The sequence below is a fragment of the Xenopus laevis genome, chromosome 7L, assembly GCF_017654675.1.
Source record: "Xenopus laevis strain J_2021 chromosome 7L, Xenopus_laevis_v10.1, whole genome shotgun sequence".
NCBI classification, from domain to species: domain Eukaryota; kingdom Metazoa; phylum Chordata; class Amphibia; order Anura; family Pipidae; genus Xenopus; species Xenopus laevis.
The window spans coordinates 79,041,508-79,113,596 of record NC_054383.1 but is presented as its reverse complement, the minus strand read 5'-3'; the positions used below and the strand labels follow the sequence as shown (position 1 = coordinate 79,113,596).

Below are 72,089 nucleotides of genomic sequence, written 5' to 3'. Positions count from 1 at the left end.
TGGTCCAAATTACCCTAGCAACCATTCACTGATTTGAATAAGAGACTGGAATATGAATAGGAGAGGCCTGAATAGAAAGAGGAGTAATAAAAAGTAGCAATAACAATACACATTACAGCACTTACAGAGCATTTGTTTTTTTAGATGGGGTCAGTGACCCCAATTTGGAAGCTGAAATGAATCAGAAGAAGAAACAAAAAATTAAGAAACTATAAAAAATAAATCATGAAGAGCAATTAAAAAGTTGCTTAGAATTGGCCATTCTAGAACATACTAAAAGTTACATTAAAGGTGAACCACCCCTTTAAGTACAAAACTCAAGCATTCCCCTACTGCTCCTGGAGGATTTTCGATTCCTGAGACTAAAATTAAATCACCTAGTACACTTACAGAGACAGAAGCTGCACCCTCACAAACACAAACACCCTAGGCTCCGGCAGTGCCCCCACCATATTCAGATTCAGCTGGACAGGAACAGGACTTTATATCTCCTGTCCATGAATCTTCTGGAATGTGATATCTTCCAACTGTTGCAGGCCTGCATACAATACACGCCAGAGGGTGTAGTTGTCACAACAGAACCATTCCCAGAAGAGATGCACTATAGATTGATATCCCTTTTTGAGCATAAAGGAGAGAAAAGCAGATAAGGTAGGGAAAGAATGGGAGAAGAAGACATAGCGGCTTAAATTATAGCACAAATACTTGAAAGGTTGTGGGCTAAAGACAAATATGATGTGGGGTTGATGGATGTACCTAAAGTACATATCAAGGTTAAGTCAGGAAGTGTGTTCCCCAGGCTACCACAGTACCCATTCTCCCCATTACTACGAGACAGTATTAAAGAACAGATTGATCTGTTACTGGAACAAGGCATGATAGTGCCAATAGATTATCCAGCCCAAATACCAGTATACCCTGTAAGGAAGAAGGGCAAGCCAGGGGAACCCCATATAGAAGAATAGAACAAGTTTTCCATTCCCCATATCACCCCCAAGGTTCAGGGAAAGTGGAGAACTACAACAGAATAATTAAGACTAGACTTGCTAAGCTTATGTCGTCAGAAACCAGGAGCAGATTGTGGTCTCGACTGCTACCCTTAGTGCTACACAGCATCAGCGTCATACTCAAGAAAACTCCACCAAGATTAAATATGTAAGTAAATTTTTGGGTTTACAAGGTATCATAAAATGGACTTCTATAGTTGTACAAAAAAACCCTCCAAAAAAATTTAATGTTTTAGATATCTCCAAATCCAACATTTTATTAATAAAGTGATGAAGGGTGTAATAACGTTTTAACTTCATCTGCTTGGGAGCAAATGTGTATTAAATTCCCATGTAGTAGAGGAATAATAACCATACTCTATAAAGAAATGTTAAATTCCTCAACCTCCTCCCTTCCGGCCTACACCAAACAATGGGAAAAAGAATTGAACAAAATAATAGATGTTACATCTTGGCAGCAAACTTGGGAAAATACAGCGTTTATACAGAGTTCAATAAATATTTTGGTGCAAGAAGCACAATATAAAGTATTATCTGGATGGTATATGGTCCCTATATAACTACATAAATATTACCCCAACCCTAGTCCATTATGCATTAGAAATTGTGGTATGGAAGGTTCAAAGTAACATACTTGGTGGCAATGTAGAGAAACGTCCAGATTTTGGTCCAGGATATTTACATTAATTGACTCAATCATGGGGATTAATGTTCAAAAAAATACTATGCAAGTACTACTAAATACAAAAATTCCAATACCAAATAAACATATTTGAAATTTGGTAGAATTTATTTTTATAGCAGCAAAACAGACTATTGCTTCCTCTTGGAAAAAGCGTTCAATTCCTATAGCTATGTTTTGTCTTAGAATGAACTGGATAATGATTAATGAGACAATGTTGAGCATAACTGCCGATAGATATAATGTCTATGCCAAGATCTGGACGCCTTGGATAACATAAACTAATTTGTAATAAAGGTATTGTATGAAGAAACTATATTATGTTTGTGTATTAAGAAACGTAAATTGAATAGTTATGCCAGATAGTTGAAATATACTAGATAGAATCTTGGATAATTTAAAATATTATATTAGGAGAATATATAGCATAAAAATGACAGAAAACACAGATGTAGACATTTAAGTTTGTTAGTTTAAATTTTTATTGGTATGCAACTTCTAACATTGAAATGTTTAAATCAGCAATGTAGACATGTATAATGACCATGAGGGAAATTTTATTTTTCTTGAATGTATTTGAATGCTATGGTAGTGCTCCCCTCTGCGTAGGAGAGCATCTATGATCTGAAAATAAAGAGAAAAGGTTAAGTCATGATGAAAGTGAATACTGTATTGCTAACCAATGAAAACGTTTTGAAAAGAAGCATGAACCAAATGTTACATACTAATTTACTTGCTGATACCTGGAAATCATTTCATCCCAATGAAAGGGATTATACACATTATTCATGTGCACATAAAAATTATACGAGGTTAGACTATATTTTTATTGGACACAAATGGCTAGACCTGGTTTAACAATTGAAAATTAATTCCAATGTGATCATTGTCCAGTTTATCTTATATTTAAAATGCCAAATTTAATGAAACTAAACTATAACTGGAGATTGAATGACAGTCTTATATATAAAGAAATTTTTAAAGAAAAAAATACTGAAAACTTAATATAGTGAAATATTTTCAGAAGTACTATTCTAAATTATACAATTTAAATCCACAATACTCAAATAATATTCAAAAGGAAAATAAGAAAAAATAAATAAAATAAAATCTTTTTTTTATCTCAAATTAATATACCTAAGTGGGATAAAATAGTAGCAGACAGTCTATATAAACCATTTACTATTGTAGAACTACAAAAAGTAGTAAAGAATCTACCCTTAGGTAAAAGTCCAGGACCAGACGGCTTTTTGGCTTATTATTACAAATTATTTGCTCTATATTAAACCCAATTTTAATTGACCTATTTAATATTCAAGATAGACACATTTCATTAATAGCAAATAGAATTACAACATACTTACCAGCTTTAATTCATATAGACCAATCAGGTTTTATACCTGAAAGAGAAGGGCAAAACAATGCTATCAGAGAATTGAACTTAATCAAAATTATGAAAAAAAAAGAAAGAGGCATTAATGATATTAATGGATGCCGAAAAACATTAGACAGAGTAGGTTGGCAATATATATAGAGATGGCTTTAGAAAAAATGGGGTTTGGAGAGAAAATTATAAACAAATAATGTCTTTATGTCAATGTCCAAATGCAAAAATAAGGGTAAACGGAATATTAGCAAATAAGAAACCCATAATAAATGGGACGAGACAGGGATGCCCGTTGTCGCCCCTATTATTTGTGTTAAATATAGAAACTCTTTTGGTTGCAGTTAGGCAGGATCTAGTTCTACAAGGTATCAGCTTTTGCAGATGATCTATTATTCTATATAACAAAACCTCACATCACCATTGCAAATTTGATGAACCTCATAAATACCTTTGGTACCCTATCTAACTTCTAACTTAACTACAATAAATCAGAAATACAAAGGGGGTTATTTACTAAACTCCGAATGCGAAAATCATGAAAAATTTGTGATTTTTTTAAAAATAAAATCTGACTTTTTCGGAATTTATTAAATCCAGAGGATGGAAAAGTCTGAATCTGAAAATGTCTGAATCCGAAAATCCGGCATCTCAATGATTTTTTGATGAGCGCTGGGTTTCTGGCAATACTCCAAAGTTTTTTGGGTTTTCGGGTGAAAATTAAAATTTTTTTTTTAAAATCGGATGAAAAAGTCCGGAAAAAATCTGATTTTGTAGCAGAAAATATTGACATGTTGCAAAAAATTTTTATTTCAAATGGGCTAAAGACTCTTGGTATTCAACTAACCCAGAATGAAAAATTGTTTTACCAAAAAAACTATATACGTATATTAGATGTGATAGACAAGGATATTTCAAATTGTAATGACATATGTGTATCATGGTTTGGTAGGATTTTACCAAAAAATACTGTATGTTTTTCAAAATATGCCTATTGTTGTACCTCTACAATTTAGACTAGATTATCCAAATTTATCTGGAAAGAATCCACCCATAGAATTGCATACAAAACATTAACTAGAACGAAAGAAATGGGAGGAGTACCATGTTTACAAACTTATTACTATGCAATGCAATTGCACAACAAAAAAGGATCACATCCTTATATGACAGCAGAAAAAGGTGATGACATTGCAATATTAGATACTTTGATTTTCACAGAAAAGATATAAAATCTTTGTAACAATAGATCTGAAATAACTGTCTACCCGACAGTTAAATACTGTTATAGAATGAATAAAGAATATGATCTTATCCCATATCCCTCATATCCCCCTGCTGACACCTTTACTAAATAATCCAGATTTTCATTTATAAACAGGGAATTATATACTACAAAATTGGTCTGATAAAATATTCCAAAGAAAGTAGAATAAAAGATTTTATAGAATGCAATAAGATCATTTCCTTGGAAAACAATTAATATAACATATGGGGCAGATCCAAATAACAAATTGATATATGAAAATATTAAAATATATGCTGAATCCCTTGAAATTATAGAGCAAAACAGAGAATTATCATGGATAGAAAAATACTTAAATAAACAGATGTTTCTTTTCTATATAAAAGATTGATATCAAATAATGAGAGCAAACCACCATTTGCTAATAAATGGGAATTAGAATTAAACTTCAATCCATCTGAGGAAGAATGGGAGAAAATATACTCCAATAACCTTAAAATATTTACATCAACTAGACTACATGAAGCTTCTTACAAACTCATCTTCAGATGATATTTTACACCAGTTAAACTAAAAAACATAGATGGAATGCCAGATACTTGTTGGAGAGGTAAAGAAGAGATAGGTTCATAAGAACACATATGGTATAGTTGTAAAATACTTATTAACTATTGGAACCAAATACAAAATATGATAAATAAAATATTTCCTGAACAATTAAAGGTCCATTCTACTGCAGTTTTACTGCTATATGACAACAATAACATTTATTGTTATTACTACAGCAAAATCATAAATTCCACGTAAATGGAAAACAAGTGATCCTCCCCAGATAACAGAATGGATAAATTATAGAAAGGAAATAAGAAGAGATGGTAGCATATAGAAAGGGTAGTGCACTTAAACTTTATACAAATTGGAGACCATGGTCAGAATTTATAAAAGTATATGATAAGAAACAATAAAACAGCAAAATTTGTTTAACCTTTTAAATGCCACAGATCGTAGAATCTACGTTCTGTGGCAAAGGTACTTGAAATGCCACAGAACGTAGATTCTACGTTCTGCAGCATTTCCTGTTTCAGGAGCGGAGGAGCGGCTGTTAGAGCCGCTCGCTCCGTTCCTGCTCGATCCCCTGCCCCTAGGCAACGAGCAGAGCAGGGGATCGAGTGGCCCCTGGGGCGCGATCGCCCAGGGGCCCAAAAACAGCAGCAGGCACGTGTTACTTACGTGTCCTGCTGCTGCAGCCTGCACCGGATCGTCGATCTCCGCCCCCACAGCACACAGACAGGAACCACGAGGCAGATGTCTTCCAGGGGCTCTTCCTGATCGCCTGCAACAGTCTCCAGCGATTTTTTCAGGTTAGTGCAACAATTACACACACAAACACACCAACACACACTTATTACAGTAATACACACTTAGATTCACACTTACACACACTTACACATACATTTTTGGGGATTGGGGGGGTCACTTACACTCACTGCACTTACACACATGTGCACACGCACACACGCGCACATAACATGTAATTTACCATTTGTACACACGCACACGCACATACATGGCATTGTGGCCTTTTTTTTTTTTTCTTATCGCATCGTTTCTTTTTTTGGCTGAAAAAAATGTTTTATTGCCATTACGCATAGCGTATTCGCTAACCGTACTGTGCAATACCTTTTGTATGTTATTTCGGTGATTATATTGCAATTTTGGGTATTTTGGTGCATTTTTAGCCATTTTATTGAATTTTAGCCATTTTATTGCATTTTCAGCTCTGCATATATTGTGTTCACTTTTTTCTAGCCGTATAACCTGTTTGGCCCATCTAAAATATTCAAACTGTGATTCTGACAGCTGATAACACTAGTCTGGAAAAAAAACATTGATTTTTGTGGTTTTATTGGATTTTTTTGCATTTCACCCTTTACTGCCTTATTTTGTTTTGCCTTGTAAATTTTATCTACTATATATCCATTTGGGGGTCTCTGTGCGCCACATAGTTTGGTATATCTATGCATTTTGGGCATCAAAGTGTTCAGTAGACCTCTGGCGTTCATATTTAGGATGTTTTATGCTGATACGTTACGAAATGTGGGGCATATAATGGGGTAAAATTCAAGCTTTCTGACAATTTTCAGAAATTTGATAAAAACCGTTATGTTCAGCATTGCTTTGCAGTTTGGCAGTTTGCAGTAGAAACACTTATTTACCCATATTGGATTCGTCAGAATGTGTACTTTCTGAAAATATATGGTTTTCTGGGGTCTTTGTACTGTTAGGGGGGTCTAATGTCGCATAATACACACACCAGGTGCTTATATTGCAGCAGCCAGCGCGTCAGCTGTGAAAATGTATATACACTATTGTCATTTGGGGGTCTCTGTGCGCCACATAGTTTGGTATATCTATGCATATTGGGCATCAAAGTGTTCAGTAGACCCCTGGCGTTCATATTTAGGATGTTTTATGCTGATAAGTTACGAAATGTGGGGCATATAATGGGGTAAAATTCAAGCTTTGTGACGATTTTCAGAAATTTGATAAAAACGGTTACGTTCAGCATTGATTTGCAGTCTGGCAGTTTGCAGTAGAAACACTTATTTACCCATATTGGATTCGTCAGAATGTGTACTTTCTGAAAATATATGGTTTTCTGGGGTCTCTGTACTTTTAGGGGGGTCTAATGTCGCATAATACACACACCAGGTGCTCATATTGCAGCAGCCAGCGCGTCAGCCGTGAAAATGTATATACACTATTGTCATTTGGGGGTCTCTGTGCGCCACATAGTTTAGTATATCTATGCAAATTGGGCATCAAAGTGTTCAGTAGACCCCTGGCGTTCATATTTAGGATGTTTTATGCTGATACGTTACGAAATGTGTGGCATATAATGGGGTAAAATTCAAGCTTTCTGACAATTTTCAGAAATTTGATAAAAACCGTTATGTTCAGCATTGCTTTGCAGTTTGGCAGTTTGCAGTAGAAACACTTATTTACCCATATTGGATTCGTCAGAATGTGTACTTTCTGAAAATATATGGTTTTCTGGGGTCTTTGTACTGTTAGGGGGGTCTAATGTCGCATAATACACACACCAGGTGCTTATATTGCAGCAGCCAGCGCGTCAGCTGTGAAAATGTATATACACTATTGTCATTTGGGGGTCTCTGTGCGCCACATAGTTTGGTATATCTATGCATATTGGGCATCAAAGTGTTCAGTAGACCCCTGGCGTTCATATTTAGGATGTTTTATGCTGATAAGTTACGAAATGTGGGGCATATAATGGGGTAAAATTCAAGCTTTGTGACGATTTTCAGAAATTTGATAAAAACGGTTACGTTCAGCATTGATTTGCAGTCTGGCAGTTTGCAGTAGAAACACTTATTTACCCATATTGGATTCGTCAGAATGTGTACTTTCTGAAAATATATGGTTTTCTGGGGTCTCTGTACTTTTAGGGGGGTCTAATGTCGCATAATACACACACCAGGTGCTCATATTGCAGCAGCCAGCGCGTCAGCCGTGAAAATGTATATACACTATTGTCATTTGGGGGTCTCTGTGCGCCACATAGTTTAGTATATCTATGCAAATTGGGCATCAAAGTGTTCAGTAGACCCCTGGCGTTCATATTTAGGATGTTTTATGCTGATACGTTACGAAATGTGTGGCATATAATGGGGTAAAATTCAAGCTTTCTGACAATTTTCAGAAATTTGATAAAAACCGTTATGTTCAGCATTGCTTTGCAGTTTGGCAGTTTGCAGTAGAAACACTTATTTACCCATATTGGATTCGTCAGAATGTGTACTTTCTGAAAATATATGGTTTTCTGGGGTCTCTGTACTGTTAGGGGGGTCTAATGTCGCATAATACACACACCAGGTGCTTATATTGCAGCTGCCAGTGCGTCAGCCGTGAAAATGTATATACACTATTGTCATTTGGGGGTCTCTGTGCGCCACATAGTTTGGTATATCTATGCATACTGGGCATCAAAGTGTTCAGTAGACCCCTGGCGTTCATATTTGGGATGTTTTATGCTGATAAGTTACGAAATGTGGGGCATATAATGGGGTAAAATTCAAGCTTTGTGACGATTTTCAGAAATTTGATAAAAACCGTTACGTTCAGCATTGCTTTGCAGTTTGGCAGTTTGCAGTAGGAACACATATTTACCCATATTGGATTCGTCAGAATGTGTACTTTCTGAAAATATATGGTTTTCTGGGGTCTCTGTACTGTTAGGGGGGTCTAATGTCGCATATTACACACACCAGGTGCTCATATTGCAGCAGCCAGCGCGCGTCAGCCGTGAAAATGTATATACACTATTGTCATTTGGTGGTCTCTGTGCGCCACATAGTTTGGTATATCTATGCATATTGGGCATCAAAGTGTTTAGTAGACCCCTGGCGTTCATATTTAGGATGTTTTATGCTGATAAGTTACGAAATGTGGGGCATATAATGGGGTAAAATTCAAGCTTTGTGACGATTTTCAGAAATTTGATAAAAACCGTTATGTTCAGCATTGCTTTTCAGTTTGGCAGTTTGCAGTAGAAACACTTATTTACCCATATTGGATTCGTCAGAATCTGTACTTTCTGAAAATATATGGTTTTCTGGGGTCTCTGTACTGTTAGGTGGTCTAATGTCGCATAATACACACACCGAGTGGTTATATTGCAGCAGCCAGCGCGTCAGCCGTGAAAATGTCTATACATATTGTCATTTGGGGGTCTCTGTGCGCCACATAGTTTGGTATATCTATGCATATTGGGCATCAAACTGTTTAGTAGACCCCTATGTTTATATTTAGGATGCTTTATGCTGGTAATGATACATGGACAATACGATGCTGGAAAGTTGAAGCTTTGAGGCAATTTCCAGATATTTCACCAAAACCGCCAAATTTGGCAAAGCCTTGCGACTCAGTAGTTTGGAGCAGAAAGGCATGGGTACCCATTTTAGATTCCGTAGAATGTGTACTTTCCAAAAATATATGGGTTTGGGGGGTAAACATATATTTCTGTGTTTTTACCCCGCAAAAATGCAGTCAATGTGTTGATTTTTCATTAGCTGAAGTTACCCACGGGACTGTTTGTATGCGCTAACTTCATTTTGGGGCCTCTAAATGCCAGATACTTTGGTAAACTTATGAACAATGGCCACCAAAATGTTCAGAGGAACCCTGGCAATCATATTTAGGGTGCTTTTTCTTAGTACGTAATGACACATGGGTGATATGGTGCTGGGAAGTTGAAGCTTTGAGGCAATTTTCAGATATTTCACCAAAACCGGCAACTTTGGGAAAGCCTTGCGACTCGGTAGTTTGGAGCAATAAGGCATGGGTACCCATTTTAGATTCTGTAGAATGTGTACTTTCCAAAAATGTATGGGTTTGGGGGGTAAACATATATTTCTGTGTTTTACCCCACAAAAATGCAGTCAATGTGTTGATCTTTCATTAGCTGAAGTTACCCACAGGACTATTTGTATGCGCTAACTTCATTTTGGGGCCTCTAAATGCCAGATACTTTGGTAAACCTATGAACAATGGCCACCAAACTGTTCGGAGGAACCCTGGCAATCATATTTAGGGTGCTTTTTCTTGGTGCATAACGATACATGGGTGATATGGTGCTGGGAAGTTGAAGCTTTGAGGCAATTTTCATATATTTCACCAAAACCGACAAATGTGGGAAAGCCTTGCGACTCAGTAGTTTGGAGCAGAAAGGCATGGGTACCCATTTTAGATTCTGTAGAATGTGTACTTTCCAAAAATGTATGGGTTTGGGGGGTAAACATATATTTCTGTGTTTTTACCCCACAAAAATGCAGTCAATGTGTTGATTTTTCATTAGCTGAAGTTACCCACGGGACTGTTTGTATGCGCTAACTTCATTTTGGGGCCTCTAAATGCCAGATACTTTGGTAAACTTATGAACAATGGCCACCAAAATGTTCAGAGGAACCCTGGCAATCATATTTAGGGTGCTTTTTCTTAGTACGTAATGACACATGGGTGATATGGTGCTGGGAAGTTGAAGCTTTGAGGCAATTTTCAGATATTTCACCAAAACCGACAACTTTGGGAAAGCCTTGCGACTCAGTAGTTTGGAGCAGAAAGGCATGGGTACCCATTTTAGATTCAGTAGAATGTGTACTTTCCAAAAATATATGGGTTTGGGGGGTAAACATATATTTCTGTGTTTTTACCCCACAAAAATGCAGTCAATGTGTTGATTTTTCATTAGATGAAGTTACCCACGGGACTGTTTGTATGCGCTAACTTCATTTTGGGGCCTCTAAATGCCAGATACTTTGGTAAACTTATGAACAATGGCCATCAAAATGTTCAGAGGAACCCTGGCAATCATATTTAGGGTGCTTTTTCTTAGTACGTAATGACACATGGGTGATATGGTGCTGGGAAGTTGAAGCTTTGAGGCAATTTTCAGATATTTCACCAAAACCGACAACTTTGGGAAAGCCTTGCGACTCAGTAGTTTGGAGCAGAAAGGCATGGGTACCCATTTTAGATTCAGTAGAATGTGTACTTTCCAAAAATATATGGGTTTGGGGGGTAAACATATATTTCTGTGTTTTTACCCCACAAAAATGCAGTCAATGTGTTGATTTTTCATTAGATGAAGTTACCCACAGGACTATTTGTATACGCTAACTTCATTTTGAGGCCTCTAAATGCCAGATACTTTGGTAAAACCTATGAACAATGGCCACCAAATTGTTTGGAGGAACCCTGGCAATCATATTTAGGGTGCTTTTTCTTGGTGCGTAACGATACATGGGTGATATGGTGCTGGGAAGTTGAAGCTTTGAGGCAATTTCAGATATTTCACCAAAACCGACAATTTTGGGAAAGCCTTGCGACTCAGTAGTTTGGAGCAGAAAGGCATGGGTACCCATTTTAGATTCGGTAGAATGTGTACTTTCCAAAAATATATGGGTTTTGGGGGGTAAACATATATTTCTGTGTTTTTACCCCACAAAAATGCAGTCAATGTGTTGATCTTTCATTAGCTGAAGTTACCCACGGGACTGTTTGTATGCGCTAACTTCATTTTGGGGCCTCTAAATGCCAGATACTTTGGTAAACTTATGAACAATGACCACCAAAATGTTCAGAGGAACCCTGGCAATCATATTTAGGGTGCTTTTTCTTAGTACGTAATGATACATGGGCGATATGGTGCTGGGAAGTTGAAGGTTTGAGGCAATTTTCAGATATTTCACCAAAACCGACAATTTTGGGAAAGCCTTGCGACTCAGTAGTTTGGAGCAGAAAGGCATGGGTACCCATTTTAGATTCAGTAGAATGTGTACTTTCCAAAAATATATGGGTTTGGGGGGTAAACATATATTTCTGTGTTTTTACCCCACAAAAAATGCAGTCAATGTGTTGATTTCTCAGTAGCTGAAGTAAAGTCCTGATCAATTTGGATGTGCTAACTTCATATTGGTGTCTCTAAATGCCAGATACTTTGGTAAACCTATGCATAATGGGTATCAAACTGTTCAGTGGACCCCTGGCAATCATATTTCAGGTGCTTTTTCTTGGTACCTAATATAGTTTGGGATATGCGGAGCAGCAAAATAAAACCTTTGAAATGATTTTTCAGAATTTTGAATTTTTTTTTGAAAAACCGCTATTTTCAGACAAGCTTTTATGTTTGGTAGTTGGGAGTAGAGAGACATAGTTACCCATTTTGTAATCGGCAGAATGTGTACTTTTCAAAAATGTATGGTTTTCTGGGGTAAACCTACGGTTTCAGGATTTTTTGCCTTGGAATCTAAAGCATGCCGTTTTCTGCCTTAGTGCTTTCAAAATTCGGTAATATACTGCCGGGAGTTTTTGCTGTACAGAAATCCTAAATCTCCCTAAAACTATACATATCTGGTATTGGCACGTTCGAGAGACATAAGGCTTTCCAAATCAGTTGGATTTTCATCCCTAAAATGAAATATTTTTCTGGTATAAATTGATATACGATGAAAAATGGTAATTTTTCATTTTTTTTTGGTATTTAGCACTATAAATTTTTTTGCACAGGTGGAAATACATGAAAACTCCGGCAGATTTAGAAAGCTCAGTTTCTACCGAAAAAAACAATGTATAGTTTTCCTAGGTAAACTATAGGTTTCCCCTCAGAAAATGCCCCTAAAGTGAGAGAGCACAAAATGTTTCAAAAACGGCTGGCATTTCGCGTAACCAAAATGTGAAATTCTGCTGGCACTTAAAGGGTTAAACAACAATTGAGAAATTGTTTGTCTCTGATATATAAATATATGACCAATAATAAAGATTAATAGAGTTTAAATTTCTATTATGTTGTTATAAATGCATTTAAAGGTGTGAAAATGTTAAGTTTTACTGTTCCCCCCTTCCCCTGTTTTCCATTCGTACCTGATGATGAAATAAAATAACCATTGAATTAAAAAAAAAAAAAAAGAAAATAAAAGTGAGAGGTAGGGAATGGAGGATTTGTTTCCCCAAACTGAGTGTTCTCTTGTGCCTTAGGAAGCTAGTAGAGCTGCTATGTTATAAAGTACCTTACCTGGGTTTCACTGTTCTGTAGACAGGAAGGTAAAGCAAGGCATTTTAAAATGTATTTGGGTGTGGCCCTAATCAGGGCAAGAGAAGGTAAGGTGAGGATAAGTTTAAACCATCTTAATTTTAAAGGAGCCATTTTATATAACCTTCATATTCAGATATATTGCTCATCCTTCCTCAAAACATGTAATTATGCACAAAAACTTATACCTCCTCAAACTTATATATCAGAGCTGCAGAGAGATCTTAACAGGTCAGAAGCTAGACTGATATGACGAGTATATAGGCAGGGTAGAGAGGGAGAGAAATAAACACTGCATGGAGGGGGTTAAATAAACAGGGCAGAGAGGGGGTTAAATGAACAGGGCAGAGAGGGAGAGAAACAAACACTGCAAGGAGGGGATTAAATGAACAGGGTAGAGAAGGAGAGAAATTAAAACTGCAGGGAGGCTGTTAAATGAACAGAGCAGTGAGGGAGAGAAACAAACACTGCAGGGAGGGGGTAACTAGAACAGGGCAGAGAGGAAGAGAAACACTGCAGTGAGGGGAGCGGAGAAAGGAACAGGACAGAGGGACAGAAAGGATTTTCTTTAGTTCAGGGAAGGGAAAACAAGCAGTAAGGGTGATCCGATATCTGCAAGGAAGGACTGAGTGTGACATCACAAACACACCCACTCCTCCCTCATTGGCTGCTGCTCTGTAACTTTGGCAGAAGCTGCTGGCAGATCCAGAGTCTGATACTGAAAACTCCTGGGCAGGAAACTTGCAAATGGGGAGTAGTGATGGGCGAATTTGCGCCGTTTCGCTTCGCCGAAAAATTTGCGAATTTCGCGCGAAATTCGCGAAATGGCGAAAAATTCGCGAAACGGCGCCGGCGTCTCGTTTTTGACGCCGGCGCCCATTTTTGGCGCTGGCGCCCGTTTTTGCCGCTGGCTTCCGTTTTTCGAAAAAAAAATTTTGACGCCGGTGAATTTTTGCCGCGAATTTTCGCGGGCGTTTCGCGAATTTATTCGCTGGCGGCGAAACGCGCAAATTCGCCGCGAATTTGCGCCTGGCGAATAAATTCGCCCATCACTAATGGGGAGGGCTGAGCATAGTTTTCAAGCTAATTCAGATGTTTTTCACCCAAAAGGTATTACAATGAAAGCTATTTCTTCTATTTTACATTATTTTACATGGTTTGATGCATTGTGAAAATGTATGCTATATGTCCCTTTTAAGTGTGTAGAAGGTTGAGATAAATTAAGTATAGTTTAAGGTTTGTCAGGATACAGGCCTAGTTTGTTTACATTATATAATAGTTGTGAACTTATGCATATGTGACAGTCAAAAGGGGATGGAATTGTAGGACAGCTCGCCCAAAGCAACAGATTCACCATAGGCTGATAATGCTGGGATGGACAGCTCTGAACTGGCATGTATGGAGCAGGCTGACTATCAGAGCACTCTGGAAGGCAGTGTCTCAAATACGGTGGGGGGAGTGCAAAGATGGATAGTCAGGTATTAGTTATGGGAGATTCAATTATTAGAAAGGTGGATAGGGCAATCTGTCGTAAGGACCCTTCATGCTGAACAGTCTGCTGCTTGCTGGTGCTAGGGTTGAGCATGTGGTGGAATGAGAGGACAGGTTAGGTAAAAATGACAAAGTTAGATGAGGTGATGAAGTCCTCAAGAATGATTTTAAAAAACTAGATGTAGAGTTCAGGGTGAGGACTTCCAAGGTAAAGCACAGATTCTGAACTCATATTTTTCATCTGTCTACACAAATGAGGAACCAGTAAGTGAAGGTTTCCTTCTTAATAGTCCCAATTCTATTCATGCATGGTTCACACATGAAGAAATTCAAAAGAGACTAGAACATGTTAAGATTAACAAAGATCCGGGACCAGATGGTATTCATCCCAGGGTAATTAGTGAGTTTAGCTCTGTTATTGCCGAACCTCTTTACTTAATTTTTCTGGATTCAGGATCTGGATCTGGAATAGTGCTGAGAGACTGGCGAATTGCTAATGTGGTGCCTCTATTCAAAAAAGGATCCCGTTCTCAGCCTCAAAACTAAAGGCCAGTTAGTCTGACGTCAGTGGTAGGAAAGCTTTTCGAAGGGTTAATAAAGGATAAGATACTGGACTTCATAGCAAATCATAATACTATGAGTTTGTGCCAGCATGGTTTTATGCATAATAGATCTTGCCAGACTAACTTAATTTCTTTTTATGAAAAGGTAAGTAGAGACCTCGATTCTGGGATGGCAGTGGATGTGATTTACTTAGACTTTGCTAAAGCATTTGATACAGTGCCATACAAAAGGTTACTGGTTAAATTAAGGAATGTTGGCCTGGAACATAGTATTTGTACCTGGATAGAGAACTGGCTAAAAGATAGTCAACAAAGAGTGGTGGTAAATGGAACATTTTCTAATTGGACCAGTGTTGTTAGTGGAGTACCGCAGGGCTCTGTACTAGGTTCCTTGCTTTTCAACTTTTTTATTAATGACCTGGAGGTGGGCATTGAAAGCACTGTTTCTATTTTTGCAGATGATACTAAATTGTGCAGAACTATAGGTTTCATGCAGGATGCTGCCACTTAGACAGAGTGATTTGTCTAAATAAATAAATAAATATATATATATATATAGAGAGAGAGAGAGAGAGAGAGAGAGAGTGAGAGAGAGAGAGTGAGAGAGAGAGAGAGAGAGAGAGAGAGAGAGAGAGAGAAAAGCAGGTATGGTCTGTCTCCCCCCAAAGGTAACACTTTATTTTTTTCACTTAGGATAGGACTGACGCATGGACACTGCCTTGACGGGGCGCATCAGCTTATGCATGCTTTGTACAAACTTTGTAACTAAAAGTGTATTTTTTAAGAAAGTTACAGTTCAGTTGTGCAAGAATATTTTTGAGGGGGTTATATATTGAGAGTGCTGGGACTACCTTGTTTAGTATGTAAATTAAGCCTTGCCCACGTGCACCCAATAAGAAAGTTGAGGAGCGGCATTGCAGCTTGTTTGTTTAAAAATGTTATATTTTTTGGGGAGGTGGCTCTCTCCTTAAATGCTCGCTCTCCCAACCCCCGCCTAATGGTGTCTTTGGAAGAGATCATGCTAAATAAAGAGAAAAGCAGGTATGGTCTGTCTCCCCCAAAGGTAACACTTTATTTTTTTCACTTATGATACGACTGATGCATGGACACTGCCTTGACGGGGTGCATCAGTTTATGCATGCTTTGTATAAACTTTGTAACTAAAAGTGTCTTTTTTAAGAAAGTTACAGTTCAGTTGTGCAAGAATATTTTTTCAGGGGGTGATATATTGAGAGTGCTGGGGCTACCTTGTTTAGTATATATATACCAATTATCTTCAGACCAGCACTCATTAGGACCTTTTTCAAGGATGATACAAAACATTATAAAACTCACATTAAATAACAAAGTGCTTAATTTCAGACCAATCAGTGACCTCATCCAATTAACTCCTCAGTGTGAATCATGTGTTTAATTAAGTGTCCATTAACATATGGTGAATATTTATATACAATAAAATTAACAATGTTGTATCAATCGTGTATAAATATACGTCTTTGTATTTTCAGAAAAACATAAATACGTGAATAAATATTTAATGCTCTTAAATACAACCATGTCTGTTGTTCTAATTAAAAAGATAAACTTGTAATACTTTAAAAGATCCACAAGATGTCACCAGTGTGTCTCAAAAATGCTATATCATGTTTCTAATCACTTTTGCTTCTATTTTTCATCCTATCCGGGTCGAAGGCTGCCCTTATACTCGACCTGTGCATGCCTATTCTTTCTTTTAGTGTTCTTATTGTTTTGCCACAATAGAGCAATCTACAAGGACATTTTATAATGTACACCACCATTGCGGTTTCACAGGTCATCCACTGTCTCACTGCATACCTCTGTAAGGGTGTGTAAAGTGAGTTCCTAAGATCAGTGTACCACACATCACACAACCCTTACATTTGTGTATTCCTGGACGTATCGCTAGCTCTAACCTGTCATGCCTCTTGTCATACTTGTCCCTTGGATCTGATCACTTTTATCTCTTATGGTATTGAAGGAAAGCTGATGTTATTCCAATATTTTAAAAGGCATTATGATTTCAGCCTGGAAATTATAGACCAGTATTTTTGACATCTGTAGTGGGCAAATTATTTGAAGACTTGTTAAGGGATCACATTTAAAATGTCCTAGTGAATGACATTATGAGCAGCAATCAGCATGGCTTAATGAAGGATAGGTCATGTGAGGCAAATTTGGTTGCTTTTTATGATGAGGTAAGTAAGAATCTGGACAGCGGGGGAGCAGTAGATGTGATCTATTTGGATTTTGCCAAAGCGTTCGATACAGTGCCCCACAAATGACTGCTTTCTTAACTAAGGTCTGTTGGACTTAAAGAATATGCACATGAATAGGAAACTGGCTACAGGATCGGATAAGAGGGTGATTGTTAATGGTACATTCTCTACTAAAGTTCTTAGTGGGGTCACTCAGGGCTCGGTATTGGGTCCACTTTTATTTAACTTGTTCATTAATGACTTAGGGGAGGGTATTAGTGTTTGCAGATGACACAAAACTATCCAGCCCAATTAATTCCATCCAGGATGTGGTATCCTTGCAACATGATCTTGACAAACTGGCAATCTGGGCAGCTAAGTGGCAAATAAGATTCAATGTTGATAAATGTAAAGTCATGCACCTGGGATGTAAAAATATCCAAGCCACTTATACCCTTAATGGGACTGCACTTGGCAAATCCATTATGGAAAAGGACCTTGGAGTCCTTGTAGATGATAAACTTGGCTGTAGCAAGCAATCCCAGTCAGCTGCATCAAGTGCAAATAAGGTTTTGAGTTGTATTAAAAGGGGCAATTTGCGGGAGGAGGGGGTCAATCTTTTACTGTACAGAGCACTGGTAAGGCTCTATCTAGAATATGCCGTACAGTTTTGGTCTCCAGCGATTAAACAGGACAGTATTTAATGATAGAGGGTACAGAGAAGGGCAACTAAGCTGGTAAAAGGTATGGAAAATCTTAGCTATGAGGAAAGACTGGCCAAGTTGTTTTTTTTCACGCTGGAGAAGATGTGCTTAAGGGGTAATTTGATAACTATGTATAAATATATGTATAAATATATGAGGGGATCATATAATAATCTCTCCAATGCTTTATTTACCTATAGGTCCTTTCAGCTGAGAAAAGGTCATCCATTCCAATGAAAAGAAAGGAGTTTTTATGTAAATATTTTTACAGCGAGAGCTGTGAAGATGTGGAATTTTCTCCCTGCATCGTTTGTCTGTGCTGATACATTAGATAGCTTTAAGAAGGAGTGGGATGGATTTTAACAAGGGAATATAGGGTTATGAAAGATAGCTCATATTTCAAGTTTATCCAGGGACTAGTCCGATTGCCATCTTGGAGTCAGGAAACATTTCCCCCTCTGAGGCAATTTGGAGAGGCTTCAAATGTTTTTTTCTGCCTTCTTCTGTATCAAATAGCAGTTAGGAAGGTTGGTTGTGTGTATATATATATAGTCCAATAGAAGATAGCACTCATGGCACATGTTTTTTCATAAAAAGGTAAACAACGTTTATTCAATCTCCATGTCGATGCATTTCGGTCAATTACGGCCAATGTTATTAACATAACTATTTCAACAACAATCCATACTTAAAAAAAAAAAATTTAATCGAGAATACCATTGAGTACATCACACACTAAAAATTTTTTTTAAGTATGGATTGTTGTTGATATTAACTGGACCCACAGGTTGAATTATGAAGAATAATTACGATCGAATGTGACACTAGGTGATCGGACCTTATTTAGAGATATGGGGAGCTATGCTTGGGACTGAGAGTTATAGTTTCACTATGGTTTTAAATGTTAAAGAGGGTTTCTATCAAGTGTTGAAGCACGGGTCCGCTGGGTGTTTTATATGTTATAATGATGTTTTTAGGAGTTTTTTTTAACTAGTATTATCCTATGGTATTAAATGTTAGATATGTGCACTTTAATAAAAATAGTTATGCTAATAATATTGACACCATATGTGCAATAATGGGTATAATGCACTGAATGGTTGATAACGGTATTTGATGTGTGTTTCACTTCCTGTTCACTATACTGATGACGGTCCTCTCTGGACCGAAACGCGTTGACATGGAGATTGAATAAACCTTGTTTACCTTTTTATGAAAAAACGTGTGCCGTGAATGCTATCTTCTGTTGGACTGTATTATACTTGGTGAGCACCCAGCCTGTGTTATTGTGGGTGGTGAGTGCAGATTTTTGATTACAAGATTATCATCTGAAAACAGTCAACCTGGAAGGTTCCAGAGGATGTATAACATAACATGGACTAATGTAAACAAGCAGAAAGAATCCCAAGGCACACAGGGTCAATGCAAGCAAGCTGCTTGCGTGTTTATTGTGAAGTGCAACGTTTCGGGGTCAGACCCCTTTCTCAAAAATGGCGTGACCCCGAAACGTTGCACTTCGCAATAAACACGCAAGGCAGATGCTTGCATTGACCCTGTGTGCCTTGGGATTCTTTCTGCTAATATTATTTGTGCACCAGGTATCGTTTGTTATTTATCAGAGAGTGTGCGGGAGCCAAAGTTTATTTACTAATTTAAACAAGAACACTGGACATAGATTCCTGGAACCCCTCTTTCCAGGGGTATACATAGGATGTTGGGAGGGTTTATGTACAACTTCTTATGTAGTTGTGTAGAACTTCTGTTGTATGTGGTTCCCGCTGTTAATAAACCTTATCTGATTTCTTTATCTTGTATGTCTAGGTGGCATTATTTAAAGAGTAGATTTACTAGTTAAAATAAGCTGGTTGCCTGACAGCACAATAATATTGACATGGTCACTTGCAGTTCTGAACATAACAGAGAATTTTACCAGAAGTCAAATTAGATTTGTAACCTGAAGAAATGTGATGAAACCTGACATACTGAATACTTTTGGAATTTGTTGCCCATAAATAACAAATCCCTCACTATAATTAGAAACATATAACCAGTTCTCAGCTGTTAATTTATCTTTGGAAGACATCTTCCTTGCAAATTGTGGCTATCCTCTGTATTTTGATAAATTCCACATTATATATTATTTCCACAGCCTAAAACTCAAAAGCCTACATCTTGGGGCAGTAGCACCACACCTAAATAAATAATGCCATCATAAGCCACTATGAAAGACCACACATTATTATAACTTGTTATATTATAACCATTTACATTCTAGATTGTATAGGCATCCTATGCGCAGTGTTTTTTCTTTTTACACATTTGACACTTACGGGATTATTTATCAAACAAATTGAGTTGATTTTTACCCAGAAAAATTCGAATTTTCGTTTTTCCGTCAAAACTTGAATTTTTGGGTGAATTTTTTGAAATATATTAATCCTGTCGAAAGCCCAATCAATTAAAGTATATCACCTGACTACATTGATTTGAGTTTTTTACTTTTGAGTTTTTTAGAAATTAGAAAACTTTCCAGTTGTGAGTTCATTCGAGGTATAAAAAAACCTCACAGACTAAAACTCGACCTTTAAATAACTCCCTTAGTGCCAGATTCAATATTAATAGCAAATCTTCTCTTCTTATTCAATCACAGATTTTCAATCACAGAGTCGGATGCATTTCAGTGAGAAAAACTAATTTCACTATTTATCACATGAAAACTCTACTGAAGTCTATGGGAAAACCTGCAAGTGAATTAGAAGTGAACATAAATGTGAATTTATATACATTAAGGGGCCGATTCACTAAGGGTCGAATATCGAGGGTTAATTAACCCTCGATATTCGACTAGGAATTAAAATCCTTCGACATCGAAGTCGAAGGATTTAGCACAGATAGTTCGGTCGAACGATCGAAGGATAATTCCTTCGATCGAACGATAAAATCCTTCGAATCGAACGATTCGCAGGATTTTAATCCAACGATCGAAGGAATATCCTTCGATCAAAAAAAGTTAGCCAAGCCTATGGGGACCTTCCCCATAGGCTAACATTGACTTCGGTGGCTTTTAGATGGCGAACTAGGGGGTCGAAGTTTTTTTTAAAGAGACAGTACTTCGACTATCGAATGGTCGAATAGTCGAACGATTTTTACTTCGAATCCTTCAATTCCAAGTTGTAGTCGTAGTTGAAGGTCGAAGTAGCCCATTCGATGGACGAAGTAGCCCAAAAAAAAACTTCGAAATTCGAAGTTTTTTACCTTCGAATCCTTCAATCAAAGTTAGTGAATCGGCCCCTAATACTTTGCTAAACCTGTGAACTTTCTAAAGCAGTAGCTACCTTACATTGCAGTCAGTTTGCGCAATGAAATAAATGGAATGTCCCTTTGCAAACAAATATCTTAGATATTTAAGCTTTGTATTAGTTCAATTACAGTGCACACAAGGCAATATGTTAGTGGAATTTTGCAATTAATCTAGATTTCATTTACAGGCTTGCTATGCATATATACAGTTTATTATCATCTCAACCCATGCAAACATTACATTTTTTGATTGGCAACCGAGATTACACTCGGCTACAGAACATTGAATTTTATGTTTGCCTTTTCTCCCAGAACATAGTATAGAGAAATGCTTACACAGGATCAAAGTAATAAATAATACACTTTATCAAACATTTTCTGTTGCTTTCGTGTAGAGAAAATACAGATTCAGGATGTGAAAAACACTTTTCCGGATATGCGAGTCAGCATGGAAAAAAATGGTTTACATACTGATTTGATCACAAAGGAAACACGCAAGGATAATTACCTGTTAAACTGTTAATCTTAAAAGCTTTCATACACAAACTAAGTTTAAGCAGATGCATAAGAACTAATAACAGAGATTAACAACATGTGCTACTTTATTTGTGGAGTATGAAAAGAAACAGGAAAGAATGTAAAGTGGATTTAACAAAGATTATACATGGACATGATCCTGTCCATACAGGTTGCTATCGTATCTTTTTCTCCTAAGTGCCAAATCAGCTGCCAATGAAATGATTAAAGTATGTGATCTGTAGGGACACATAGTGCCTGTGCAATAAAGTGCAAAGACCTCAGAAAGCCATGTTTTTTTAGAATACAAATTCTACTGAATTCAAAATGGGTAAATATTTCTTTCTATTCCAAACTACCAACTTAAAAAGCAATGCTTAACACACATAATGAGCAATAATGCAATGATGAAAATGCAACAAAATCACAGACTCTAATAGAGTTATGCAAATCTATGAAATAATTTATCCAACAGCATTAGTTTTAGGGCAGAAACAATAGACAAATAGTAAAATGAATACATAAATAAATAAAAGTATTAACCCGTTGCCTGCCAAGCACTTACAGCAAAAGTGCTGGCAGGCAAGGGCTCTATCTGCCAAGAACATACTGTATACCTTCTTCTGCAGATGATTGGTTCTCTCTTTCAAGGCAGCTTCAGCAGAGAGTGGGCAGCAGTGCAATGGGCAATGAGGCTGGGGGCGGGCATGTTGGTCCTGCAATGCAATTGTCGCAGGGCCAACCTTCAAGTAGCAGATGCAATTGAATCAGGTATCTACTGCAATGCCAGCTTCCTCATGCCCTCAGCGCCGTCCATGCAGTTCCTGCTGCACAAGACTTTGCAGGCATGTACCTCCAGGACCCCTCCACCAATTACATCATCCTTTCTGCTCCAGAAATGTAAGTGGCCTTTACTTACACACTTACATACATTTATACACTTTCACACACACATTTAGTAAAGATTCCTTTTTTTCATTTTTGCACACATGTACACATACAATATACATTTATAGACACACACACTGTCACACAAATTTTTAGCAGTGTACATTACGTATTCATTTTACCGTTTTGTGTTTTACCCCTAAAACAGTTTTTTGGTAGCTGTCAGATCAGTTGTTTTATTTCATTGATTTGCACAATGTTTGTGGTTTTATTGCAATTTTATCCCTGCATTATTATAACTGCATTATATAATTGTTCCTTATGTATTTATAGCATGGCTTTGGTATAGAAGGGCAGCTTTTCCCTTCTAAGATTTGTCAGAATGTGTACTTTCCAAAAATATATGGTTCCCTGGGGGTCTTTGTACAGTTAGGTGGTCTACAGCACATAGTACACAACAGAGGTGGGCCAAGCAGCCCGGGCGCCCTAGGCAGGCCGGCTGGCCAGCTGGCCCCTTCCCCCATTGCGCATGCTTACATAAGCCAATTGGCCGTTGAGTCTGGTATAAGGATAGGTAGAAGAGGTACCTGCACAGTGCCCCCAATCATTGCACCATAGACAGCTGCCTCTTTTGCTTACCCCTAGTTCTGGCCCTGATACACAGCCAGGGAGCTCTGTTTTCAGCGGCTGAGTTGGCAGGCTAGAAAATTCATATGCACATTTTTCATTGGGGGGCCGTACATAAGACATACTTTGGTAAATCTATACATACTGGGCATCAACTGATCAGTAGATCTCTGGTGTTCATATTTAGTATGATTTACTTTGTACGTAAAACATTGTGTGAGATAAATGGGGCAAATCGCAGCATTTTTGGCGATTTTCAAATATGTTATCAAAACCACAGAGTTTAGCAAAGCATTACAGTTTGGTAGTTTGGTGTAAAAAGGTGTATTTACCCATGTTGGATTTGGCAGAATGTGTACTTTCTATAAATAAATTTCCTGAGGGTCTTTGCACAGTTAGGGGGTCCTAGGACACATAATACACAGGGGGCTCTGCTTGAAACAGCCAAGTTGGCAGGCAAGAAAATTCATATGCACTATTTTCATATGGGGGTGTGTATATAACCACATCAGAAATTTAATTAAAACCAACAAATTTAGGAAAGCTTTGCAGCTTGGTACTTTAAAGTAAGAATACATACTGTATTTACCCATTTTGGAGTTGGATTTTCCAAAAAATATATGTTTTTTTGGGGTTAGCATACTTTTTTGTTGCTTTTACCCACATAAAATGCAGTAGATGTTCTGATTTTGCAGTAGCTGGAGCAACAGAAATTATAGCTCACGTTTTGGGGGCCCTAGAGGCCACATACTTAGGTAAACCTAATGCTATATGAGAGATAAGATGCTGCAAAATGGAAGCTTTGAGGTGAATTTTAGAAATTTCAAAAAAATTGCATATTTTAGGAAAGCTTTGCGGTATGATACATTGTAGCAGAAACACATAGTTACCCATTTTGGATTTGGGTGATAGTGTTCTTTCCAAAAAGATATAGCCTTTTGGGGTTAGCAGCTTTACCTTACATAAAATACAGTACATGTACTGATTATGCAGGGCCCTAAAGGCCACATACTTAGGTAAGCCTATGCACATTGGCCATCAGTGGACCCCTGGCCATCATATTTAGGGTAATTTATCTTAGTACCTAGTAATATGTGTGCAGAATATGTGTGGAAGCTCTGAGGTAATTTTCAGAAATTTAATCTAAATCGCCAATTTTAGGAAAGCTTTGCAGTTTGGTAGTTTGGAGCAGAAAGACATGTTTACCCGTTTTGTATTCAGGGTAATGTGTACTTCCCAAAAATATATGACTTTCAGGGGTCAACGTACAGTTTTGTAGTTTTACCCCACATAAAATGTGGTAAATGTGTTGATTTTGCAGTAGCTATAATGACAGAAACTATAGATCATATGGGGTGTCTTTATTTTGGGGCCTCTAGAGGCCACATACTTAGGTAAACCTATGCACATTGGGCATAAAACTATTCAGCAGACCACTGGCCTTCATATTTAGGGTGATGTATCTTCATATCTAATGATGAGTGAGAGATATGATGCTACACAATAAAAGCTTTGAGGTGGTTTTTTACAAATGTTAGAAAATGTTATAAAACCCTGTAATTTTAGGAAAACGTTTTGATTGGATATTTCAGAGCAGAAAGACAAATATACTTATTTTGGATTAGTCAGAATAAAATTACTTTTAGTGGAATTTTTGTCCTTGAAATCTGAAGTATACAGGTTTCTGGAGCAGCGCTTTGGAATTTTGGTAGTGTACTGCTGACAGTTTTTGACCTATACAAGTCAGAAATCTCCATAAAACTATACATATTTGGGATTGGCGTGTTCAGGAGAGATGGGACTTTTCAAATCAGTTGTATTCATGCATAAAATAAATAATGTTTATATGTTCATATTATGGAAAAATATGTTTGTTTTTTCATTTTTTGACATTTAGAAGCTTATACAGTATCTTGTTACAGAAGTAGAATGGCATCAAAATTATAGTATATTTTGAAAGCTTTGGTTGTCCTGAAAAAAAACCAATGTATTGTTTAGAGTGCAAAAAATGTTTTTTTGTTTTGGATTTTTTGCTAACTTTGGTAAAATGTCTGTGTATTTGTATAAATGTGTGTAAATGAGCATGTTTAACCTTTTTGCAGGTGGAGGGCCTCTGGCAAAGACAGGAGCAGGAAGTAAGAAGGAAGTATGGGCTTAGTGCAGGGGGCTATATGGAGCTGCTTAAACAACAGACGTATCACAAATTTGCTGTTTAGGGGTCTGTCCTGCTATGATTGCATTACTGGATCAATATTAAAGCCCCCGTGGCTAGTTGCAAAAGTCATAAAAGCTGCTGGTACAGAAAGAAACTCTATATCCTAAAAACATAATTAATCATTATGCCCTTAGTAGTTAGAGCTTTTGTCTGCCAGCACATACAAGACACATGCTTGACAGACAAAGGGTTAAATGCTATATATTAAAACCTTTAAATGGTAACAGCTGGAAATAACATTTTATTTTGTTTCAATCTAAAACAAATTAAACAAATTCTCAAAAATCAATGCAATACCCATGCCAAATGACTATCCATGATCAGTACTGATGGGCCCCAAAAAATGCTCATACACTCTAATGTATAGTAAAAAAAGAAAAAAAGTTGCGCAGTTTAGAAAAAGTCATATGAAAGAACACCCATTGACCAATACATTTGGCGGATTTTCGCTATTTCGCAAATTTTTGGCAAAGTGACGGGTGATCAGTTGTGCTGTTGAACTATTAAAAGTATTTGGTTGCTGGGGATACTGCATTGGCATATATTTCTACTTTGCTAGTAAATAAGAGATAGCATGTAGTTTGTGTACTATATAGATTGCACCATTAAATCTTCAAGCAAACTGAGTCAAACTGCTGGTTCCTGAGGTAGAATGTGGTCAGCTTATTTAAATGTTAAGGAAAACTCTTCTGTTTGCTCTTTATTGTTTATACATTTTTAAAGTTATTGCAGGATGCATCACATAATGTACCCACATAGTTTAAGTACCGTTATTTTCATTCTTTATTTATACAGCACCAACAGATTATGCAATGTATCAAAGAGAAATTCATTTGTTTTTTTTTACAATATTAACATCTAATATCTAGTATAAGCAATGACGTCAGTCTGATCAAAAGCCAGTTATACTACCACTGGGATTTTGGGCCAATTCATTAACCCACTGGGCTCTATCACAAATCAAGGCCCAGCAGCATTAGCAAAACTCTGTACCCCTGGAATTATTCCCATCACCTAAATACAAACAGTAATGATATGAAGCAAGGTAAATAGAAAATACCAGTTTGTGGAAATTCTTGTCATTTATTATAGAGAATGCAATTATGCTTTCTGCACTAGTGATCTGTCCACTTTGACCCAGTCTGAGACCAGGAGAGATATGTGCAGGGAGTTATGGGGAAATGGCATTGGACCTGACCCATCAGGCAGCAATCGTCTGCAGTTTCACATTTCAGTATATTCAAAAACTTCAATATATTTAATGAAAAATGCTACAGAACCTATAACAAAACAGGGATTGTTTGCCTCTATTGTGAAATATATTTACATTGATGAACTATATTCAAGTTATGGCCAGTACTAAATCGCCTGATTCACTTTGATGACAAGCATAACAAGAACAGACAAGCAAGTGTACACCGAGCAAACAGGATTCTTATTGATTCATCATCCTGATCAAGCTGGGCCACTGATCCTGGGGGACTTTTATGCAGCTAAGGTTAAAATGTTATCTCAATGTTGCATTAATATTTTTTTTTTAGGTTTCACTGCAGATTCCTTTCAGGGGTTAATATTTTTGTGCTTCCATGCATTAACTGTCTGATACTAAAGTTTTAGCAGGGCATACAGGGCTGCAAGGCTTTAATTTATTGGTTGAAAATATGGCAGCACCCCAGTGGATTCCCCTGAAATATTCACGTCTGTTTTACAAGGTATTGCCAACAATGTTTCAGCATGTTGTTGCAATTAAATCAACATATTAGTCTCTATGATAATAAATGGGCATTGCTATATGCTATTCCTTTCATACACTATGGGGGTTATTTACTAAGCTCCGAATACCCGAAATTCCCCAAAATCCGAAAAATTTGTGATTTTTTGTATTATAATAGGCTTAAAAAAATCACGAATTTTTCGGAATTTATTAAACCCTGAGGGCTAAAAAGCCCAAATATAAAAACACGGTATCTCAAACCTTTCGAGGTTGCATAAAAGTCAATGGTAACAGTCCCATTGATAAATAAGCGTTAAAAATCCGAGGGGTTAGATCGGAGTTTGTAGCAGCCCATATTGAGATAAATTCAGACCTTTATAAATAACCTCCTATGTCTTACCCTTTTTGTATAACATGATTAAGCTGTAATTAAAATATATATATAGTTTTTTTTAATAAATTGTACTGTAAAATGCACAAATCATTCCATAATCTAGCAGATGTATGTTAGAAACATGTTGATCTGGTTCCTGATGACATTTTCCGCTGGATGAACATCATTCGAATTAAAAGCAATAGTCATGTCCCATGCATCTACAACAGCAACAGGGAGATCTTGAAATATTTCCTTCACAATAAGGTTCTGAATATAACCATAGAAGTCACTGAATCTCTCTACATCAAGATTAAACTCTCTGGTATTCTCTGCTTTAATAATTACTTTGGTTTCTGGACTACGAATAAAAAGAGATTCTAATGCCCTTCGTATATTAATAACTCTTTTGATAAAGAGACGAATAGGAAAAGGCCTAAAATGTTGACCGACGGTGATTGCAATTACAGTGTTGGGGCCTCCAGCAAGGCGATCAATCTCCTCGCTAATATAGGCATCATCTTTAACAGAGTAGGAGCGGCTCGCAACAATTGGATGACTGTGTTTTTTCCACTGCAGCAGGATATTCTTCTCTGGATCTATTGCCAGCAGCATGGATTCAAGCCCAGTTCTATGAAGGTTGAAATTCTTTAGGTCTAGAAAAACACATAATTATTATATTTAACTTGAGTCTATTTAAGTATTTTACTCTTGAAAACTGAATAGGAGAATCTACAAACACATTTTTGTCTCAACCAGGTAAATATATACTCTTGGGATTGAGTTTCTAACATGCTAGGCACTGGGGGGGGACTTTATGTTGCTGATATACAACCTTCATCTTATTATCTAAGTTTAAGGAATCTGTATTCCGGCAACTACATAGATGTTTCATAAAATAACTCTGCACTGCCATAGCAGTTGTTAAGTAAAGGATCATGGGGTGCCTTATAAGCCCTGGTGCTCATTTGCACATTTTAAATGATGCACAAGGAGGAGGGCTTCCATTTATTGCCCCTTGTGTATGCAATGCCACTTTGTGTACACAATACATAAAGGTACCAGCAGCACTGCATGCAGATGAAGGCACAACTCTTTGCTTTCCATTCTGGGAAGCAGGGCCATTATGGGCAAAAACATACCATTTTGTTTATGTATTTTGTATTTTACATCTTGTCTCTCCCCAAGATGAATGACTCCTGCTATGTAGTGGATAGAAAGGAACCCCATTAATATAGGCACAATAGTGATTCAATGATTGTAAATGCTAATTTCCCTTAAACACTTTGATAAATATTATTTTTGTTTGTAGTTAGAAAAGAAGTGAGCTCCAAAGGGACTGAGTAGCCAAATTCAAAAGGCTCTGGAAGTGATGTAATATGGAAGATTTGTAAGCAGATTATAAGATTTTCATTTTAAAGGACATGTAAACTAGGGATGTGCGGGTCAGGGTTTCCCTGACCCACACCTGACCCTAACCCGCCCTGCTACAACCCGCCCGCACCCGCTTCCGGGGGTCCTTTTATAGACCAGCACCGACCTGCCCCGCCGATGACGTCACAAAAGGGGTGGGCGAGCAGACGCGAGACTATAAAACCGATTTTATTACATTTGAAGGTGTTGGGTGGGGAGAGCAGGAGAAGAGCTCAACCCACACCCACCCGCCACCCACAAGGAGCACTAAGAGGTTGACCTGAACCCTGAAACACACGGGTCCCGCGGGTATCGGGTCGGCCCGCACATCACTGATGTAAACCCCATACACAAAAATGTAATCAGTGAACAGCCTCTTTGAAATCTATAGATTACTGCCACTCTGGTTGATAAAAGGTTAACAGTAAGGCTGCAGCATTCCCTTAATCACTTAGAAATCCTTCTCCTCCTCTAACCCACTCTGCCCACTCCCTCAGGAATTTGCTTTGGCTGTTGACTTATGAGCATGTTCAGGTCTTCTCAGCTCAGATTACTAAACACACCCTCCAGTCTAACAGCCAATGAAGAGATTGCATTGCTGATTCCCATAGAAACTCTGTTTTAGCTAAGTGCTCAACCCAAGCCTTTTATCAAAGTGTGTTGTGCCTGTGTAGACCTGCATTCTGCATTGCATGAACTTTACATCATACATGTCTCAATGTTACTGATGATGTGTCAGAGGACAAATAGTCACCAGTTGAAAGCTGCTATTTGTTTTAAGAAAATGTGATGGTGAAGGCAAATGGAGGGGGTATATGCAGTACAAATGATGTGGCTTGGGTGGGGGGCTTTACATGTCCTTTAAGGCAATTGTCTAGGTCTAGGCAAAATGCCTAGGTCAAAAGTGCTGGTATAGAGAGACAGAGGTGGAGAGCTTAAAAGCTTGAGCACATACCTTTTATCTTTTTATCTTTTATCAGTAACCTTAAAAAAAAGGTTACTTTTTTTTATTTTTTTCAAGGTTACTGATAAAAGACACATAATTTCCAAGCATATCATTATGTATCTCTGGTGTGTGCCGAGTGCGGTATGCAGAATGGATATTGAGTGCGCCTCAGGTGATAAATATCATGCTGTTCAAATATACTATGTATTTTCTGCAAAACTTATTGGGGAACAATGTTATTTTCTTACAATATATTGGGATATATTTTGCAAAATGAGCTGAAAAGCATTTAATATGTGACTTTTTATGTAAGGCAACAACCTTTTTTCTCCTTTTGTCCTATTTTTCTTTTTTATTAAAGATTTTCTACAAGTTTTTTCAAGAGTTCGCTATTACAAGATTTTATTGCAATTGGTCCTTTTTATTTTTATTTAAATTTTTTTTCGATTTTTTCGATTTTTATTCACTGTACTCTTTGTTCACTGAATATATTATGTGTACACATGATGGTGAGCACTTGACAAACGAGAGACAGTTTATGGACTTCACTGATATGGACTGATTTTTATAACTTTGACCATCATGGGTTAAATGGATAATACTGCATTTTTTATGATGTCACAGGAAGAGGGAGTGGCTTTTCTTTCCACACCCCCTCCTTACGCTTTAAATATGGATGTGGGATCTGTAACACTAGGCTTGGTAAAGGGCCCGGGTGGCCCGAAACGTTGCCCTGTTTGAAATGTTTTGATACAATAAATTTCACGTTTGTGCAAATCTACGGTGTGCTGCTGATAACCGATTTGACCAAAAGTGCTGGTATAAAGATACTTCCGTTGCAGACATTATAGATCCTACATTTGTTGCAGTTGGCCATTTAAGAGACAATCAGTGGCTCTTAGGAGAAAATGAATTAAAACAGTTTGTACACCCTTCTGGTGCCCTACACATCTACTGGCATGTATTGTGAGGATAAGATGCTTCCAGAATCAGTTGTATTTAAATGCACTAGTTTGGAATCAAATTTGTGTTCTTTAAACCATTCTCCATGGTCAAAACTTGATTGGTGCTAATTTCATCATTCAGCAGGGCAACAATGTGAAGCATATCTTGAACCATGTGGCTTGTGTACAAAATTTGAGCATACAAAATATGGGCACAAATGTGAGCCCCCTATACTTTAATATACTGTGATCCCTAATCTGTAGATCGTGAGCAACATGATACTCTCCAACCCCTTGGATGTTGCTCTCAGTGGCCTCAAAGCAGGTGCTTATTTTTGAATTCTATGCTTGGAGGCAAATTTTGGTTGCTTAAAAAACAGATGTACTGCCTCCTGTAGGCTGCCAGTCCACATAGGGGCTACCAATAGCCAATCACAACACTTATTTGGCACCACACAGGAACATTTTCCATGGTTGTGTTGCTCCCCAATAGGGATGGGCGAATCTGAGCCGTTTCATTTCACCGAAAATTCGCCGCCAGCGAATTGTCGCTGACGCCCATTACAGTCTATGGGCGTCAAAATTTTTTTTTTGATGCGCATCTTTTTTTTTTTTGACAAATCTATGGGCGTCATTTCCGCGGCGAAACAAAGCGAAAAAATTCACCCATCCCTACTCCCCAACTCTTTTTAAATCTGAATGTTGCTCACGGGTGAAAAAAAGGTTGGGGACCCCTGCTTTAAGGGATGGTTAATCTATAAATTAACTTTTAATATGTCATAGAATGAATAATTCTAAGTAGCATTTCTAATTGTCTTTAATTTTTGCTTTTGTATAATTTTTGAATTTACTAAAGGGCAAAGTGGCCATCATTAGCGAAAATTCACCAGAAATCCAATCCAAGGGGATATCGCCAATTTTCTGACAGGCATAGAGGACAATTTGTAGTGAAAGAGTACATCGATAGTGAGGTGAATTTTCGCTCTGGCGAAACATTGACTAAACTTTTTTAAGGAATGATTTTTTAAAATAATTAGTTTTTTCTCTCTTTTTTCCTGAATCCATTTGGAGGTTACTCAAATGCAGAGAGAGAAAAATGGCATGTAAAGGTGGGTGTAGAGGAAACATAAACATTACAAGAAGTAGAACAAAGCCACCTTTCACCTCTGCGCACACTGGCCGCCATCAGGGGGGGACAGGGGGGACAAGCGTACCGGGCCCGGGCATGAAGGGGGGCCCGGCAGCGCTGCATTTTTTTGAAGATCCGGGCCCCCCTTACGAGCGCCCGAGCCGTACGTCTTGCCTCTTCAGTGCCGAATGCGGAAGTGCCGAAAAGCCGAAGCCGATGCGACGAAAAGACCCGAAGTCACGGAAAAAGCCGAAGTCCCGAAGTCACGAAGCGCCGAAAAGACCCGAAGTCACGAAAACAGCCGAAGTCGAAGTCCTGAAGCAGCGCAAAGACCCGAAGTCACGAAAACAGCCGAAGCCGAAGTCCTGAAGCGGTGAAAAGACCCGAAGTCACGAAAGGAGGCGAAGTTGAAGTACTGAAGCCATGAGTTCAATTCTACTGAACACCAGTTTGTGTTTTTTTTTTTTAATCCCCTGGCCACCAATGTATTATTTTAATATTCTATAGGCCCCTGCCACCAATCTTTTTTTTAAAACTTTTGTTTTTGGGGCCCCAATTTTTTTTTTAACTCGTAAGGGGCCCCTTGCCACCATTGTTTTTTTTTGGTTTTTTTTTTTAAAAAAAAAATTAATTTTCTTTTTGGTGGCCCCAAATTTTTTTAACTTGTAAGGGGGCCCCTGCCACCAGTTTTTTTTTTTTTTTCAAAAAAAAATAATTTTTTTTTTAAATTTTTTTTGGGGCCCCAATTTGTTTTTAACTTGTAAGGGGGCCCCTGCCACCATTTTTTTTTTTTCAAAAAAATTTTTTTTTCTCCAAATTTTTTTTTTGGGGCCCCAATTTGTTTTTAACTTATAAGGGGGCCCCTGCCGCCAATGTTTTTTTTTTTTTCAAAAAAAAATTAATTTTTTTTCAAATTTTTTTTTGGGGCCCCAATTTGTTTTTAACTTATAAGGGGGCCCCTGCCGCCAATGTTTTGTTTTTTTTTCAAAAAAAAATTAATTTTTTTTCAAATTTTTTTTTGGGGCCCCAATTTGTTTTTAACTTAGAAGGGGGCCCCTGCCACCAATGTTTGTTTATTTTTTAGTTTTTTTTACATTTTTTTTTGTTGGGGCCCCAAGTTTTTTTTAACAGGGGGCCCCTGCCACCTGCGACACACATACCACATCCGTTTAAGTAGATAAATAATCTTTAGTGACACTTGTTAACTGCATTGCTCTTGTTTTTTGCACCTGAGTTGCATTGCATGCTTCACGAAACTATCATTCAACAGAGCAAAAAATAAATAGACACTATTTAATGCCACACATGTACAGTTTTTTCATTTGTACCAGTGATCTGTTCAATTCAATTTATTATACCTTTTAGACTTACAGCCATCAGGTGGTGTGCATGCCCCAAATAGCTATTCCAAAGAGTGATTTTTTTTGTTATATAGCAATATCTGTAAATCTCAGTCTATTGGTCACATATTTTGAAATTCCTGGTGGGCTGGGTTGTGCTTCCCAGGATAAAGTCATTAGGTGATAGAGTCCTATTTAAAAAGACCATGAACTTATTGAGCCAGCAATTAGTGGCACTTAATTGGTGCTTGCTCCATTAGCTCCATAGTGAGTTGATCTGATGAATGCCGTATACCAGAGAATGAGGAGCTACACACACATCAAACAGTGAAAGGGTATGTGAGTCCTCATTCTCTGCTAAACTGCATCATGGTTAAATCATTTTCCTTTTTGTTTATCTGATAAGTAAGTTTTAACTAGTGATTTAATTTAAAAGAAAGAAAATATCCCCCACAATTTAATAAAGAGGTGAAACCAGGAATGCTTTTAATTGATGAACAGATGAGAGACACAATTGACCGAATTAAAGGAAAAATAAAAAGTCACATAAATGGTAGTATTTGTAAATACTGGTTCTCCACGCTCACTCTCCCCACCCAAAACACACCAGTAGGTTCATGTCTAAATCACAACTGATAATACTGTGACAGATGGTCATGGAGATGGATTCTGAACAAAAAATACTTATGGAGATGCATAAATGGTTTAGACCAGTGCTGTCCAATTTCTATGGTACCGAGGGCCGGAATTTGTCCAATCTACATGGTGGAGGGCCGATAACGGAAGCCAGTGTTAGCCACTCCCTGTTTTTAGACCACACCCACTTTAAACTACACCCATGTTACCGCAAGACCATGTCCATATTAATAGCACACCAAAAAACCAAATAGTTGGTGCTCACTGCAGGGATCAGGGCTGGAACTAGGGGTAGGCAGAGTAGGCGGCTGTCTAGTAGAGATGGCGCGAACTGTTCGCCGGCGAACTTGTTCGCGCGAACATCGGGTGTTCGCGCTCGCCGGAAGTTCGCGAACGTCGCGCGACGTTCGCCATTTTGGGTTCGCCATTGTTGGCGCTTTTTTTTGCCCTCTCACCCCAGACCAGCAGGTACATGGCAGCCAATCAGGAAGCTCTCCCCTGGACCACTCCCCTTCCCTATAAAAACCGAAGCCCTGCAGCGTTTTTTCACTCTGCCTGTGTGTGCTGAAGAGATAGTGTAGGGAGAGAGCTGCTGCCTGTTAGTGATTTCAGGGACAGTTGAAAGTTTGCTGGCTAGTAATCGTTTTGATACTGCTCTGTTATTGGAGGGACAGAAGTCTGCAGGGGTTTGAGGGACATTTAAGCTTAGGTAGCTTTGCTGGCTAGTAATCTACCTTCTACTGCAGTGCTCTGTATGTAGCTGCAGTGGGCAGCTGTCCTGCTTCTGATCTCATCTGCTGACTGCTGCAATAACAGTAGTCCTTGTAAGGACTGCTTTTATTTATTTTTTTGTTGTTTTACTACTACTACTACTACTACTACTATAAGAGCCCAGTGCTATTAGTCTAGCAGTGTTGGGGAGTGGGACTGGTGTGCTAATCTGCTGCTCCTAGTAGTTCAGCAGCACCAACTTTAATTTTTTTTTTTTAATATTAATTTTTTTTTATTTTACTTTTTTTTATTTTACTACCGCTGTAGTAGTGTATAAGTTGACCTTTTAGGCATTATTTGCCCTGTAGGCATTTTTTGCCCAGTGTGTTATTCAACCAACTATAGACACACACTCACGTGCACACCCGAGCCCTAAGGAGTAGTAGACCTGGTGCTCAGACCCTAGGAAGTCGGCACTTCCACGATACTGCACGAAGGAAGAAAGCAGGTACCGGCACACAGGTGCAATTCAAGTAGGGGAATTAACCCTTACGTGTTTATTCAGTCGACACACAACGTTTCGGGGGGCACTCCCCCTTCGTCAGGTGATGCAGCCATACAAGTGAAACAGGTTTAAATACCCACAAGATACTCCCCCCAGGATCCCATTGTCCAATGTCCAGAACGGAATGCAAGATTGTCCAATCCTGGGGCAATCCCAATTAGAAGTTTCAGCACCATATGTGAAAAAAATCCAAGGTCCTAAACGAAAAAACCTGTTTCCAAAACGAAAAAGCGTAATCCAAGGTCCTAAACGAAAAAACCTGTTTCCAAAACGAAAAAGCGTAAACAAAAACCAAAAACATTTTTTTTATAAAAACATTTAAAACAGTAATCTAACGAATAAGGAAGATAACTTTCCCTAATAAATAGAAAAAATAGAAAAAAGGTTATGCCTCACCCTGGAAGTACATTTCATGTTTTTCATTCTAGTATCTGAAAAAAGTAAAAAGAAGATGGTTAAGCAAATGGAACAATATATCCAGGAGTCCTTATTATATAAAGCACATTAAACTGAATTCCTCATTCAACCCTTTAGGAGTCTGAGTCTGTAAGGTCCATATCCAATAACTTTCCCGTTGTAATAATTTCTGTTTGAAATCCTGTCCATGTTTTTTATTCACTTTTTCCAGGATTTGCCAACGCAATTGTGATACACCATGCTTGTGCTCATAAAAATGTTTTGCCAAAATCGTTTCGTGTTTCTTCTTAATTTGTATATTCCCTACCTCTGGTTGGTAATTGCGAATTACGGATTTGTGTTCGTTCAGGCGCACCTTTAAAGATCTTTGTGTCTGGCCTACATATGCCATGCCACATGGACATTTAATACAATATACGATCCCTTGTGTGTTACACGTATGTATCCCATTGATTTTATGGGGAATACCTTTCAGGGGATGCATTACCTTATCACCTTTAATGATCCCATTACAATGGCCACAGTTTTGACATGGATAGGTGCCGAAAGGGATCTGTCTTACAGTTGGAGGGGCCTTTTTTCGCTTAATTAGATCCCCAATATTTCTCCCTCGTTTGTAGGAGAAGATGGGTGGAGATTGGAAACAGTTACCAATTTTAGGGTCGTTCCTAAGGACCCCCCAATATTTTAGAATGGTTTGTTTAACAAAATTAGAGTTTCTGTCATAAGTTGACACAAATGGGATTCTCTTAAATGTTTCTTTTTTCTTTTGTTGCAACAATGTTTCCCTGGGGATTTTTGCTATTTCGTCTCTCATTATTTTAAGAGACTCCTGTTTGTAGCCCCTTGCAATGAATTTGTCCATCATATTATCAGATTCTTGTATGAATAATTCCTCCGTAGAGGTAATTCTTTTAACCCGCATCAGCTGGCTTTTAGGTAACCCCTTAAACAGACCTGGTGCATGGAAACTCGTTGGTCTCAACAAATTATTTCTGTCAGTGGGCTTAGTATATAAACTTGTATAAAAGGTTCCCTCTTTCCATTCTACACTTACATCCAAAAAGTGAATATTCTTAGCATTGCATTCAAGTGTGAATTTAATTGTAGGATGGACTGAATTTAAATACAACAAGAAGGAGTCAAGCTGATCCTTAGTGCCTTTCCAGATGAAAAAGGTGTCATCCATATAGCGCATATAGGAGTCAATAAATTGGACAAATTCATTGTTAGAGAAAATAAATGCCTGTTCAAAAGAGTCCATAAAAATATTTGCATATGCTGGTGCCATATTGGCACCCATTGCACAGCCCTGTACCTGTAAGTAGAAATCCTTATTAAAGGTAAAAAAATTATTAAGGCAGATAAGGGAGGGGGCATTGTCATACTTAACAGCATTGATTACGATAAGGAAGCCATGAGACAGTTGGGTAACAGTATGCATTATAAAAAAGTTGAAGGTAACCCTATGATTAAGCTGAAAGATCAGATTAATGTATATTTAAACTCATCTGTGATGGAAGGAATAATTACGGAAAGCATGTTAAATTTACTTATGTGCAAAAATGCTCAGGTCCCACACATATATTTTTTACCGAAAATACATAAATCTGTGGTAAATCCACCGGGAAGACCCATTGTATCTAATGTGGGGTCACTTCTTCAACCTTTGGCAATTTTTGTGGACCTGGCATTACAGGAAATTGTCCCAACACTCAAACCATGCTTACGTGATACTACAGATTTCCTCTCAAGGTTGGGAAGCATTAAAGCCCCCCAGACTGAGTTTATTCTATGTTCTTTGGACGTACGTGATTTATATACCTCAATTCCACATGAGGAGGGGGTGGAATGCATTCGGAAGTACTTAAGCTATACGGAAATGCCCACTTATAAAGTGAATTTTGTATGTACATTGCTTGAAATGGTCCTGATGAATAATTTTTTTACCTTTAATAAGGATTTCTACTTACAGGTACAGGGCTGTGCAATGGGTGCCAATATGGCACCAGCATATGCAAATATTTTTATGGACTCTTTTGAACAGGCATTTATTTTCTCTAACAATGAATTTGTCCAATTTATTGACTCCTATATGCGCTATATGGATGACACCTTTTTCATCTGGAAAGGCACTAAGGATCAGCTTGACTCCTTCTTGTTGTATTTAAATTCAGTCCATCCTACAATTAAATTCACACTTGAATGCAATGCTAAGAATATTCACTTTTTGGATGTAAGTGTAGAATGGAAAGAGGGAACCTTTTATACAAGTTTATATACTAAGCCCACTGACAGAAATAATTTGTTGAGACCAACGAGTTTCCATGCACCAGGTCTGTTTAAGGGGTTACCTAAAAGCCAGCTGATGCGGGTTAAAAGAATTACCTCTACGGAGGAATTATTCATACAAGAATCTGATAATATGATGGACAAATTCATTGCAAGGGGCTACAAACAGGAGTCTCTTAAAATAATGAGAGACGAAATAGCAAAAATCCCCAGGGAAACATTGTTGCAACAAAAGAAAAAAGAAACATTTAAGAGAATCCCATTTGTGTCAACTTATGACAGAAACTCTAATTTTGTTAAACAAACCATTCTAAAATATTGGGGGGTCCTTAGGAACGACCCTAAAATTGGTAACTGTTTCCAATCTCCACCCATCTTCTCCTACAAACGAGGGAGAAATATTGGGGATCTAATTAAGCGAAAAAAGGCCCCTCCAACTGTAAGACAGATCCCTTTCGGCACCTATCCATGTCAAAACTGTGGCCATTGTAATGGGATCATTAAAGGTGATAAGGTAATGCATCCCCTGAAAGGTATTCCCCATAAAATCAATGGGATACATACGTGTAACACACAAGGGATCGTATATTGTATTAAATGTCCATGTGGCATGGCATATGTAGGCCAGACACAAAGATCTTTAAAGGTGCGCCTGAACGAACACAAATCCGTAATTCGCAATTACCAACCAGAGGTAGGGAATATACAAATTAAGAAGAAACACGAAACGATTTTGGCAAAACATTTTTATGAGCACAAGCATGGTGTATCACAGTTGCGTTGGCAAATCCTGGAAAAAGTGAATAAAAAACATGGACAGGATTTCAAACAGAAATTATTACAACGGGAAAGTTATTGGATATGGACCTTACAGACTCAGACTCCTAAAGGGTTGAATGAGGAATTCAGTTTAATGTGCTTTATATAATAAGGACTCCTGGATATATTGTTCCGTTTGCTTAACCATCTTCTTTTTACTTTTTTCAGATACTAGAATGAAAAACATGAAATGTACTTCCAGGGTGAGGCATAACCTTTTTTCTATTTTTTCTATTTATTAGGGAAAGTTATCTTCCTTATTCGTTAGATTACTGTTTTAAATGTTTTTTATAAAAAAATGTTTTTGGTTTTTGTTTACGCTTTTTCGTTTTGGAAACAGGTTTTTTCGTTTAGGACCTTGGATTTTTTTCACATATGGTGCTGAAACTTCTAATTGGGATTGCCCCAGGATTGGACAATCTTGCATTCCGTTCTGGACATTGGACAATGGGATCCTGGGGGGAGTATCTTGTGGGTATTTAAACCTGTTTCACTTGTATGGCTGCATCACCTGACGAAGGGGGAGTGCCCCCCGAAACGTTGTGTGTCGACTGAATAAACACGTAAGGGTTAATTCCCCTACTTGAATTGCACCTGTGTGCCGGTACCTGCTTTCTTCCTTTATTCAACCAACTGCCATCTAGCTGTGTGACCTTGTTCACATTCTGTCTAAATATCCATAATATTACCGTCTCCAGAAAAAACACCGGAGTGACTTTTTTCAAGCAGCCATAATATATTTTACGTAATCCGTATCCATCGCTGTAGTAGTGTATAAGTTGACCTTTTAGGCATTATTTGCCCTGTAGGCATTTTTTGCCCAGTGTGTTATTCAACCAACTGCCATCTAGCTGTGTGACCTTGTTCACATTCTGTCTAAATATCCATAATATTACCGTCTCCAGAAAAAACACCGGAGTGACTTTTTTCAAGCAGCCATAATATATTTTACGTAATCCGTATCCATCGCTGTATTAGTGTATAAATTGACCTTTTAGGCATTATTTGCCCTGTAGGCATTTTTTGCCCAGTGTGTTATTCAACCAACTGCCATCTAGCTGTGTGACCTTGTTCACATTCTGTCTAAATATCCATAATATTACCGTCTCCAGAAAAAACACCGGAGTGACTTTTTTCAAGCAGCCATAATATATTTTACGTAATCCGTATCCATCGCTGTATTAGTGTATAAATTGACCTTTTAGGCATTATTTGCCCTGTAGGCATTTTTTGCCCAGTGTGTTATTCAACCAACTGCCATCTAGCTGTGTGACCTTGTTCACATTCTGTCTAAATATCCATAATATTACCGTCTCCAGAAAAAACACCGGAGTGACTTTTTTCAAGCAGCCATAATATATTTTACGTAATCCGTATCCATCGCTGTATTAGTGTATAAATTGACCTTTTAGGCATTATTTGCCCTGTAGGCATTTTTTGCCCAGTGTGTTATTCAACCAACTAGGGATGTCGCGGACTGTTCGCCGGCGAACTTGTTCGCGCGAACATCGACCGTTCGCGTCCGCCGAATGTTCGCGAACGTAACGCAACGTTCGCCAATTTGGGTTCGCCTTAGCTGGCGCTTTTTTTTGCCATTTCTCCCCCAGACCAGCAGATACATGGCAGCCAATCAGGAAGCTCTCCCTCCTGGACCACCCCCACACCCCCTGGACCACTCCCCTTCCATATATAAACTGAAGCCCTGCAGCGTTTTTTCATTCTGCCTGTGTGTGCTTGCAAGAGCTAGTGTAGGGAGAGAGCTGTTAGTGATTTGAGGGACAGTTGATAGTAAGTTTGCTGGCTAGTAATCTACTTGATACTGCTCTGTATTGTAGGGACAGAAGTCTGCAGGGATTTGAGGGACATTTTAGGTTAGGTAGCTTTGCTGCTGGCTAGTAATCTACCTTCTACTGCAGTGCTCTGTATGTAGCTGCTGTGGGCAGCTGTCTGTCCTGCTGCTGATCTCTCATCTGCATCTGTTCTTCAAACCACTGCCACCTAGCTGTGTGAGCTTTTTCACATTCTGTCTAAATATCAATAATAATACCGTCTCCAGAAACACCACCTGAGTGACGTAGTGTGATTTCTGCCCTTTACAGCACAAAACGCAGCGCTGTGTCAACAATGGATTTTTTAGAAACATATTTGCCCTTGATCCCCCTCTGGCATGCCACTGTCCAGGTCGTTGCACCCTTTAAACAACTTTAAAATCATTTTTCTGGCCAGAAATGTCTTTTCTAGCTTTTAAAATTCGCCTTTCCATTGAAGTCTATGGGGTTCGCAACGTTCGCGAACCGTTCGCATTTTTGTCCGGACGTTCGCGAACATGTCCGCGAACATTTTTTCCGACGTTCGCTACATCCCTACAACCAACTGCCATCTAGCTGTGTGACCTTGTTCACATTCTGTCTAAATATCCATAATATTACCGTCTCCAGAAAAAACACCGGAGTGACTTTTTTCAAGCAGCATTCATATATTTTACGTAATCCGTATCCACCGCTGTAGTAGTGTATACGTTGATCTTGTAGGCATTATTTGCACAGTGTTTTCTTCAAACCGCCATCTAGCTGTGTGAGCTTGTTCACATTTTGTCTAAATATTGATAATATTATCGTCTCTAGAAAAACCACTTGAGTTACTTTTTTTCAAGCAGCATTCATATATTTTACGTAATCCGTATCCACCGCTGTAGTAGTGTATACGTGACCTTGTAGGCATTATTTGCACAGTGTTTTCTTCAAACCGCCATCTAGCTGTGTGAGCTTGTTCACATTTTGTCTAAATATTGATAATATTATCGTCTCTAGAAAAACCACTTGAGTTACTTTTTTTCAAGCAGCATTCATATATTTTACGTAATCCGTATCCACCGCTGTAGTAGTGTATACGTTGACCTTGTAGGCATTATTTGCACAGTGTTTTCTTCAAACCGCCATCTAGCTGTGTGAGCTTGTTTCACATTTTGTCTAAATATTGATAATATTATCGTCTCTAGAAAAACCACTTGAGTTACTTTTTTTCAAGCAGCATTCATATATTTTACGTAATCCGTATCCACCGCTGTAGTAGTGTATACGTTGACCTTGTAGGCATTATTTGCACAGTGTTTTCTTCAAACCGCCATCTAGCTGTGTGAGCTTGTTCACATTTTGTCTAAATATTGATAATATTATCGTCTCTAGAAAAACCACTTGAGTTACTTTTTTTCAAGCAGCATTCATATATTTTACGTAATCCGTATCCACCGCTGTAGTAGTGTATACGTTGACCTTGTAGGCATTATTTGCACAGTGTTTTCTTCAAACCGCCATCTAGCTGTGTGAGCTTGTTCACATTTTGTCTAAATATTGATAATATTATCGTCTCTAGAAAAACCACTTGAGTTACTTTTTTTCAAGCAGCATTCATATATTTTACGTAATCCGTATCCACCGCTGTAGTAGTGTATACGTTGATCTTGTAGGCATTATTTGCACACTGTTTTCTTCAAACTGCCATCTAGCTGTGTGTATTATCGTTTCCAGAAAAACCAACTGAGTTTTTGTTGTTGTTGTTTTTTTAAAAATAATGCCAGGCAAAGGCAGGCCGCCACGCAGAGGCCGTGCTAGGGGCCGTGCTGCTATGCAATCCTGTGGCCCTAGCAAATTGCCCAGTTTTAAAAAGCCAATGACCCTGAACTCCCAAAATGCTGAAGAGGTAGTTGACTGGCTTACACAGCACACCCCATCCTCTACCGTTTCTAACTTTACCACAACATCCTCCTCATCCTCCACTGCTATGGCCACCCCACGTAACACTTCCTCCACCCCCGGTGCCCCTTCTTCACTGGAGTCAGAGGAGTTATTTTCCCATGAGTTTCTTGAACTGAGTAATGCGCAACCATTATTGCCAGAAGAAGATGAAGGAGATGAGGACGTTACACCAGATTTAATTCTGGCAGAGAACACGATAGAGATGGACATAATGAGTGATGAGGAGGAGGTCCCCGCTGCTGCTTCCTTCTGTGATGTGTCAGAAGAAATTGATGCATCTGAGGAGAATGATGATGAGGAGATTGATGTTTTGTGGGTGCCTAGTAGAAGAGAGCAAGAGGAGGGTAGTTCAGATGGAGAGACGGAGAGTCAGAGAGGCAGTAGGAGAATAAGACTTAGAAGAAGCAGGGAGGACAGCCCGCAGGGATCAGTAGGGCAACAACATGTATCGGCACCTGTGTTCAGCCGGCCAACGCACCCGCCATTGCCGCCAATGCCGCCAACTTCTACTGTTACCGCCAGATCGCACACTTCCAAAAAGTCAGCAGTGTGGGATTTTTTTTAATGTGTGTGCCTCTGACAAAAGCATTGTAATTTGCAATGAGTGCAGTCAGAAACTGAGCCTTGGTAAGCCCAACAGCCACATAGGTACAACTTCTATGCGAAGGCACATGAGCGGCAAGCACAAAGCACTTTGGGAGCAACACCTCAAAGGCAACAGGCAAACTAAAAGCCACACTCCTTCTGGTCCAGCATCTTACTGCTCTACCTCTGCTCTCCTTGACCCGTCTGAACCACCCTCCACTCCGCCTTCCACCTTGACCACCTGTTCCCATTCCCAGTCATCTGCCACCAGCCAAGTTTCTGTGAAGGCCATGTTTGAGCGTAAGAAGCCAATGTCTGACTGTCACCCCCTTGCCCGGCGTCTGACAGCTGGCTTGTCTGCACTCTTAGCCCGCCAGCTTTTACCATACCAGCTGGTGGACTCTGAGGCCTTCCGCAAATTTGTAGCAATTGGGACACCGCAGTGGAAGGTACCCAGCCGCAATTTTTTTTCTAAAAAGGGAATACCACACCTGTACCAACATGTGCAGAGCCAAGTTACCGCATCTCTGTCACCTAGTGTTGGGCCAAAGGTCCATATGACTACTGACGCATGGTCCTCCAAGCATGGTCAGGGCAGGTATGTCACCTACACTGCCCACTGGGTGAACTTGGTAATGGCTGGGAAGCAGGGAATGGGTAGCTCAACAACAACAGTGGAGTTGGTGTCACCGCCACGGATTGCACGCGGTTCTGCCACCACCTCTACTCCTCCATCGCTCTCTACCTCGTCTTCTTCCTCTTCTTCTTCTTACTCTGCTGCTGGGTCCTCCTTCTCCTCCTCCACACCTGTGCACCCCCAGCTCCCCCTAGGCTATTCGACGTGCCAGGTACGCCGTTGTCACGCTGTCTTGGGGATGACGTGCTTGGAAAGCAAAAACCATACCGGATCTGTACTCCTGTCATCTCTGCAGTCACAGGCCGATCGGTGGCTGACCCCACACCAACTGCAGATCGGAAAAGTGGTGTGTGACAATGGAAGCAATCTGTTGGCAGCGTTGAGACTGGGCAATTTAACACATGTGCCCTGCATGGCACATGTGTTAAATTTAATAGTCCAACGTTTTGTCTCCAAGTACCCAGGATTCCAGGACGTTCTCACCCAGTCCAGAAAGGTGTCGGCCCATTTCAGACGTTCCTACACAGCCATGGCACGCCTTGCTGACATTCAGCAGCGCTACAACATGCCAGTCAGGCGTTTGATTTCTGACAGCCAGACTCGCTGGAATTCAACGCTCCTTATGTTGGAACGTCTGCTGCAACAACAAAGGGCCGTCAACGAGTACCTTTTTGAACTGGGTGGTAGGACTGGATCTACAGAGCTGGGGATTTTTTTCCCCCGTTACTGGGTGCTTATGCGCGATGCCTGCAGGCTCATGCGACCTTTGAAGAGGTGACAAATATGGTCAGTCGCACCGAAGGCACCATCAGCGACCTAATACCCTTCGCTTTCTTCCTGGAGCGTGCCGTGCGACGAGTGACAGATGAGGCTGTAGACCAGCGTGACGAGGAGCTGGAAGCGCGCGATTTCTGGTCGGAATCACCAGAACGAACCCAGGCACCTGCTGCAACGCAGGGAGAGGTGCCAGAAGTGGAGTCAGAGGAGGAAGGTGGCTTTGTGGAGGAGGAGGAGGAGGACCAACAGGAGCAGGCTTCCCAGGGGGCTAGTGGTGACCTTTTGGGGACCCCTGGTCTTGTACGTGGCTGGGGGGAGGAGACCGTGGATGATGCAGTCCTTGATAATGAGGAAGCGGAGATGGATAGCTCTGCATCCAACCTTGTGAGAATGGGGTCTTTCATGCTGTCATGCCTGTTGAAGGACCCCCGTATCAAGAGGCTTAAGGAGAAGGACCTGTACTGGGTCGCAACGCTACTAGACCCTCGGTACAAGCATAAAGTGTCAGAAATGTTACCAACATACCACAAGTCCGAAAAGATGCGGCATTTACAAACCAGCCTGCAAAACATGTTGTACAATGCTTTTAAGGGTGATGTCACTTCAGGAACTCATCAACATTCCAGGGGCAGAGGTGCCAGTAATCCTGCCACGAGCACACCTGCAAGGACAAAGCCCTTTGGCCAGTCTGTAACGTCAGACATGCAAATGTTTTTCTGTCCAAGGCAGCGCCACAACCCTTCTGGATCCACCCTCAAAGAACGCCTCGACCGGCAGGTAGCGGACTACCTGGCATTAACTGCAGATATCGACACTCTGAGGAGCGATGAACCCCTGGACTACTGGGTGTGCAGGCTTGATCTGTGGCCAGAGCTGTCACAATTTGCCATGAACCTCTTGTCTTGCCCAGCCTCAAGTGTGCTCTCAGAAAGGACCTTCAGTGCAGCAGGAGGGATTGTAACTGAGAAGAGAACTCGCCTAGGTCACAAAAGTGTCGATTACCTGACCTTTATTAAAATGAATGAGGGGTGGATCTCGGAGGGTTACTGCACGCCGGAAGACTTGTTCTGACTTCTATGCAGCTGTCCTTCTCTTCAAGCCTCATGACTCCACACACAGCTGTCCTTTAGCGTCCTCCTCCCTCCGCCACCGTTACAAACTAGGGTGCAAACCCTACTGGTTTAATTTTTTCTGGCCTCTGTGCTTCAGTGGCTGCAACCAAAAAAATTTATATTTTCAGCATTTATATGGCATAATTTTTCTGGCAACTGTGCTTCAGTGGCTGCGACCAAAAAAATGACTATTTTCAGCATTTATATGGCATATTTTTTCTGGCCTCTGTGCTTCAGTGGCTGCGGCCAAAAAAACTGGGCAAACAATGCCTACAAGGTCAACGACGTTGACCTTGTAGGCATTGTTTGCCCAGTTTTTTGGCCGCAGCCACTGAAGCACAGAGGCCAGAAAAAATATGCCATATAAATGCTGAAAATAGTCATTTTTTGCCATACGTTGACTCAACGTATGTGGCAAAAATTACTATTTTCAGCATTTATATGGCATATTTTTTCTGGCAACTGTGCTTCAGTGGCTGCGACCAAAAAAACTGGGCAAACAATGCCTACAAGGTCAACGTATGGCAAAAAATGACTATTTTCAGCATTTATATGGCATATTTTTTCTGGCAACTGTGCTTCAGTGGCTGCAACCAAAAAAACTGGGCAAACAATGTCTACAAGGTCAACGTTATGGCGAAAATTACTATTTTCAGCATTTATATGGCATATTTTTTCTGGCAACTGTGCTTCAGTGGCTGCGTCCAAAAAAACTGGGCAAACAATGCCTACAAGGTCAACGTATGGCAGTTGTTTAAAGAGAACAGTAGATTACTAGCCAGCAAAGCTACCTAAGCTAAAATGTCCCTCAAATCCCTGCAGACTTCTGTCCCTCCAATACAGAGCAGTATCAAGCAGATTACTAGCCAGCAAACTTACTATCATCTGTCCCTGAAATCACTAACAGCTCTCCCCCTACACTATCTCTTCCAAGCACACACAGGCAGATTTTTCAGATACATTTTTGCCCTTGATCCCCCTCTGGCATGCCACTGTCCAGGTCGTTGCACCCTTTAAACAACTTTAAAATCATTTTTCTGGCCAGAAATGTCTTTTTTAGATGTTAAAGTTCGCCTTCCCATTGAAGTCTATGGGGTTCGCGAACCGTTCGCGAACCGCTCGCATTTTTGCGCAAGTTCGCGAATATGTTCGCGAACTTTTTTTCCGACATTCGCTACATCCCTACTGTCTAGGGCGCCATCATTGAGGGGCGCACTTTTTTCAAGCGTTTATTTAATAATTTGTTTCAGTAATCATGGTCACCCAGTTGGGTGGAATCCATCTCCTTCCCCTTCTTCCTCTTGCCGGCAAGTAATAGCTCCTTCTGTGCGGTGCACCGCGATGTCCGTACATGCGTCAATGATGTCACTGATGTGATGACAGAGAGGCAGAGAGCTGGGGGGCTGCTTGGTGTGGCTCTTGCTGCTCTCAACCTTGCACAGTTGCACTGAACTGAAGACATTCTTTCTATTATTGTGAAAGTTCAAAGCTTCCTGCTGGCACAGCCAGGTACAGATTTGGGGCCCATATGTTTGCTGTTGCTGCTGGGCTGGGCGCTGGCACAGGTACATAAATACTTGGGGACAATATGATGTGATCAGATTTATTTTGGGCTGCTGCTGACACAGGTAAAGATTGGGGGCAATATGATGGCTGCTGGAGGGCTGTATGATGGATGGCTGCTGAGCTTGCTTACACAGGTACAGAGGGCAGTAATATAAATGAAAAAGTGTTGTACATTTTCTTGCTCTCTTTATTTAAAAACCATCATGGTAAGGAGGGAAATGGTAATGCAGGACAGGGGGGCACTGATTAAAGCTCTTGCCTAGGGTGCCAAACTACCTTGTGCCTGCACTGGCAAGGATGTCACTCATATGTGAAAACATATGAGACATACCCATAAATCCATTTGCCTCCTCCTCCCCTGTGTATAATACAGAACCCCAGCATATGATTAAACACCTTAGGGGCCACTAACAATAATTTTCAAATGCTAACAAACCCCCCAGAACAAATACCAAAGTATGACACACAGGGAGCATCTGGAAGACAGAACAGAGCAGGAGACAGGAATCAGGACCAGTCTAATATGTACTACATACAGTGACATAGTGCTGGTGCCCCATTAGCATTTTGTATAAAGTGTGAACAGGAGAACAATATGGGCAGTTTCAGTCTGGGTCTCAGGTAGAACAGTACAGGGCTTTAGGGGAGTGAACAATAGAGGTGTCACAAGTATGAACAATACAGGGGGATCACAGGTGGGAACAATGCAGGGGATTAGTCTGAATTTGAGGTTTAGACAATGCAGGGGCCAATTAATCTCTGTAGTGATACCTTTTAAAATTTACATATGGTAACAAGACACAGCAGGCAGACTTTGATATGGAGGGCCACATGAGGGGGGGTCGCGGGCCACATTTGGCTCGCGGGCCGCCAGTTGGACAGCCCTGGTTTAGACCAAGAGGGTATGGATACACTGAGAGGGTGCATGGATATAATTCCAGGGTAACTTTAGTGGTTTGCACCTGTAGGGACCCATATGTGCCCATGTGGCTTTAAATCCTTCACTTACCTTATATCCCTAGTTGCAGGGCAGATGCCAATGTATCTAGTTGTTAATTTACATATTTCAGTTATTGGCCTAAAGACTTTATGACTACTTCCTGCCACACTATAATATAGTGCTTGGTTAGTGCTTTGGCTTCTGGTTGCTGACCCATCCGGATGTTTCCATTGAACCTGGGTACACCAAGGCCCAGTAAGCCATTCTGCCCAGTGGCGTAACTGGGAAGCAGACCCCACAGTCATGGGGGGGTCCGGACCTTGGGGTCAGCTTTCTCTATAGTTTGGGGTCAGCTTCCACCTGCGATGGCAGGCACATGTGCTCTTGAACGGGCGGGAGGGGAGAGCCAGGAAGCTGCTGCCTGCATTCGGAGCCGAGTCCCTTCAAAGATTTTGTCGCGCGCGGGGGGGGGCAACGTCCAGGAGTTGTTAGCAGGAGGGAGGGGAGAGCTGGGGAAGCTGCTTCCTGCAGTCAGCTCCAGGTCACTTCAATGATTTTTTGCTAGGGGGTGGGGCAATCATGGAGTAGGGGCCCCGTAAATGAGGCTCAGTTAGAGACAGAATAAATATAGTACTCTCTAGGAGTATGACAGTGAGGGTAAATAGCAAGAGCAGCTTTGTGCTCCATCAAGGAGCAGGGAGTAGTTTCCCTAGGCTATAAGATTTGCCTACAGTGAAGGGACTGCAGTGAATAGTGTGTCAGGTTTAGATTGTTCTCCCTGACTACTCCACTGTGTGGGATCTGGACCACTTTTGAGGGATTTCTGCCTGGAGGTATGCTGTACTACCTTGACTACATCTGCAGGGACCACATTAAGCTGTCTCTGATTTACTGCCCTAGCTTTCTGCAAGCTGCTTTCTGCAAGCTTTTACTGTAAGAACCTCCTGTCGTCCTTCTCATTTTATTGCAGTAGCCTTTGGGAGTTGTAGTTGCACTATACAATACCTTCACCTATTCCACTTAGCGAAGGCCCTTCCTTAAAGCTATACTGACATGTTCCTATAAAAATTATAGGAACGTGTCAGTATCAAGCAAATGCTGCACCCGGAATAGTTCCCCGCAAAGCCCCCCTGCAAAGTAGGGCAGAGCGATCCTTCCATAGGCTGAATTCTTTTTTTCATTCCAAATCAGCCTATGGAAGGATTGCGCTGCCCTCCAGCCCAGCGTCACTGAAACGGTACAGAAGATCATTTAGCAGTGTTGGAGGGTCGGGTGAATGCAGGTTTGCGGGGGGCTGGGGGTGGCTTTACAGGGGGCTTTGAGGGGAACTAACCGGGTGCAGCATTTTCTTGATACTGACGTTCCTAGGATTTTTATAGGAATGCGTCAGTATCGCTTTAAGTGTTAAAGTCAAATGTAACCCATGCTCTATAGACATACAGTAGCTGGACATTAAATCCGTTGGTCTGATAAAGCCCAAAATAGCGTTACACACCTATACCATCAACTGTCTTGCATACAGTGAATTTGACTCTAATGGCATTATTGACACATGCTGAAAGTGATGCTATTTGTACACCAATGCCAAAACGTTCACTAAGAGAGTCACTTATTTGCATCAATATTGACATATATGGAAGTTGCTTTGCATACTATTTGTTTGTATATCAGCATAAAAACGAAAATCTTACTTTTCAGCATATTAACCAAGTGTATAAACCACTGCCGCAAGGTGGAGTCACCCAGCAGATATATCATCTTGTCTGTAAGGCAAGAATTTATATCATCTGTGCTTGGAAAGGAAGAGAGCCTGCAGAATAAAGGTGTCCATATATCCTGTAGAATGAAACCACTGGGATATGGTGATTCAATGCCGACCTTGCATTTTGCTTGAGGAAATGCTCTGATAACTGTAAACATAAGAATTAGTACCATTAGCACCATCAGACATTGCCTTCCATAGTAACTCAGATTTGATTCTGAAAAACAAAAAGGTAATGAATTAATTTAATTCTTAAAAAAGTCCTCAAATGTATTGATCACAAATGTTTATAAGCCATGATTAGGTATTTTTAAGCCATGACTAAGCATTTTTAAGTAATTGTGGACTCAATTACAAATAAGTCCTGCTGTAAGGTATTTATTATAAAAAAGCAAAGTGTCTTGGTGTTTTATGTGGAGTCTATTATACCTACTTATTGGTAGAACTTTATTTCTGTAATCAAATGTGACTGCATTTTGTAGTTCCTTAGACTGTGATATAGACTCATCTGACTCTAATTTTTTTGGCCAATTTATAATCCTCCGTCAGAATTCATTTACCAGTACATGGTTTAAAAGGAAATATACAGCTTTTTAAAATAAACAGGATATAGGGCCAGTTTTTGGTGTAAAGGAAGTAATCCTGATGAAAGCTCATACAATGTTCAAGGTTAAATGCTAGAGGCTACGCAACATGAAACTGTTTTCTGAAAGTGGGACAATTATCTCTGTATATCACAGATATTGTTGAGGTTATTCAATGATTGTAAATACATATACATACAGTATATATTAGGTGTCTTTTCAGCTAAACCAACTAACAGCTTGAAAAAAAACCTGCATCCAGGCTAAATGTAACATTACTTTTTTATAAAGACAGGTTTAAAAGTTGTGCACTTTTATAATTAGAAACAATTTCAAAGAATGTAAATCTATGAGCAGCAGTAACTTGAGGTTACACTTGAACTGAATACATGTGACAATTATACAGCGACAATTTGCAGAATCTTTTACTTTTTTCTAGATTTTTTTAAAGACTTTAGCAACAGCATCACTGGACCCTTTTTTTGTTTTTTTTAACATAAAATTGAACGGTGTAATTTGGCTGATAGGCAGTTGTGGGAAATGTGTGTTTAGAATTACAGATTATTCTTTAACAGTGCTGTCTTGAAGCAAAACAAAAGCACAATAACACTACAAGGAAACTATATATTTACAAATATAACAAAACTTAACACTTCATTCAGTTAACCAAAATGAAAAAAAAAATAATAAGATGATTAACAAGGGACCTACTAAAATATGTAAATATCAGTTGTAATGTTTACAGTTACTCTTGCATCCTATCAAAATATTTGGTAAGTAATAAACCAATCGGCCAGAATGGATGTAGGAGTAGGTGTTGTAGAACTTTCTATTCCTAAATGCAGGTGGCAGAAACGTATTGAGTCCTAATGAATTGAATAATAAGATCAGTAGTTACTATACCATATTTCTTGTTATGTAGTTGTTTGTTCTTCATATCAGAAAAAAAAGCCAGAACCTGTGGGGAAGCAGTTAGCTGCAAGTTTCAGAAAAGATGGAGGTTGACGACAGAGCTTTGTCAAAAGGAATGCTGTTGCTTGCTGGAATGCTACTTTTAGCCAGTGCCAGCAGTTAGGAAATAGCTAAAGGGATTATGTCATGATTTATATGATGTAGTTTTTATTTCTAAGTTACACTGTTTATACTGCAAATATTCACTCTACCATATAACATTTTATTTCTGAACCAGCAAGTGTATTTTTTTAGTTGTAATATTGGTGTGTAGGCAGCCATTTCAGGTCATTTTGTCTGGTCATGTGCTTTCAGAAAGAGCCAGCACTTCAGGATGGAACTGCTTTCTGGCAGGCTGTTGTTTCTCCTACTTAATGTAACTGAATGTGTCTCAGTGGGACCTGGATTTTACTATTGAGTGCTTAGATCTACCAGGGAGTTGTTATCTTGTGTTAGGGAGCTGTTATCTGGTTACCTTTCCATTGTTCTCTTGTTAGGATGCTGTGGGGGGGGTAAGGGAAGGGGGTGATATCACTCCAACTTATAGTGCAGCAGTAAAGAGTGACTGAAGTCGCATGACTGGGGGAAGCTGGGAGACAGACAATATGTCTAGCCCCAATTCACATTTCAAAATTAAATGTAAAAAAATCATTTCAGTGCATAATTCTGCTGGAGCAGCACTATAAACTGATGCGTTTTGAAAAAAGCATTATTTCCCATGACAGTATCCCTTTAACTTTCACAGACCCCACTGCTGCAGGTGACAGACAAGTTGGAGGGTGATGATAGGACTTTGTCACAGAGGTTGTTATCTCTTGGCTGGCAAACCTTATCCACAGTTTCACATTGTCTCTCTACGGCAATTCAGTATCCTGACCTTTTCACTGCCTGTTTCTGAATTCCTGTATATTCCATGACCAGTTTCTTCATGCCCCTTGTCTACCCTTCCTACAATCATTTTATTTGCCTTGCCTGTCCTTTTTGCAAAAAAAACAAACATTTTTCTGTCCTGACTGTTTCCCAGTACCAACTTTCTCCTAGGCCACATGGACAGTGGCCCCTGGCAGTATGATTTGAAACCACAATAGTTTTCAGCCCAGTTATTTCATATTTTTTTGCCTTTTGTTTATACTGGCTATATTATACTATACATGTTTCACAATCCAGGTTTATTAGCTACACTCGACTTTAAGGGGTTTGTTTATCAAAGGTTTTTTTATATCATGAATGTTTTCTAATTTATTCTAAAAAACTTCAATGAAAAAAACTCAAATAAGTGCAGTCGGGATGAAAAACTTAAATAGGCATTGATCGTGTTTTTGGCAGAAAAAACTCAAATTGGTCAAATTGATTGAGTTTGAGCGAAACCCACCGAACTTCATGAAGGCTACAAATATCTTCAAATGATTTAAGGGACCTCTGCCGTTGACTTCTACATGACCTTGACAGGTTTTAGCTGGATTATTTTCAGATTTGAGCTATATCCAGCTTTGGGGTATAATAAATATCAAAACATTTTATTTGATCTCAGCCCGCTGAAAAATGGCCTCGAGTATATCAACTTGACTTTTGATAAAAAAACCCCTAAGTCTACTCACTGTAAGAATTTAAATCCTTTGTACAGTCTTGAAAGTAAAAAACATTGAGGAACTATGCATCTATGCAAAAATAGTTTAAACCTGTATAGCTATAAAATACTTACCGCTGCAGTTGGACACATCGAAATGTTGGAACTGTTTTTCAATTTCAACGCTCATATTATCTCTAGAAACCAAACAGATACACAGTATTTAACTGTTGTATTTCTGCAACTCTCCGGTTTGGCTTTAAAGTGACCAGCTGGTTTCTCAGGTCACTGAGACCTAGTAACCAAGTAGTACTTTGAGTGACAAAAATAGCTAGGCAAATTAAAATGAGAATGAATGGTTCAACCCTCAGATCAATATCACTACCCTTTCCCCCAGGAGAATTCACTCTACTTTACAAAAAGTAACAGCCTAGGCATGTGCTGTATGATAAGTTTAGAGAGGTTCTGTACTGTGTCCCTGTCCTGCAGCAAGTACTGAAAAGGACTGTACCCCCAGTTGTGTATCATTAAAGGGCTGGTTTACCTTTAAGCAAACTTTAAGTTTGGTATAGAACAGCTAATTAAGCAACTTTTCAATTGTCCTTCATCTTTAATTTCTTATAGTTTTTCAAATGGGGGTCACTGACCCCATATAAAACAAATGCGCTGTAAGGTTGCACATTTATTGTTATTGCTACTTTTGAATTACTCATCTTTCTATTTAGGCCCTCAAGAAAAAAATACAGCTGCAAGCACGTCTTTGTTGGAAAAAGTGAAAAGTTGGATTTATTAGGTCAGACGCGCTGCAGCGGTATTTTTTCTTGTATGTCTATGTAACCCCTGGCAAGGGTTTCCAAAGTGTTTTCCACTCAACTCACACAAGTTATACAAGGTGGTTTAAATGCACACAATTTTCTCTACTTTCTATCCAGGCCTTTTTTTTAATCTATTATTCATACTCTACACTCTCATTCGAATCAATACATGGTTGCTAGGGTAATTTGTCAACCCTATTTCAGCTTACATTGTGTCAGCATAGGGTGCCTTACACCCACATGAACCGCATTATTTTCACGCCCCAATTCCAATCCTATGTTCTGTACTGCTGCCTTCTTCACCACTACGTTAAGAGTTTCACCTGGTGGCCATTTTCCCGACCTGACGTCATCATTTCCCTCCTCCCTTTTCCTAATGCGCATGTGTGCATTGCCCCTCCCGTCTGACCTCTCTAAGCAGACATTTCTTTTGTCTGCTTTACTCAACTGGCCCAAACTGCGCATACTCCCCATGCCAAGTGCCAAGGAGAATTCTGAAGGAATGGGGGAGAGGGACTTGAGGGAGGTGCTGATATGCAGAGAGATCAAGGAAACCAAGCAGCTTCCCTGTTTGCTCTTCAGTGTCCGGAGTGGCAAGTATTTCAAGAATGTAATGAGACCTTTTACTGATAAGATTTTCGTTTGGGGGGTTGACATTTCCTTTAAGGAAGACAGGTCCTGGCCTGGGGAAAAAGTTAGTGATTTTGCAACTCAGTGTTTTTAGGATTACCTTTTTCTTTCCAAATTGTTTTTACTGAAAAATTTTGTAGCAAAGTATAAGAAATGATGTCCATGTTTTATTTTAGTTAAATTCCCTATGCTACTCTAGGTGCTTTTATAATGGAGCGTCACTAAAATGATAAAAACATTGTACTGCTGAAAAGCAAGGGCAGGAGGAGCCACATAAGTTAGCACAACACAGAAGGATGCACAATGAACTGTGGAATAACAATTGAAAAATTTGGCTCTAGCATCTTTTGTATGCAAGCATGTAGTTTTGCATAGTTCATAGATAGAGGTTAAATGTGTGTTGGTCAGAATCAGATTAATGTTATTAAAGGCAGTTTGCCCAAGTCAAGTAACCTACAGAAACCAGTTAAAGTGGTTTACTTTATGATGCCTTTAAAAGAGTGTCAATATCATGTATCATTGATACATGCCAAAACCATGACATCATGACCATACCCTATAGGTAATTCTTGACTACAGAAAAAGGAACTTGTAAAATGCTGAGTAACTGTGGAATAACAATTTAAAAATTTGACTCTAGCATCTTTTTTATGCATCTATTATGATGCAGAGTGATATTCTGAGACAATTTGCAATTCATTTTCATTTTTTATTATTGTTAGTTTTTAAAGGGATTCTGTCATGATTTTTATGATGTAGTTTTTGTTTCTAAATTACACTGTTTACACTGCAAATAATTCACTCTATAATATAAAATTTAATTCCTGAACCAGCAAATGTAATTTTTTTTAGTTGTAAAATTGGTGTGTAGGCAGCCATCTCAGGTCATTTTGCCTGGTCATGTGTTTTCAGAAAGAACCAGCTCTTTAGGATGGAGCTGCTTTCTGGCAGGCTGTTGTTTTTCCTAATCAATGTAACTGAATGTGTCTCAGTGGGACTTGGCTTTTTACTATTGAGTGTTGTTCTTAAATCTACCAGGCAGCTGTTATCTTGTGTTAGAGAGCTGTTACCTGGTTACCTTCCCACTGTCCTGTTGTTAGGCTGCTGTGGGGGAAATGGAGGGGGTGATATCACTCCAATTTGCAGTACAGCAGTAAAAAGTGACTGAAGTCACATTACTGGGGGCAGCTGGGAAACTGACAATATGTCTAGCCCCATGACATATTTTAAAATTAAATATAAAAAAATCTGTTTGCTCTTTTGAGAAATGGATTTCAGTGCAGAATTCTGCTGGAGCAGCACTATTAACTGATGCGTTTTGAAAATACTGACATTATCCCTTTAAGTTGTTTAACTTTTTGTTCAGCAGTTCTCCAGTTTGCAGTTTCAGCAATCTGGTTGCTAGGGTCCAAATTATTCTGGCAAACATGCATTCATTTGAAAAAGAAACAGCAATATGAATATCATAGGGCCTGAATACAAAGGCGAGTGATAAAGTAAGCAATAACAACAAATCTGTTTCCTTAGAGAGCATTTTTATTGATGGAGGTAGTGACCCCCTTTGAAAGATGGACAGAAAAAGTAGGCAAATAGTTCAAAATCCATGAAAGGAAAAAGAAGGCCAACTGAACAGTTGCTTAGAATTATGTACTAAACATTTAACCTAAAGGTGAACCACCCATTTAAGTGTTTTCCGACAGATAAATTGTAATTGCTACCTGCTTATTAGTTAATAAAGGTACTAGAACAGGAGCAAACTTTGCACCTGTCTTTTTACAGTACGGTTTATATGCTGCAACCTGTGTTATGATGACAGCAGGGAGATTATCATTTCCTTTATACGCTTATTATTTCAGACACTGACACCAGTTTAATATCTACAGTAAATAAGCTGACCAATGGGGCGTGTAACATGAATTTTTTTCTTTGTCAAAGTCAAAGTAAACTTTATTGTCATCTCAACAGTATACGAATATACAGTGAGACGAGACGACGTGGCTCCAGCTAGTAAATATCACAAAAAGGCACTTAAAAAATACACAATAAATATGTAAACATGAAATGTGCAATATATAGGCAGAAATTGGATATATACATGTGTAAACCTTTAGAATTGTGCAAATAAATTAACAGTTCACAAAGTTAAGTTCACAGTTCAAGTGTGTCTGGAATGTAGTGGGAGGGCAGACAGTGAGTTGAGGAGTCTGATCGCTTGTGGAAAAAAGCTTTCACGCAGCCTGGTTGTTCGGGCTTTAATACTGCGAAAGCGTCTGCCGGATGGGAGCAACGTGAACAGTCCATGTGAGGGGTGTGTGGAGTCCAGTGCAATGCAGGAGGCCTTTCTTACACAGCGCTTGTGGAAGATGTCCTGCAGTGATGGAAGAGCCACTCCAATGATGTTGCCAGCTGCTCTGACAGTCCGCTGTAGACTTTTCTGGTCAGCAGAGCTGGCACCACTGTACCAGATAGAGATGGAGATGCAGCTCGTCAGGACGCTCTCTATGGTGCCCCTGTAGAACACTGTGAGGGTGGGAGGCGGAAGGCTGGCCCATTTCAGTCGTCTTAGGAAGTGAAGATGCTGCTGAGCCTTTTTGGTAATGGAGGCGGTGTTGGTGGTCCAGGTGAGGTCATCAGAGATGTGGACTCCCAGGAATTTGGTGTTCTTTACTGTCTCTACTGTAGAGCCGTTGATGTTGAGTGGTGTGTGAACAGGGAGAGTTCTCCTGAAGTCGATGATCATCTCTTTCGTTTTATCCACATACAGTGACAGGTTGTTCTCACTGCACCAGACTGCCAGCTGCTGAACCTCATCTCTGTACGCTGACTCGTCGTTGTGGTTGATGAGCCCCACCACAGTTGTGTCATCGGCGAACTTGATGATGTGGTTTGAGCTGTGTCTAGCTATGCAGTCATGTGTCAGCAATGTGTATAACAACGGGCTGAGAACACATCCTTGAGGAGCTCCTGTGCTCAATCTGATGGTACTGGAAATCTTGTTGCTGATACGAACAGACTGAGGCCTCTCTGACAGAAAGTCCAAGATCCAATTGCACAAAGTGGTACTCAATCCCAGCTCTCTTAGTTTCCCACTCAGCTTTTGAGGGATGATGGTATTGAATGCTGAGCTAAAGTCTATAAACAGCATTCTCACATAACTGTCTTTCTTGTCCAGATGAGTTAGTGAGAGGTGGAGTACAGAAGATATGGCATCCTCAGTTGACCTGTTTGGCCGATATGCAAATTGTAGTGGGTCCAGTGAGCGGGGGAGGGTGTTCTTGATGTGTGCCATCACAAGTCTCTCGAAGCATTTCATGATGACTGGGGTTAGTGCAACAGGGCGGTAGTCATTCAGGCAGGTTACTGAAGATTTATTTGGCACTGGAATGATGGTGGTGGACTTGAAGCATGTGGGGATGATCATCTGGTTTAGCGATGTGTTGAAAATGGGCTTTAAAATTAAATAATAATACACCTTTGGTAATATCAAATATAATTGTAAGCATTTTCAAAATACACCTTCATTAATCAAACTAATAAAATATTATTATATTAAATAAATAATGTTAATAAGAAACAATATACTTTTAATATACAATCCAACCAAATTAGATAATTTAATTTCTGTACATAAATTTATTTAGAGATATTTAAATTGATAAAGAGATGCACTACAACAACCAAAATGAGACCATTTCGAGGTGTAGCCCTTGCCAACTTGGAATAAAACACTTGTTTGTTTTCCATAAAATCCACTTTTCTTTTCTATGTCAGCGTAAATAAAGTTTTGTTGAGGAGCACTTAAACACCCCCAACATGCCTGAGCTGTAGTTAAAATAGGGCATAACAAAGCAAGAGACTGCTATTCTCTGAGGATCACATGATGTGATCGATGTTTGAATTTTGTGTTTCTTTGCGCCGAAGAAAAAACCACAAGACTAACCACTTTTTTTCTCTGCCAGCGTATTTTTTTGGCAACTTTTTCAATTTTTTTTTGTTCATACATTCCAACTATTTGTTGTTTCAGAAAATACTTGTGTGTATTTTTAGTGTCTGCATTTTTCCTCGAATCGTGGGGAAACGCTAAATTGATTTTTGTTAAATCAGCCCCTAAGATACTTTTTGTAAACTGGTCCTGTAGTAGAATATGCAGTAAAATTCTTTATTTTTAAGTATTTCTCTACTAGCACCCATACACAGACATACACAGGTTTGTATCTGTGGATCCTTTACCCGGAAACCCATCATCCAGAAGGATCTGAATTACAGAAAGTCCATCTCCCATAGACTCCAAATAATCCACATTTTTTTAAAAACGATTCCCTTTTTCTCTCTGATAAAACAGTATCTTTTACTTGATCCAAACTAAGATATAATTAATCCTTCCTGGAAGCAAAAGCAGCCTATTGGGTTTATTTAATGTTTAAATGATTTTCTAGTAGACTTAAGGTACAGGAAGAGCCAAGCCCAAAACATTCTCGATAACAGGCCCCATACCTGTAATAATTAAATGCCTTTGTGTTCACTTTGTAGTATGTCATTTGTGCTTTTCTTTATAGTTAAGTAGAACCAGAACATGTAAATGTACCTGTTAAAGAGAGACTTCTGAAGGTTGCTGAAGAATGAATGATCCTCGTTAAAGGACTGCAGAAATGCTAAGGACCCACATGACAGATTTGCTGGTTTAGTACAGTAAAATAACTCATTATATTTTGTATCTTCATAAGTACATTTTTCGCCTGCCTTGTCCACTTGGAAACCACATTCAGTTGTAACATATTTACTTCCATTTTCAAAAGTTCCAATAAATTTTATGAGACCATATCCCTGGTTTCTTGATCTCCATAATGCTGAAACGGCTTCACTTGAGTGGTAGAGTAACAAGGAAACTTCCACTTGTCCTTCCCAAAATAAGGTAAAATAAACATGGTAAGTTCCATTGTTATAATCCTCAATCCTCCCAGTGGCTCCAGCAGCAAGCTTGGTGTTAAATATTCTTGCCCTTATAAAGTCTCCTCCATAATGTTTTTTATTGCCTATAAAGTCATACATCACAATTTCAATAGTTAAATTGTCTCCAATGCAATACTTATCTTTTGCATTTATGACAGTAGCTCTGCTGTTTCTGGCACAAGATGTGTTGTGTAAATGATCAAATTGAACTGAAGGAAACATATTAGATATTCTTTGGATGAGTTCTAGTTCTGGGACATCATCTTCTATTGCACTAGTACTAAAATTCTCCTCAAACTGTTCTGTGGATTGCTCAGAATGGAGGTGACAGTGTAAAACCTGAAGAAAGTAAAAGTGACATTAATATGAAAGGTTCCAATAAAATAATTCTATAGGAAATAAGAATATGGACATTAGTGATATACTATATAAATAGAGGGCAAAACTTTCCAGAGATTCAGAGATAATATTTAAAATGTTCAGAAACTTGTTGAAGATTATAAGTAATCAAAAGCTAAAGTATTGAAATGGGATACAACTATTTTAGGACTATTCCCAGTTTCACAATAGAGATCAACATGATGCAAATAGCTTACAACATTTGATTTGTTTCAGTGGTTTATTGTGAGATCCTGCTGTTGTGGTTGTTGTGAAAGGCAGTCACTGGAAATGGTCATACTTGAATGTCAAAACATGGAACAAGTCTATAAATATTTATGAAAGGTATTAAGAAATTACCACTTAAGAGAAAGTTTATCACTAAGATTTCTACTCAGATTAGCTGGATCATCAGAAATGTAATCTATAGAAGGCAGCAAACTAAACAAGCAGAAAAAAAAGTACAACCACATGGTCAAAATAAAACATTCACTGCTTAGTAAAGTCACAAATAGTTTTAAGCAATTTTGCCTGTAAGCCTTGCAAACACACACAAAATATGAGGTCAGCACACACACACGAAGACACAAACAAAATGTCCAATACAAAGTAACTTTGCAATACAGGTAAGGTATCCAGAATGCTTGGGACCTGGGGTTTTCTGGATAAGGGATCTTTCTGTAATTTGAATCTCTATATCTTATGCCTGCTAAAAATAATTTATCCATTTAATAAACCCAAAAAAGGAAATATGTTTTAAAATTCAAAATTATTTAATTAAAATTGAGTCTATGGGAGACGACCTTCCCGCAATCCGGAGATTTCTGGTAAACTGGAATTTGTCAATGTATTTGCAACTGAAAGCAGTGTTGATCACTATTTGTTCTCTCTAAAAACAAGCTAACAGGAAACAGTTCTCCAGGTCATTTTTTAATCAACCAGCTTGCAACTTTATTTCAGGAATCTGAGTAATAAATATAATAATAGCCACACAGATTACACTTTCAGTAGCAATCACATTTGCAAATAACTGTAATACCATTGAAAATTTGTGACCAATGTATACTGGAAAGCTACTTAGAATTACATTTTCTTTCAGTATTTTAAAATAGTTTGGTGTAAAACTTCATGAATTATTTATTCTGACAATTCCACCTCCCTGGGCAAGATAAGTTCTGCACACACACACAGCAAAAAAGGGAACATGGTTGTTTAATACCTGGAGTAATAAATAAAAAAAATTAAGTAGGAGGAGATTGGAACATTGGTATAGGAGTTGGGAAATCTAGTTGATATAGTGTTCCGCGTGTATGCCCCTTATCAATAATAATAAAATGTAATAAAAATCGGTAACAGAAAAAATATTAAAAGTTATGCCTCCTTTGCGCAAATTTAATATAGCTTTTGTGATCCGGAAACTGTTTAGCGACCACTTCCGACAGTGGAAAAAGGTTTGCGATTTTATAGTTTGCGCAAGTGCGCAGTGAATGTAATAAAACTCCTTACTGAAAAAGTTATTGTGTTTGCTCCAAAAGATTACTACACCTTCAAGCACTTCTTAAAAGTGGGCAATGCGCAATGAAAATCCACAGCGCGTAATGAAAATTCGCAATGCAATTCATTAAAATACAGGCTGATACTCCAATGATGTACATGTGTGTGTGTAGCACCATGCAGGGAAATTAGACTGAAATGTGTTTTAGGATAAGGACATTGTGTAAAACATCAGTTCTATAATAAGAGTAATAGCAATATTGGTACCAAAATTTTAATGAGATAAAAGAAGTAAAAAAATATAGACCTTTGTAAAATGTTGATGAACGGCAAAGCTTGTTATTAGGACTGCCAAGAAAATAAGAAGCAGGCGACCTCGTGGATTCTTTACAGCAGACATTAACATTGTAAATGCTCTGAAAGAAATTAATTTACTGAGGAATTAGAATGATGTTGAGAAATTTCCCAAAATGATACTAGAACAGAAGAATACAATGCAAGTAATGCTGCACACAAAGTAATAATTTCTTTTTTAAATTATAGTAGCAACCTTATGCTATTATTATAGTAAATTGTGTATAAACATAAGAGAGGAATTATCACTTTTATTTTTTAGAGACAAATGATCCACAGAGTACTTACATTGGTACAGAGGCATTTGCAGAATATATGTAGGCACACACATACGGTAGCTCACACAGAGCTTCAGAAACAGATGCAGGTGCATTCCTTAAGGCTGTAGTCAAGGCAGTACAGCATACCTCCAGGCAGAAATACATTGGCCTGGATCTCACCCAGTGAAGTGGTCAGGGAGGAGATCCTAAAGCCTGACACCCTATCCACTGTGGTCCCTTTATTGTAGGCAAATCGTATAGCCTGGGAAGCTACTTCCTGCTACACCTCCTTGTTGGAGCACAAAGCTGCTCTTTCTTTCTTACCTCTCTGCCTTACTCTCCTAGAGAGTCTATAACATTATATTCCTGCGATTGACGAGCCTCATTCACAGGGTCCCTTCTCCCCGACTTATCTGTCTAGAGGTACTGGTCCCTCTAGAGCACATGACTTTTCTGGACCTTGCTGTACCCAGGCTCCCCTGGGCACACCCAGCTGGATCAGCCTCCAACAGCCAAAAAGGAAGATCTGTGAGCCACATTCAGATGTAAAAAGAGTTGGGGAGCAACACAAGCATGTTCCTGCGGGTGCCAAATAAGTGCTGTGATTGGCTATTGGTAGCCCCTATGTGGACTGACAGCCTACAGGAGACAAAAACTTGTCTCCAAGGCCAGAATTAAAAAATAACACCTGCTTTGAAGCCACCGGGAGCACATCCAAGAGGTTGGAGAGCAACATGTTGCTCACGAGCTACTGGTTGGGGATCACTGCTCTAGGGTAATGTGGCTTTACTGGGCCTTGTTGTACCCAGGCTCCCTGGAAACATCCAGATGGGTCAGCAACCAGAAGCCAAAGAGGAAGATCCACCTCTTCTCATTTACTATACCAAAGTGTGACAGGACGTGGTCACAGCACCTCCTGGCCAATACTACAACTATGCAAATTACAACTAGCTACATGGGCATATACCCAGCAACTATCGAGATCAAGAAATGTAGGAATTTAAAGCCATAGGGGCTTATTAACCCTATGGGTCCATACATAAGCGTTAACTTAATGTGGGCTATCATCAGCTAGAGCTGCTCCCTGTTTTAAGGTACAGTACATCACACTGCATTTTGCTGTTTCATCAGCTGCAGGTGTCCTCAATGTTAGACTAATGATATTCTTGTATACAGCACATCCCAACAAGCACATTATAGGCTACTGTTATGTAAGTATTAAAGTGATCACAAGGCAACAGCCTGACTCTAAATGCAGCAAAATAACTGTAGATTTAAAAATCTCTTGTAATACACTTGTAATACACCCTTGAAAAGATTCACAGGTATACACTTACTCTTGTGCAGAATCACACACATTAGCACAGTTACCCTAACCTGCGACACTTGCTGTTCTGCTGCCACCTCTCCTTACCCAACTTGATCTCTTCCCCCAGTTCAGATGAGCAGCTGCTATGCAAGGTCAAGGAAGGGAGGGACCAGTAAATAGGCAAAATGCTGTAATAAAGCGCAATAAAATATGTGAAGCAAAAAAATAAGTTACTGACTGGGGAAAGTCATTAGGTGTAATTTCTACAAAATTTCTAATCAGCTCTTTGTCAGAGAAATTCTATTCTATAGAATGTGTCCTACCATCCTACTCACCCCTACCCTGTGCGCTCTCCAGGATGGAAAAATACTTCTCTCTTCCCCTGTACTTGGTCCAGCTTCTCCCACACCGAAAAGCCACAATTTGCACACGGATTTAGAGTCCCGCTGTATTTACAATACACTAGGGCACATGTGACACAGCCCAGCCTCAGAATGGCACCCCATGCAAAAAGACAAAACCATTTCTCAGAATAGCAAATGGTTACTGATCCTTTTTCCATGGTCGGGTTAAGCCATCATTTGTACGGCTCAGCACTGCTCTTCAGAAACACAACATTCCTCAGAAACCATTCAGAGGACTATTAATTGGTCTATTGCCCTCAGCAATGTCACTTGTGCTCTGATAAACCTCAGTCTCTTTTTACTGCTTTGCTGCAAGTTGGAGTGATATCCCTCCCTTCCCCTCCCCCCATAGCCTATTAACAGAACAGTGGGAAGGAATGAAGAAACCAGCTCCCTGACATCTCTGATGGAAGATTCTGCTACCTGAACCAAGTTCCTCTTTCTTTTTATGCTACTGTCCCCGCTCCCCTTGGGCTAACAGCACTCTAGTACCGATACGTCCTGTATATTAGCAACTGAGGAAAATACAAAACTGTCCATAATGCCTCCCAATCACTTTAGGTTGATGGCACATGTATATATGTATGTATGTATGATTTTATTTTTTATAGTGCTATTTCTGTTGTGACATCTGTTGTCCAGTGGGAATGTTTGCCACCTGTAGACAATAAATCTCCTGAAAATTAATTTGCACTGTGTCAAAGGGAAGCTTCAGCACGAAAACATATGAATTGTGTAACTGCACAAAATTAACAGATTCCTGTTATGTAAGTAGATTTTCTGCCTTCTTTTTCCAGAAAGATAACTTCTGAATACCCTGAGTTGTTCAAGTTACCCCCTATATGGTCTTTAAAGTAGGGTAGAAATGGTACACATTATGTATTGGGGCAAACACAGCAGTGAAGTTCTGTGCCCTAGTAGCTCCCTATCTTCTTTTCTGCTGATTCAAAGCACATTCTCTGTGTTGCTGTCGGTTACCTGAGCTCAGGGTTCAACTTATAATGTACTGTATATATAGAAAACAAATGTCATGATACAAGGCATGTTAGTAATTCCTTCATTCAGATTCTCATTACATGGCAGCTCCAAAATCATAGCTCCATAAAAAAGCTAGTAGATGAAATTATGCATGCCACCCCCTCTTTAAACTTAAGTGCAATAGTAGTCTTTAGAATCGTACAAATATTTGGACTCTCAAAATCGTCAGTGCTCATTTTTTTATGCAGTCAATGACTGTTTTGTCATGATTTAAAAAATTTATGAAGCTTAAAACACAGAAAAGTCTTAAAGATAATGCATAGAATAAATGTATAGCAATGAGCCATGTTATCAATTGTTTTCTTATTTTATTTTATACTACAGATCCAGAATGCTCAGGACCTGGGGTTTTTTCTGGTAATGGATCTTTCCATAATTTGGATCTTCACAATTTAAGTCTACTAGAAAATCATGTAAACATTACATAAACCCAAAAGGCTGGTTTTGCTTCCAATAAGAATTAATTATATCTTACATTGGATCAAGTACAAGGTACTTACAGAGAAAAAGCAAATAATTTTTAATAATTTGGATTATTTGGCTCTAGGAGAGATGGCCTTCCCGTAATTCTGAGCTTAACCCATGTCGATTTACTTTTGACCATCTTGCTTTTAAATTGTTTTTTGGGTATCTACAGCATCTTCCAGTGTATTCCAAGCATTCTCCAACTAACCTAACTGAAACCCAACAGAGCTAAATTTTAAATTTAACCATAATACCTATGTGTAATGACTTTCTTTTTCACTTTCCTTAATGTGAAAACTCTTCACTTCCACTTGTCTGTGTTTTAACTATACACCAATAAATTCTCTCTACCACAATCTAATTTGAAGTTCATCTCAACAAAACATGTAGAAATATTTTATTTGTTTTAACATAAATAAACTTGAGTTAGTAATGCAGCTGCAAATTGTTTTAATTTAAATCTGTGTTTATAAACTTCCTTTAGACTAAATTTAGTTTTGCAGATTGGTTGGATCTGATCCATTCTGTTTAAAGGGTGGTTCACCTTTAAGGTAACTTTTATTATGTCATATAACACCCAATTCTAAGCCACTATTCAATTGGTTTTCATTATTTATTTTTTATACTTTTATAGTTATTTTCTTCTGACTCTTTGTAGCTTTCAAATGGGCATTGCTGACTCCCTTCTAAAAAACAAATGCTCTGTAAGGCTTCAAATGTATTGTTTTTATTACCGATCCTTCTATTCAGGCCCCCTACTATTCATATTCCAGTCTGTTATTCAAATGAATGCATACTGTTTTATTTTTGTTATTATTATTATTATCATTGTTTTATGAAAATACAGTACTGCATGATGGGGAAATTGTTTTAAGTAATTGGCAAGCGCTGAGAGTATGTTTTAGTGCACGGACCCTCCTATGACCTCTTTGTACCGTGTTGGGTGGTCCCAGAGCCTTAACTCCTTTTACCACCCCTTGTGTGGCTACTCTTAGCCCAGGCTCATAACAGTACCTGGTGCGCCCATAAGCCTGGCACAACAATTGGGCACCTTTACAGTTGGGCACCTTTACTACACGGGGACATCTGAGGCCCCTATTACTGCCACGTGAACCATTACCTCAAAAGCTCAGTTCCACAACAGTTCAAGATTTGGTTAATCTCTAGAACGGCGCCTTACTTGGTCAGTCTACTCTTTTTTCCCCCCATTATCCCCACTATTTCTCTGTTTCCACGCCTTTATTCATCCTTTGTATAGTACAAGTGCCCCCTACAGTACGTAGTTACCATGCTGCATTTTCCTAGCAACCGGCACTTGGCATACTTGATAACTAAAGCGTTGCCATGCTGCGTTTTCCTAGCAACCAGCACTGGACATACTTGATTTCTAAAGCGCCCTCTCCTGGCCATACTCCTTTAACGATCCTCCTCCTAAGCCACACCTCCTGTTACAGTTACAGGCAGAATGTATGGGCCTTGACTGCTTGCTCCTTCAAGCTGCTGCCTCGCCAAACAACACGTAAGTGCAGACTCCCTTCAATATATTTTATACGTATTGATACACTTTACCGCTTCTCTGTTTCCTTAGCGGTTATTATGTTTAATGATTTAACGATCTTAACCTTTCTTGCTATATACCATTAATAGCTTTACATGCTGCCGCATATCAGCTCTATTTAGCGGCTGCACATTTTAGGATCTGTTTATGTACTAAGATAAGAAACTTGATAGGGATCCCACCACAGAGATTTCAGAGAAAATTGTACACATGTTAACTGTTAAGGTGAATAACAATGTGATTTCGGATAGTTTGAAAACATATCTTACTGTAACTTTTCCACGTATACCAACTTTATATACATTACCCTAGATACACAAGGATCCTGTCCATCCTCCAGGTCGCCCAATTGTTTCGGGTATTAATTCTGTATTTTGCCCGTTGGCAATATTTTTGGACACCATTCTTGGACCATTGGTTATCACGACACATTCTTAGGATAGTCTTAGCATACAGGACAGTGAAGATGTCATGCTGGCCACATTTGATGTGTCCAGCCTGTACACCTCCATACCCCATGATGAGGGGTTAAGGGCCTGTGAGTGGTTACTACGTGCTAGTGGACAGTATCAGGATGAACAAATTGACTTTTTTCTTGAAGCATTGGAAATTATATTGAGAATGAACTATTTTGTTTTTCAGGAGAGTTTCTATTTGCAGTTACGTGGAACCGCGATTGGATCTAATGTCGCCCCATCATATGCCAATACCTTTATGGTTTGGCTTCAAGAACTGTTTATATATCGTGATGATCTCTACCGGGCACATGTGGTGGCCTGGTGGAGATATATCGATGATATTTTCGTGGTGTGGCGGGGTGACGTTGGCTCCTTATTGCGGTTCCACGAACGTCTTAATGAATTCCATCCTTCGATCAAATTTTCACATGTGTTTAGTTCGAATGAAATTTCTTTTTACGTAGGGCATATCCCACAATACGAGAGTTTGCCTCCCCTCCATTGACTTCATACAAAAGGGGCAAAACAATTGGTTCACTGTTATCTAGAACTAAAACACCTAAGGAAGACACTTGCACCAATAAATTTTTGGGCACTAAGAATACAGGGATGTACCAGTGTTTAAATTGTGTACAGTGTAAACATGTAAACCGAGGAAAGCTGTTTACACATCCGGATACCGGTGAGACAATCCAAATCAGGGGCTACCATACCTGTCTGTCGCAATATGTGATCTATGTAATTGTGTGCCCATGTAACAAGTTGTATGTTGGGGAAACCGTGCAGAAAGTGAAATCGCGGATCTCCCAACATAAATCAACAATTAAATCAGGGAATCTAGCATTACCACTATCTAGCATGGACACACAAGTGACCAGCTGCGATTTATGGTATTGGAAACTGTACCTCCACTAAAAAGAGGGGGGGATCGTGAGTTAAGATTGAAACAGCGAGAGGTGTGGTGGATCAATAAATTAAATACACTTCACCCTCATGGTCTTAGCAAAGATTATGATTTGTATTTATTCTTATAGGCAATTTGTTGTATATATTCCTATGGATAACTTGTTTATGTGAAAGTAACTTTAATTATACTAATTATATCTGATTCTATACAGGTTATGGGGTGGAATCCCTGCACTGTGTGTGAACAATACATAGCATGTCACTTCCTTTTCTGGACTTTAAATACCATTATGAACACGGATTATATCTTTATACCGATGTTACACATGGCTTGAGAAAGGGGCGGAATGGCTCGAAACGTCGCTGATTGATATGTGCACATGTATGGTGATGTAAAGTTTTTTATATTTTAATACAGAATTTGAGCATTAACAGTGAGTGCTGTCCATTTTGTCGATTGTATATTACATGGGAGACTAACCACAGTACCCCGAGGGATGTGCACCACAATTTAATACATTTTAGCGTGAGTGCTGTTACTAACCTTTTATATATATCTATATATCTATATATATCTATATATATATATATATATTGACAAGCTTTCTGCCTGTACATGCAGTTTTTGTGGAATTTAACAATGGTGAAATGCATGATGGTGAACTCTGAACTGTATGCCTATGAGTTGATGTTGGGAAAAGCTTTGCGAAAATACACCTGTGTTTGCCTGAAGACATGGGGGTAGATTCACTAAATGGCAAATTGTAGCCAGCGACCGCTTTGCCATACCCCGCACAACTTCGCCAGGTGTAAATGCACTATGAATACGCTAATTCACTAAAATGCACAGCTTCGTCCCAGGAGTCGAACAATGGTGACTTTTTGCTAGCGTTACTTCGGCTGTGCGAGCATTTCATAGCGAAGATGCGCTAGTGTTCATTTGTGCCTAACAAAAATTCGCTAGTGAGCTAGATTGAGGAAGATCTAGCTTCTTTTTAGCACTTCGACTGGTCTGAGGTGGTCGAAGTTGCCTGGTGTTAGAGTGCAAATGAGCGCTAGCAACGGTCCTGTTCGCTAGCGAATTGGCGTCTGCTCATGTTAGTAAATTCGCGATGTCCCTGCGGGTGGCTATGCTGGTGAAAAGTTGCTAGCGTTAGCCACTTCATTCTTTAGTGGATCTGCCCCCTGGTGTCCCTGTCTTTTTGCTCCTGATCCTCTGCTGACATGCCAACCATTGCTAAAATCCCCCAAAAACTGTGTGTACAGGGAGCCAGCTTGTCACATATATAGTGAGGTTAATCAATCCAGTGTTTCAGTTTCACTGAGAAACTTTAAATGGCACCAAACCAACTTTTAAGAAAACACATGCATCCTATTTGAGTCCAATAGTACAGGTATAGGATTTGTTATCCGGAAACCTTTTATCCAGAAAGCTCCGAATTACAAAAAGACTGTCTTCCATAGACTCCATTTTATCCAAATAATCCAATTTTTTAAAATGATTTTCTACAGGTCCCATGCCTGTAGTACAGTCCACCATCTGTTAAGACAGCACATGGTGCATGAAGGGTGGACAAAAACCAACTTAGGCAAATAACGGCTTCATCAGAAATTACCACATCATGATAGGAAAATGTTCCATACCCCACAGTATTGTGAGTGAATTTGCTGGATCCATATCCTATTTTGCACAAGCATCCTCACTTCCAAGAGTCCCAATAGGCGAAAAAATTGTCAGTCCTAAAGGAAGCATATGCTCAGTTGGTGGAAATGCCCATTGTGTGAAAAGAAAACAATTACAACAGGATAAGCAAGAAACCTCAAACAAAACAGTAGTTTATGAAGTATATTAAACAGTATCCAGTTTGTCAATACACTGTGGCTGTCTATGTTAGTGCTGTCCACCTTCTGTGGTACAGAGGGCTGGAATTTTTCTGGCCTATGTGGTGGAGGGCTGATAATGGAAGCTAGTGTTGACCACTCCCTGTTACCACAAGAACTTTTAAGACCATGTCCACATTAATGGTGGTAGCACACCGAAAAACCTAATGGTTGGTGCTCACTGCAGGAATATCACTCATATGTGAAAAATGTAAAAACATACCATTAAATACATATGCCTCCTCCTCCCTTGTGGATAACACAGCACTTCCCCCCAGAACATGATTCAACCTTAGGCCCTGTAAAAACAATTTTCAAATACTAACAAACGCCAGAACAAACCCCTTCCAGACTTGTGTCCCACATGAATCATAGGGCAGGCAGAGTATGGCACATACAGGGAGCATAGGGCAGGCAGAGTATGACACACACAGGGAGCATAGGGCAGGCAGAGTATGGCACACACAGGGAGAATAGGGCAGGCAGAGTATGGCACAAACACTGAGAATTAGGAAGGCAGATTATGGCACACACAGAGAGCATAGGGAAGGCAAAATACAACAGGAGACAGGGAAATCTATAAGGACCACTCTGAGATGAACAGTTCATACTGTGCTACATACAGTGACACACTGCTGGTGCTCCTACAGTAGTTTGTATGAGGTATGAACAATGTGGGAACTTTCAGTCTGGGTATGAGAGTATGAACAGTACAGGTTTTAAGGGTTGTGAACAATAGAGGTGTTACAAGTGTGAACAATGCAGGAATTTACAGTCTTTATTTGAGGTGTAAACAATGCAGGGGCCAGTTGATATCAGTACTGATAACTTTTAAAATTTACACAATGTAAGCAGACACAGCTGGCAGACTTGCATGTGGGGGGCCACACAAGGGGGTCACATGCATCAGTTGGATAGCACTGGTCTATGTAGTAATGTCAGATCCCTATTGCCTACTATCCAGGGGCAGTTGAAAATCAAATGACATACATTTAAAAGTAGGGGTAGAGAGTGTCCATTGTGTAGAAACGGGTTGCTCCAATTTCCTTTTCCTTAATGCTTTAAGGATGGCAAGAAGTGTTATCCTCAATTCTTACAAACTTTAGGACATTTAGGATAATGGCTAAGGTATGGCTAAGAAGAATACAAACCCTTCATTGGAGTTAAATACTGGTCCAAGAAGTACAAACGAAGGAGGAAGGGGAACCATTGGGGGTATACAGTTTATGTATTCACTATGATTCTCTACATATTAATTTCATATTTCCTTTCCCGCACCCATCAAGGCCACATGAAAATCTCAGACATTTAAAAGTAATGAGAGAGCAGCCCTTGTTTAGAAAATGCTAAGTTACTTGTTGCTTTACTCTTCTACTGATGTTTTTCATAACCTTAACTATCTATGTAGAAGTATAATTTAATCTACGGTTTATTTTAAACTTTTTGTCACTAGGTTCAGCTTCTGGCTTGTCACAAGGCACCTATATAGTAGCACAGTTGGGACATTATTATAACCAAGTTTTGTTTATATGGACAGCCAATACCGTCTTCTCATGTTAGGCCTCCTTGGATTTTAATGTCTATAGTTACCAGGAGATTTCAAGTGGGTATATCCCCCAGGTCATTCAGTCTGATCATGACATGGGTAAAGTCCTTGATATAGGATTGGATAGGTTGTACCAGGGGCTATAACAAGTATTACATTTAAGTATAAACTGTCTGGTATTAGTGAACCCACTGTTGAGATACTTGGCATGTCTGGATGTGTGGAATAAAATGTGTGGACCAAAGGGAGTGTGTATACAATCAATGTGCTTGGATACTCTGTTATCATGTAGTTTAAAAAATCCACATCTAGCCAACCAGAATCATATGCCATAAGTAACAATATATCCCATTTCTGTTTGACTTTCAATGTAGGGTTACCAAATAGCTTTTAAATAAGGGGTTGTTGACAGTTGTAATAGACTCTCCTTCTTGAAGTACATGAACATGTTTCAATCCCATAAATGTCTACAGGCTAAGATGTCTCCTGTCTTTAAATCCATAGAATGTCTTAAATAATAAATAAACCCACACATCATAATCCTTATTAAGGCCACTGGGTTGTACAATTTTCAACCGATAAAGCCTCCTTCACTTTAAGGTTTGTTATTTGCAGGTTTTTTTTTCCACAATTGATTTTTTAGTGAACTGGGTATATC

At 39.2% G+C, this 72,089-nt stretch overlaps 1 protein-coding gene across 1 annotated transcript; it reads right to left on the bottom strand.

Moving 5' to 3' along the window:
• Positions 1-27,434: 27,434 nt before the first annotated feature.
• LOC108696411 (NXPE family member 1) lies at positions 27,435-62,046 on the bottom strand. The gene is made up of 6 exons (XM_018225743.2): positions 61,895-62,046; positions 61,560-61,668; positions 59,016-59,719; positions 53,121-53,182; positions 49,813-50,031; positions 27,435-28,193 (listed from the first exon to the last, which is right to left on the bottom strand). Exons 1-6 carry the CDS (start codon positions 62,029-62,031, stop codon positions 27,658-27,660), a joined length of 1,767 nt encoding a protein of 588 aa, XP_018081232.2. The 5' UTR covers positions 62,032-62,046; the 3' UTR covers positions 27,435-27,657.
• Positions 62,047-72,089: the final 10,043 nt, after the last annotated feature.

Coding starts and splice junctions, on each gene's coding strand:
- LOC108696411 (XM_018225743.2), bottom strand. CDS start 62,031: ATGTATTTCTGCCTGGAGGTATGCTGTACTGCCTTGACTACAGCCTTA. Junction 50,032..53,120: donor CGATGTGTCCAACTGCAGCG/GTAAGTATTTTA, acceptor TTATGTTTACAG/TTATCAGAGCATTTCCTCAA. Junction 28,194..49,812: donor CTTGGTTAATATGCTGAAAA/GTAAGATTTTCG, acceptor GTGTTTTTCTAG/ACCTAAAGAATTTCAACCTT.